The sequence below is a fragment of the Myodes glareolus genome, chromosome 12 (assembly GCF_982192425.1).
Source record: "Myodes glareolus chromosome 12, mMyoGla1.1, whole genome shotgun sequence".
Lineage (NCBI taxonomy): Eukaryota > Metazoa > Chordata > Mammalia > Rodentia > Cricetidae > Myodes > Myodes glareolus.
The window spans coordinates 79,284,276-79,355,381 of NC_142037.1; the positions used below are offsets into that span (position 1 = coordinate 79,284,276).

The window sequence follows — 71,106 nt, forward strand, 5'->3', positions numbered from 1 at the left end:
AACCCCACCAAAAACGAGAATTCCTTCTCTGGTCACATCTTTATTTGGAGCATTCCCTTGAGGAAAATTGGGGGAAGGGACGATAGAGCAGGGACGAGAGAAAGCTTAGAGAGAGCGTTGGGCCCCGAGGCAGCTGCTTTTAAACGGTGGAGCAGCTCGAACGCTGTCCTGATTGGTTAATGCCATTCTGCTGGTCTGAGCATGTGCAGGCAAGGGTGCAGGCAGGGTTGCTCAGCCCCACGTGGCTACCTCCAAACTGCAGGACCACCTGTGCCTCCAGGTGGCTCCCAACAGTTCATGACCTAAATTAACCCCGGTCAGGGTCTTGACAGCTCAATATGCCCAAACTGCCTCAACTTGTCTGTTAGATTAAGACAAGCCCATTTTTTTCAGCACTAACAAAGAGGTTAGCCCTACTGTTTGCCTCCTGCAATGTTGAAGAAAGTACAGAACCTGTTTTTCCTGTCCTCTTTGTTGTTAGGCAAAGGGAAAAAGTAATACAGATCTACACAAAAAGAGAAAATACAGAAGACCTTTCATGACATTAACTATGCAAGCAGCTTTGTCGTTCTGAAAGGAAATGTTTATCAGCAGACAGCCACTCTTGACAGTGTGTGGCACAAGGTTAGGTCCCCAGGAAAGACCACAACCCTCAATTCAAACTCTGAGAAAATTTTATTCTCTCACTGGAAATGCAATAAAACAACTCCAGGAGAGGAATGCCATCCCGAGCTGAGGTGTTAGCTGAGCAGATGCATCCTTGGCAAACACATACTCAGTATTTGATCTACGTTTCCTGGTCTGCACACAGGTCTTGCACTTATAGGGATAACAATAGCCGATCAAAAGAATGACCTATAGGCTGAAGCATGACTATACCAATCAGCTATCAGTTTTCCTTTGCTTTAACAAAACACATGGTAAGTAACTTTTAGAGAAAAGGTTTATTTGGGCTTATGGTTTGAAGATTCCAATGTGCTATGCCCAAATCTGCAAAGTCTTTCAAAAGCCAACAAGGAGACCGAGTCCCATATGAAAAAACAAAGAGCCTTTATTTTATACAAGTTTGCAAACTTGGTCTCTCCACATGTCCAACGTGCATGGAATAAACGGAGAGCCCCGAGCTCAATTAGAGTTGGTTTTTTATAGAAGTAAAGGTGGAAGTGGGGGGTTTCCGAGGTTCAGGATCCCTGATTGGCTGACATTTATTTAGGGGTGTCCTGGTGAGTGTGTGCTGGCAGGTGGTCCTATCTACAGTGGATCTTCTTCTTTAAAAATGCTATTCTTACCACTAGTGCAAAATTTCTGGACCCTGCAAAACTCCAGCAAGCTTTTAAGAGGTTCCTCCTACTTCTGGTGTGAGGCAGGCTGATCCCCCTCTGTCAGTGCCATCTCCTTTGTACACACTCTCCCTCTCTTCCTGAAAAATAGCCTCCATTAAAGCTAAATCGTGTGCCTGGGTGTCCTTTGCTCTGTCTCGGTTTTTAATTCTCTTATTACTTGGGTCCCCTCCATCACCAATCTTCGAAAGACTAGCCTAAACACAAAACAAAAGCAAAGCAAAATCCCCCGAAATAAATAAAAGCAAAAGCAAGCACAAAGGCATCTACACACAGATGAGGAAATGTGATCAAGTTCACAGTCTGCTTTGTGATGGGGAAAAAGGCAATTTTTGTTGTGGCTTCCGTTTCCAACAACATCCACTGGAGACCTGTTTCCGTGGGGTTCAGGACCCACAGAGAATGTGTGGAGTGAGCGGGGGTGGGGGCGTGGGGGTTGGAGGTCGTAGGAGACTTAGGATGTCTACCCTCGAATTTATTGAAAAAAGAATACAACTTTTATACTCTATGGTTTCACATAGGATTAAATGGGAGAAAGGAGGCACGGGAGCTGGGGCATGGCTTCAGATCAGGGGCTGAGAAGGCTAGTACTCACCTTGATAAGTTAATAGGCACCAGTTAGGTGTTAAAGAAAGGGCTACGAGCTCCTTTTGACAGAGATAATTCAAGTCCCTAGTACAAGGACTTTCAGGGGGTAGGGGGTGGGGGGATCAGATAGTCCATTACAGAACATTGCAGGGTTTTTTGTATGACTTAGTTTATCCAAATATCTAAAACTTAAAGTGAGCAAAGATGAAGCTAGATAAGTATTACTGTGAACCTACATAGACCTTAGGAATTTATATATCCCGACTAACAAATATACCTTGTTTATTAAGCATAGGTTACTATCTAAGTTTTCTAGCAGATTGGTATTAACTTGTGGAAGGCTGTCATTGTATATATTTTCAACCTTCCCCAAAGCCCACAGAAAATGCTCCAAAGGGACAGGCACAATAGTGAGAATTATTAAAACTAAAAGCAAAAGGGTGCAGAATTGTGATTCCAAGGTGCAAATGCTGGAGCGTTGCCCAGCAGCAATGATCACCCTGCCATCCGTGCCCCGCATCACCTGTCTTCAGACATCAACAATGAACGTAGATAAAAATTGTTTGGTTTCCCCTATTATAGAGACTATCCACAGAGAGTGGCCGTGCAGAGAGACCTTTTGGTTTACATCAAGATACAAAAAGTGTGTGTGTGTGTGTGTGTGTGTGTGTGTGTGTGTTTTGTGCACTACTGGAGTATAATTGTGATGCCCATTCTAACTCATCTAATGGCAGCTGGCAGCAAAAGATGTTGGCTTTGCTTCTAGATGTTCTGTTATGCATGACTTAATGTCAGAGACAGATTCTGAGAAACGCAAGATGATTTCTTCACTGCGCAAACACCTGAGAGTACACAAGTTTTCTGCAATGTCCCTCAGCCATGGACTCTTACCAGGACCACTAGTGCAGGCCTGGTCCCCTCTAGTCACCTCTAGCTGCAATGCTGGGGAGCTATTGGTTAATTTTTATTATCTTGACACAAACTAGAGTCTCTGGGGAAGAGGGAATCTCTGCTGAGGAATTGGCTTTATCACCCTGGGCTACAGATATGTCTACAGGGGCTTTTTCTTCACTGCTGATTGATGTGGGAAGGCCCAACCCATTATGGGCAGTGCCCTTCCTCGGCAGGTCAACAAACAGGTAACCAGTGAAACAGAAACTCCATGGTCTTTGCTTCACTTCCTACGTCTAGGTTCTTGCCTTTATTTCCTGCATTGGTTTCCCTTGGTGATGGACTGTTGTAACTTGTAAGTCAGATAAGCACATTCCTCTCCACATTTTATTTGGTCAGGGTTTTACCAGATCAGGACAGCAGCACAGGGTGGCACTTAGCATTAAGATCCAGTGCGTGACAAGTGTCATTCCAGCAAGCCGACACCATTTCCATCCTCTGGGTCTTCACAGGTCCTGCTACCCCAGCCCAGCCTTTCCAGAACCGTCAGCACCAGAGACCACACAAAGATCGCACTTAAATGTTTAAAAAGTGCTAAGAGATAGCAATCCTGACAGAGAGAGAGAGAGAGAGAGAGAGAGAGAGAGATAACCCACGGCAGGAGAGAGAAGGGGAGAGAGAGAGAGAGAGAGAGAGAGAGAGAGAGAGAGAGAGAGAGAGAGAGAAATAACCCACCCCAGGAGAGAGAGGGGGGAGAGAGAGAGAGAGAGAGAGAGAGAGAGAGAGAGAGAGAGAGAACCCACCCCAGGAGAGAGAGAGAGAGAGAGAGAGAGAGAGAGAGAGAGAGAGAAATAACCCAACCCATCCCAGTAGCACACTTCCTCCAACATGGCCACACTTACTTCAACAAGACCATACCTACTATCCAGTTTAATCCTTCTCAATCCACTCCCTGATGACTAAGCATTCAAATAGATGAGCCTATGGTCTCTATTCTCATTGAAACCACCACAGGGGATAAATGTATTGTATACCTATACCAAATGCCTCAATAATAAAACAATATTTTAAAAAATTCTCTATGGAGGGGAGAGAAGAAAGGGTGAAAACTATGTGAATACGTCATTTATGTATGAAATTCTCAAGAAGAAATTTAAATTAATAATATTCTTTACGTAGATCCGTGGTGCGTGTAATGGGAGCGCTGCTTTATGTGTTGCCTCAGGCTTGTGCCTCATGCTGGCTTGTCTCAGGAGCAAGACTAGCATCTATAACATGCAATACGATGCTAATAATAATGTTAATTGCAATGTAACATGCAATAACATCGTTTATTCATTTATAGTCACGTTGTTTTCAACTTTGAAGGATTGTTGACATGCCAAAGGGCATTGTGTATAAACAATGTCTAGCTGCATGCCTGGAAACCAGAGAGGACCCTATAACTGGGGACTCCCGTTATTCTTGGTGCTTTGGACCTGGTGTGTGTCAGGGATGGGTTTACTCACCGTGCTGTGGATAATATATCCGGGCCTACCAACCATACTTTAGCGTAGTCACAATCACACTGGAATGCATGGTACTAACTTGCCAGGACCCTACCTCTCATTTGGCAGTCTGATGTCACCCTGTGGTGCACTGGCTGGCCTGCTTCCAAATGGCAGTCTCCAGTTGTCTGCACTCACCCCTAAGAGACCCTCTAGTGAGGAACTCATCAGCAGGGCAATCCACGATCTCAATATGTATTAAGGATGACTGTGGGAGATGCATATCGGCTTAGAAACTGAGACAAATCCAAACAGTTGTAGTTCTGGTCAAGTTTTAAACATCAAACAAGTTGAGATACGATAATATTATAGCATGATCCATAGAAAAGGTGAAAGTATGGTCCCAGACTAATAAAAAGGGCATGACACATGTACATACTCATTCATTAAAGGCCCCAATTAAATATTCAATGCTCATCTCGTTTTACTGTGTGTTAAAGACTATAATAGCATTATTTTTTATCATAGTTCTGACCTCAAATGAACATTTGGACACGTCTTTCGCAGCCCCAAGGCAGGCATGAGATTTACCATGCCCCGACCCCGAAGGCAGCAAGCTACCACCTGGACCACCATCTCAGTACAGAGCAGCGGAGGCGTCCCCACCTCAACCCGGGCGCGTCGCGCATGCGCAACAGCGTCTCCGACGCCACGCGGAAGTGGCCTGCTGCGATTCTGCCTCGCGGGTGGTCGACCCCCAGGTCTGCGAGTTGGAGAGGGGTTTGTGGAAACCCTTGGGTGGAGGGATATTAGGAAGTGGCTAAAACTAAATGTCAGCTGCCGAAACCCGGGATCGAACCAGGGACCTTTAGATCTTCAGTCTAACGCTCTCCCAACTGAGCTATTTCGGCGCTGTGTCTGCTCCTTCTCGGGTTTGCTATCTCTGAGTACTTCATGTCCAGTCGTCCCGCCCGTGTTCCGTCAATAATTAACCCCAGTTCCGCATTTTTTCTTTGTTCTGCCACAGTAACGATTCTCCGGTCTCGCTTTTCCCAGCCAAGAAGTTCAGAAGCAGGACCCTGGTCCCTCCCAGACACCAGCTTGGTGCTCAGCCCGAGCACAGGGACAAGCGGGGATGCGGGTTCCCGCCATTCCACGTTTGCACCGTGCGGCAGTGTTTCCGATCTGCGGACTCTGAGTTTGCCCAGAGCTATTGCGTGACAGGGTGGTGGGATCCCCGGAGGTCAGAGTCCTCTGGCCAAACCCGGGCGCGGCGTTTGCAGAGTCCCCGCGACCCGCGTCCTGCCACACCTCGGTTCCAAACTCTTGGCGTAGAATCTGCTTAGCAAACGCGCGGGCAGTTCGTGAAAGATGGTTCGATGTTCCTGCGCGAGTCACGCAGGCTTCGGAAGCTCCCACTACGTGCGTTCGGCCGTGCCAGGCATCTTACTGAAATTCCATCTGTTTTCTTTTTCTCCCCAATTAAATAGTACTAATCTCAAGACAATTGACTTTCTCTGACCGCCCACTTACGAGGCCTTTTCATTTACCCGGGAGCATCGCAATCAATTTGGGTTGACGGATGGATTAAAATGTGAAAGAAAAAAAAAGAAAAGTAAGGGAGTGTTTGCAGCCTTCATCGCGTCCCCGAAGCCTGCGTTCTACAAACGAGTCTCTGAGCTCCCTGACTGTAAAAACAATAAACAGAGATCAACCAAATCCAGGCAGCTAGATAGTTCCAGAATTAAGAGGTCGGAGGATAAGGAGAGGAGAGACGGAAAAGAAAGGAACTGGAGATGAGATCGGGCTGCCTAGAATGGAGTGGGGAGGTAGGAAAAGACACGTCCGCTACCTTCCCCGTTCTCCTTCAAACACTCCAGCAAAGACTCTTCGCAAGCTGCCGCTGTTTCCAGTGACTCCTGTGTGCCCCGACTAAATTGTGTAGCAACACACTCTGTGGCTTTTCACCCCTTACTCCATAGTGGTCCCCAAGACTTGGGGAGATACCTTAGTAGTTTGAATGAGAAATGTCCCCTATAGTCTAGAACATTTGAACACTTGGTCCCCAGTTACGGTTTAGGGAGGGTTAAAAGACGGAGCGTTTCTTGGAGGAAGTATGTCACTCAGGACCCTAAGAGCTTCTCCGGTGCACTCTGGCTAACCAGCCTCCCCTCTTAAAATATCTCCGGAGGGATACCTAGCTCCGCTTAGATAGCGTGGGGAGGGCCTTGGTCGGCCTCAAAGTAATGGATTAGACTCTGTTGACTCCCCGTGGGAAGCCTTAACCTCTCAGACAAGTTGGGAGGGGGGCGAGCAGGAGGTGGGGAGGGAGTGGTCACTGAAGTTGGCATGTAAAATGAGAAAAGATAGTTTTTAAAAAGAAATAAATTAATTAAAATAAAATTTAAAAAATGTTTTAAAAAATCACATTCCGGATTCTGAATCTTGTGTCATGGACTGAGCTCTGCTATCTTCCTCATATCAAGCCCTGAAAAAAGCTGTGAACGCAGGGAGCTTTTCACAGGGATGAATTGGTGCTGAGTTTGAGAGAAAACATTGGTTCATCGGAAAGACGGCAGAGGCCAGAAGGGCCAGCATAGCAAATGTGGAGCGTCGGGTGACAAAGAAGTTGAGATCTGAAAAAAGGATGGGGATGTGGACAGAGATTCTAGCCTGAAAAGAAACCGGAGACCGGGTCCCAGGCGGGAAGTCATGTGGTGGGTGAGAGACCAAGACAGACAGGCACACCGTGCAGAGTGAAGTTGGATATATATTGGTTATGGAAGGGGAGAAGGAGGAAGAGGAGGGAGGGGGAGAGAGGGAGAGAGGAGAGAGGGAGAGAGGAAGAGAGGAGAGAGAGAGAGAGAGAGAGAGAGAGAGAGAGAGAGAGAGAAAGAGAGAGGGAGGGAGAGAGGGAGAGAGGAAGAGGGAGAGAGGGAGAGGGAGAGAGGAAAGAGGGAGAGGGAGAGAGGAGAGAGGGAGAGAGGAGAGAGGGAGAGGGAGAGAGGGAGAGGGAGAAAGAGAGAGAGAGAGGGAGAGGGAGAGAGGGAGAGGGAGAGAGAAGAAAACGGACTGGGACAGGAGAGGGAGGGGCGGGGCTTGTCTCTTAAAGGAACAGGACAGACTATTATGCTATCCAGTAGATCTAAGACTAATACAACTTAAAAAGAATGTGTTGTATATGTGTCTGTTAAAATGTCAAGCTGCTGTCATTAATTATTTGTTCTTAAGTTTCTTTTTTACTTTCTTTCTAGGACCTTATAGGACATACAAAACTCACACACAAATCCAAACACTTTATTTTCCTCTTATTTTAGTATTTATCATAGAAAGTTTTTTAAAAATGATGGAAGTGTGTAAAAAGGATATAGGAGTACTTTGAAAGGGTTCGTATTGGTCCAAACTGGGACAACATGAGCATCATGGATGAGTAAAACACAGAATAGGGTTAGTGGTAAGGGCAGAGTGAAAACTCCTTCGTAGAGCTAAATCACTTGTGCTAGGGGTGAAATGTGGTGGCCCTGGCCATTTTCCAGGCATCGTAGTAAAGATTCATTCTGTGACTGAGTGGCTAGGGATGCCGCTCAGTTGTTCAAAGTGCTCGCCTAACCACACAGGAAACTCTGGATTTGATCTCTAGTATTGCATGAAGCCATGTATGCTGGTACATGCTTGTAATCCAGGCATTCAGGAGGTAGAGGATCAGAAGTTCAAGATTATCCCCAGCGAAATTCAATGCCAGCATGGGAGACATGAGTCTCTGTTTCAGAAAAAGAAAGAAGGAAGGAAAGGATGGTGAGAAGAAGGGAGACAAAGAGTCACCTGTGGATGCTAAGCCTACGCAGGTGACATTCTATGAGGCCAGCAACACAAAGCTTCCGACATCCCCTCCATAGTTGATTTAATGATGGCAGGGGGACAAGGAGAAGCTACAACATGAAGAAGTCCAACGATGGATTGGATTGGTCGTCAGAGTTAAGATCAGCAATGAAGAGCATTTGGGTATCGTGTGCCCCAGGACCCACACCCTTGGAGAGAATCCAGCCAGACGTAAATATGTTGAATTTTACCATGAGCGACATCCAACAATTGCCAAGCAAAGACCATAGGACCTTGTCTTTAGGAAATGCACAGGATCCTGTTCAGGAGGATTCACTCTCAAATGGTTCAGAAAATAAACCAAAGGATAACATTAACTCATAATATTTTATATGTGAGGATACACATACATGTAGACATAAAAAGTTGAAAAAAATACTAACAATTGGTGTATCTGGGTAAAGTGTATACAATTTCTTTGGGTGATTTATAATTTCCCTGAGAAGTTGTAACTCAGATTAAATTTTTCTTTTGGCTATTTTCTAGAGGGAGAAAGTTTTGGTTAAAATCATTGATGTTAGAACTGAAAGACAACTTTGGTATATTTAACCCAATCCACATGTTTTGTGTAACCAGAGGCTGCTTGTTCGTTCCCTGCCGCCCAGACCCAAATAATCACACTTAAACAATATTAATTGCAACCCTGCTTGGCCAATGACTCTAGCATATTCCTAGCTAGCTCTTACATCTTAAATCAACCCATATTAATCTATGTATTGCCATGTGGTTGTGGCCTACCGGTAAGGTTCTGTCTGGTATCTGTCTCCTGTGGCGGCTCCATGACATCTCTTTGACTCCGCCTACTCTCTCCTTCTCTATCTGCTTGGAACTTGCCCTACTCTGTTCTGCAATAGGCCCAGAGCAGCTTCTTTATTAACCAACGGTATTCACAGCATACAGAGGGGAATCCTACATTTTGTATGTCCAAAAGCTGAGGCCCAGAAGAAACACTGTACATACAACATGCTTAACTTTTCTGTATTAGCTGTATCTGTCTGCTTGAGCAGCCACAACAAAACAGAGATTGTGTGGCTTACAAAAGAAAAATTAATTTTATCCCAGGTTGAGACTGGGAATCTAAGTTCACTGGGTTTCTGTTAATAAATGTCTTGCTTAGCAGGCCTTGAGAAGTTAGCTCAAGCTGGCCTTGAACTTGGAGGCAGCTCAGGTTGTCATCACATTGCCCCTATGCCTCAACTTTTCACGTGTTGAGGATATTCATACACGCCACCACATCCAGCCACTGAGTCTAATTTTAAAGCCAGAATTCAGGACTAGGCCACAAGCTTGTTTTTTTAGAAATTTTCTTGTGTGTGTCTGTCTATGAGTTTTGAAGTTTTCTCTGTGTCGAAAGCAATACCTTCACTTGGTGACTGCAAAATGGTTTCTCCAAAGTTATATGTTAAAGTTGCCGCTGAGGGGATGAATGTTAGAAAGTTAATAGATTGCAAATATCACCAGTGTGTTGAATCGATCCAAAAGAAGTTAATTTATTTAAAGCCATTAAGCCACGGGTCGATGAAGACCTTATTGTTTTTTGTTTTTGTTCAATTACTCACATCAATATAAACCCTCTGGGTATACTTACCAGGCTAGAAACAATGAAGTAAATTATACTCAAGAACAACCTACCAAGCTGCTTGTGTGTTCTAATCTATCCTCCCCCATCCATCCGACAAGATAGAACTCCCCTTTGCACATTTTGCAGAATGCCCTAAAGGCCAGAAAACTTGGGTTCCAGAACTTGAACGATATAAGCTTGGGCACTCTAAAGTACATCTTTTCTTAGCAGCTTGTGGCTTTCTTTTGTGAATCAGGCTGGGTCAGAATGCACATTTGCCCTTATTGCAGGGACTATCTATGTAAGTGACCAGAAAGCAGCTTTGCTTTGAGAATGATTGATACTTGCTTGTTTGTCTAAAAAGGACTACAGTGTTCTTTACCTTAAGATACACTGCCCAGGACTGTAGCCACTGGGGAAAAGCAATCGTCCAAGCTTCGGTAAATGATCCTGTGTCTATGCTCATGCAAGCAACCCAACTAAACTCAACAGGGTTTAGTGGGACACACACACACACACACACACACACACACACACACGGTGTGGGGGTGAGTCATGTATGTAGAAGGTCTTTGGTGGGGGAAAAGGATTTAATATGACAGAAATGGGGCTGAGAGAGGGTAACAGAGGGGTAAAAAATAACCAAAAAAACATATACATTATGCTGGTTTTGTGTTGTTATCCTTCCTTCTTCCCCATGGCTCCACCTAGCCTGCGGTTTTAGGATCCAGGGGAGAATAGAGATTAGGGTGTCAGCAAAGAAGTCTGCGCTACACACACACACACACACACACACACACACACACACACACATATATACAAGCGAAATATTCCTAATTTGCATACACGGGACAGACTGGGGGCAGGCAGACTTTATCAGTTCGAATTCCAAAGAGTCCCATGCAGGTGGAAGGGCAGGGAAGGAGCAGGACACCACATCAGTAGAGGTGGCCTGTCTCCTTCGTTAATCACCTGACTGGCAAAATAACTCTGCTGGTGCCAGCTTTCTGGCAGGGAGGAAAAGACTTGCTGCATTTTAAAATATGTGACCTTTTGTTGCTAGGAACTGAATCCAGGTTTTTCAGGCCTCAGCAGGAATGAAATCTCTGAATCGGGAATGAATCTCTGAGAGATTTCAGGGTGCTGGCACACTGTGCTGACTTGTTTGTTCCTGGAATTGCACATTTTTGTTCTGTTTGTCAACTTGACACAAGCTAGGGTCATCTGGGATGAGGGAATCTCAGCTGAAGAGTTGCCTCCATCAGACAGGCCTGTTGGTCAGTCTGCAGAGCTTTCTTGATTAATGATTGATGTGGGAGGATCCAGCCCATTATGGGTGGTGCCCCCCTCCAGCAGCTGGTCCTGGGGTGTCTGAGAAAGCAGGCTGAGCAAGCCTTGGAGAGTGACCCACTGAACAGCATGCCTCCAGTTCCTGCCTTGGCTACCCTTCCTCTCTAAGTTTCTTTTCGTCATAGCCTTTACCATAGAAACTGAAAGCAGACTAAGATGTGTGTATGAAATTGCCAGAGTGTAAAATGATAACTATATATTGACATTCAATCCCGTTGGTGTGCAATATTTAAGAAATTGTAGGGGAGCTGGAGCAAGGCCTTCCTCTCCGATGTCAATCAGTGAAAGCCCAAAGAGCTCCATGAGTCCCAGTGACATATATTTAGGGACTGAAGAGGGATTAGAATTTGGTCTCAGGTACCCATCAGTGATGCCACACTGCATCATGCTTATTCCGAACTTAGATTAACTCTCTGTGCAAACAAGTGTGCACTAATTTATGATCCATAACCCCTTGGAGATAGGCATCAGAGGGTTTCGCAGCTGTAGATGGAAAATATTTATAAGAAAATCCAAAGTTGCATCCAACTTCTTCCAGAGTTCCTTCTGCCCTGAAAATCCTGCCTATTGACCGTTTAGCTTTTTATTAGACCAATCACAGTACCGTATCTTCGCATAGTGTAAAGAATATTCCACAGCATCATCTTTACTGAAAAATAACACAATTAAATAAAATTACGCTGCTTCAAAAATTAAAAACAAACACAGAATTTTCAGATCTTAGAGTCGATTCCAGTGTAGCATCCAGCAGAATCTTTAACTTTACAAGGTCAACTCAATGATCTATCATGGCACAGGATGGGGATAAAGTATCTTCATTCTCTTTTATTCTTAACTTTCAATGTCCTTTCTGAATCAAGCTTTCTGTTTCGACCTTCACAATTACTAAGTAAAGTCAGAGTATGGTGATTAGACTATTGTAGCAGCTGAGGGCATTTGATTAGTGCCTTGGCTTCAGCAACCACAATCACAACACCTGAGAATTCAAAACTGACTTAATATCAGCTATGTGATACATTATTCTTTTTAGATAACTGAAATACTTGCAGAGAAAATCAGAGGTTCAATACATATTTGGAATGTAATGCAGGCAATAGGAACACCTGAGGCAGATTAATTTAAGGAAATGCACATTTTATAAGCATTAAAAGCTTAGATGCTAGTATGCAAATAGTTAAAATGGGCATTTTCTTCTGGAAGTTTTTTATTTTTGACAAAGTAAATTCGCTTCATATTTTGAACTATGGTTATTCAGTTCTTTCTCTCTCTCTTACTGTGTGTGTATGTATTTGTGTGTGAAGGGCAAAATTATTCCCATTATTAATTAATTAATAACATTAATTAACATGCAATGTTATTTTTCCGGAAAAGATACTCTTGAAGGTTTATTCAACCTAATTTGCTGGATATTCCACATCTCTCTCAGCCTAAAGTTGTACTAGCCCTTGTCCCCACCTTCAGGGGTTAATTTTCATAACTCTGTCAACAGCCAGCAAATGGGAGCCAGGGAAAGCTCATAACACTAGCAGACATTGGGGGGGGGGGGTGTCCCAGCATTTAGAACCAAGGGAACACATAGAACTAGACTAGCGTTCTTGATTTCTGAGCATTGACTTAACTAGGAGAAAATGATAATGGGGCTTCCCCGTTTCTGAACTTAGAACAGAGATGTTCCACTGATAAAACAGTATTCGCCCCACTGTCAACCGTTACTTTAAGTGTGTTAATTAGAATAAGGGAAGTTGTAATCTCAACTGCCAATTTGATAAGATTTAAAATTCATATGTTGTTTGCTTGTTTCATTTTGATTTTTAAAAAAATATTCACAGGGAGGGCACTGCAGGGGGAGGGAGGCTAAGGAGGGACTGGGAGGTAAGCAGAATTGGGGTGCATAATGTGAAATTTCCAGGTTCTATAAAGAATCGTGCTACATGTAAAAAATAAAATGAGATCAATATGCTTTTGGGTGTGTGTGAGAGTGTTTCAAGCAAGGTTTAATGGATCCAGAAGAGCCACCCTACAAGTGGGTGGTACTGTTGCACAAGCCAGAGTATGGACAGAAAGGGGAAAGAGAGCTCTGTGCCAGCCTTCATCTTCCTGACAGCACCAACACTGTCCCCACCCCCCAGCTCAGCAGGGGCTCCCACCTTGACCCGGATTAGGCACAAACCACACCCAGACTCCTGTTTTCACAGACAGATCCTTTATTAAGCAGGAAAGAAAAGCTAAAGTGGCTGCTTTCTGACTGAGAGGCAGAAAAACAGAAAATGACCTCGTGGGTGTGATGTTAAGAGAGGAAAGGAGGAGGGCTGTGTTAGTGTGGGCTAGGATGCAGTGGAGGAGAAGGAAGGGCTGTGTTAGCATGGGCTAGGATGCAGTGGAGGAGAAGGGTGTTAGCCGCAAAGGCAGGCAGGCCAGTTACCCAGGGCACCCGCTCAGAACACATCTTGCAGCCGGGAGGGAAATCCACCTTGGTTTACAAAGGTAGCTGCTGCACAGGAGCAAGTAAAAGTAGACAACAATTGTTTTTAAGCCACGCAAGGGTGACCTTCAAACAAGCATAAAAGCCAGGCGGTGCTAGTGCACACCTTTAATCCCAGCACTTTTAATCCCAGGCAGGGGCAAGAGAATCTCTGAGTTCGAGGCCAGCCTGGTCTACAGAGCGAGTTCTAGGGCAGCCAGGGCCATTCCATAGAGAAACCCTGTCTTGGAAAACAGCAGCAACAACAACCAAGCATACAAAGCAGGGGAGGGGAGGATGAGATGGCTCACTAGGTTAAGGCACTTGCCTTCACTATGTCCTGAGTTCAGGCCCAGGACCCACACGACAGGAAAGAACAAATCCCCAGCTGTCCTCGGAACTCCACACACGCCCCGCGGCATACAAGCCCTTACCAAATTAATAAGATAAATGTAATTAAACACATACGAAGGTTAATCAGTTAATCAAAGGACAGTGACTTAAACACTGTGCCCTTGTTGGCATTTACATCTACAAGTGTCCTGCCTTGGAATGACACACCCAGGTTATGAACAGAAAGCTACCATGGCTTGATGGGAGAGTAGGGACCTGTGCAGTACTGAGGGAGAGGCTGAGCCCAGGAGACAAAAGGACTTGCTTTGAGCTTTGCCCAGCCTTTGTCACCGGTGACCCCAGTATGAGCACCCTGAGTATCTGCATGTAACAGGTGTAAAACAGGCCCTGGGGCCCACAACACAGATCCTCGTGGCCGTGTAGTTAACCTGCGGTGCACAGCCAGTCTCCAGGCATCAGCCACAAAGGCTGGGCTCCCAGCACGGCATTAGTTGAGCAGACCTGCTGCTTGGTGCCAAGCTGGCCCGAGGAGACGGTGGACGCTCTGACCGCGAGGCTGCCTTCCTGCCTCCAGAGCCTTAGCCGGCACCACTGTCCGTCCACTGTTACGTCCCTCATCTGCACTGAGCTGCTCCCTCGGGACCCAAGCTCCTCTTTCTCTGCAGATAGGGAAAGGGCATGCACAGGTACCTCCTGGCACGGGGGGAGAGGGAGGGCACCTCCAACATGTATTAATACTTCCTAATTGCATGATTATTTAAAAAACATTGCAACAAAATAAAAACACACTAAGAAAGCCATAATCAGGATTTAATATATTAAAATATATTGATACTTTTATAAATAAAACCACTATAAACAGTAGATACATGATAAAATTTCTGGTACAGGTCAAAAATAAATCAACAACTGATTTTAAAAAGGTGAGAAATTTTAGCTTACCTTTGTAAAAAACATCTAACTGAATTTTACAAAATTATCAAAAGTTAAAAAGTGCTCAATATGCTTCATTTTTGTTCCATTTTCACACCATCAGGCCTGAAAGATGAGTCAGGACATAAAACCCGAGACCCTCAGGTGCTGGGGAAGCCGGGGAGCTGTGTCACCACTCCTCTTCGCAGAACCAGGGGCCTCGTCCTGCCCACGTCCAGCGCGTCTGCTGCTGAGGAAATCTCCACACGGAATCCTGGACCAATACTGGACTTCTGAGGACTCTGCACCGAATCCCATCCGGGAAGGAGAGCTGGCACGTCATCAAGCACGTGATGTCATGTCACTGGGTGAGGTAGGAAATGTCCTTTTCTCCGACCGGCAGTTACATAAATGGTGGCTGAACTGGAAAGGGCTCCAAGGCCTTTTCTGCATCCTTCCAGTTGTGGAAATTCTCTCGATACCACTCCACTGGCAGGAAAATCAAGACAATGAGAAAGTAAACAATATGCACTAACAAGTGCTTCCCGAGTCCCTGCTATGTCAGCAGAGCCTCACCTTCAAGTTGGCCAGCGGGACTCGCCCCCTGAAAACAGGACCTGGCTGTTGCCTTCTGTCCACCGCAAAGGCAGTTCCTGCAGCACTAACTGTGCAGGATGCCGGCGACATCTGTGCTTCAGCAACCTCAGGTGAGCACCGTCACTACGCTGACTTTAAAGCTATGCTATAGGAAAATGAACACTTATCTAAACACGGAGATACAGGATTAGGGAAAATGAGACAATGGATCTCTCAATGAACAGGGAAAGTCGGTTTACGGTGTGCACTATTAGGGAGGTTGGTTTACGGTGTGGACATTAGGGGAGGTTGGTTCACAGTGCGCACTATGAGGGGAGGTTGGATTACAGTGTGCACTATGAGGGGAGGTCGGTTCACAGGCTTTGCGTTAAGAAGCCTAAGTCTAGTTTAAAAAAAAAAATGGAAGCTATCTTTGGTTTAGGTTTTTAATATTTGAACAAAGTATTTTGCATTTAATGCTTTTAATCAAGACCTCTTTTGTGCATTTGAGTATATCCTTTCCTATGAATATAATTTCAAACAGATTTTTGTTGCTGTTTTGTTCTGTCTTTTGAGACAGGGTTTCACTATGCAGTGCTAGCTAATCTGAAACTTGTTATGTAAACAGGCTGGCTTCAAACTAAGAGATCCTCCTGCCTCCACCTCCTGAATGTTAAGATTAAAGGCATGTGACACACACACAGACACACACAGTGTTTCTGATTTTACTAGGTTTTTCTGTACATGTAAATTTCCAGAAATTTTCTTCCAAGACCCCACTGGTCTCCACATGGACCAGTATTCTACAGACCATAAGAAAGAAGAAAGCTACACTAGCAGGGGTGAGTGTGGACAGAACACAGAGGAAATGAGAACTGAGCACCCAAGACTCAGGAGCAAGGACAGCTAAGTCCATTAAACCCGACACTCGAGAAACAGCCACCGTTAGAAACGGCTGAAGAGCAGGGGTGCAGCTGGTTCCTGGCCGAGCTCTGCCAACCCTGGTGTTCTGAAATGAACTGCCTTTCCTTCCGCTGGCCTGAACTGCCCCCTAAATGGTCAGCCGAGTACGCACCTGTTTTCTTTATTCCTTCTTCCCAAGGCACTTTGGGCTTCCATCCTAAGCTGTGGATTTTTTCAGACTTCATTGGATATCGCATGTCATTGTGCGGTCTTGAAAAGCAAAGATTTAAGATGACATTGTGAACACACATTTGCACATCTAAGACACAGAATGCACACTCACACATCTTTATTATAATTCACATAAGAACAAAATCACACCAGGGACAAGTTTATTGTAGAAAAATTTTATAAAATACACAATTACCAATGCCTCACATTCTCTATAGCCTAGTCTTTCAATAATTTATTTATTTCTGCCACAACTTTAGGTACAAATGAAGTACCTGACATACAGAAGAAAATTTACAAATGTTTGATAAATGAATAAATTATCATCAACTCATACAGATACAAGTGAGTGCTCCTGAGTGCCAACCTTGGGACAAGATGCATTGTCTACATTATAATTAACACTTTTATAAGAAGATACTGTCCCAACTTCACAATGAGAAAACCCATACTGGGAAAGAGTCAACAGCTCTCTTTAAGCCTGTGGCTAACAACAGTGCTATCCTTTATCTTTCTAACACTTACAACAGGGAAGAAAACTTTGTCAGAAAATCCACGAGTTGAACTGATGTGAGAGGTCCTTCTGTCTATGTGTTGCTTTAATTGGTTAATGAATAAAGAAACTGCCTCAGTCTATGGCATAGGGGGAGGGAAGCGAAGAAGCCATGGAGCCACTGGAGACAGACGCTGGGAACTTTTACCCCAGTAAGCCATAGCCATGTGGTGATATACAGATTAATAGAAATGGGTTAAATTAATATAAGAGCTAGCCAATAAGAAGCTAGAACTAATAGGTCAAGCGGTGGTTTAATTAATAGTTTCTGTGTGATTATTTCGGGTTTAAGCTAGCCGAGTGGCCGGGAACCAACAAGCAGCCCTCCTCCAACACTGAACTACTTTCCTGGTGAGTTCACACAGCTTGTAGTTTTCCAAGCACCTGCAGCGTCCTGTCTCTCCAGATGTCCCAACCTGTCACTCACCTGTCATGAACATAGTCCACCCAGCTTTCTGTTTCTGACTCCGAACTGGTCTCTTTGATCTGTCAAAAGGAAGCAAGCTCCTGAGCCATGTTACGGAATGAGATCACAGAACTGTATCTGATAGCTGATAGAAGCGGGCAAGGAAGACAAGCACCTCACAGCAGGAAGGGAGGAGGAGGGGCAGTGTGAGTGCTCTCTGTCCTTACAACCTACACGCCATCCAGAGCACGGAAAGAACACGCACTGCATAAACCACAGGAAATGCCCTCAAGCCTGCGGTGAAACAGGTGGAGGATGTACACTAGCAGGAATTTATCTTGTCAGCTCTTCACTTTTAAGTTAAGGAAATGGCAAGCTATCGACTGAGCAGTACTCTGTGAGAAATTTCCCTGTTGGCTCGTGTATTTCATCTGTGCTTCCCACTGGTGGCGCTGCTGGGGACGTTCTAGAAATTCAGGAGGTGGAGTCTTCACTGTGTATCTCTGGGGGTGGATGGGAGGTTTTACAACCCGCCCCACTTCCTGCTCATGTGTGGACGGATGGAAAGGATCTAACCAGCTCCTGCTTTGGCCTCCAGGCCCTGTCGCTTGCCCCCATTATGGGCACCATTATGGACACTAGCCCTCGTGAACGCTAAGCCAAAATTAACTCTTTTCTTAGCTTGCTTGTGGTCATGGTGTCTCATCGCAGCAGCAGGAAAGTAACCTATGCTTCATTACTGTCATTGGGTTGGTAACAACTTCACAGATCCCTTCAAGAGAGGATACGCACATACATACCAGCTGTATTAGCTCTTTTGCGAGCTGGACAACGGACATTTCAAAGTTGGTCCCAATGTTGTAAATTTCACCTGGCTCCCCCTTCCTGAGGACAGTGAGAAAGGCTTCCACGACATCAGCAGCATAAAGGAAGTTTCTTCTCTGAAGCCCCGATCCATGAATACAGCTAAGTGGATCAAATGCATCAGAATTACACAGTGCAGAAAGAAGCTCCCAAACCAGGCACAAGCGGTGAGCAGTGTGACTCCTGAAAGCCAATATCCAGAGGCCCTAGAGGACTGAAAACATTAATTCCCTTGAATTTTATTCTTCATTTCATAAAACCTTTCTGAGGATTCTTAATTCAAAAAGTGGGAAATACGGCTCCCTAAGAAACACTTGTTAATTTTAGACCATAAATTCATTTTGAAGAAATCCCTAAGCTGGGTAGGGTTATACAGGACTGTAACTCTAGGGTCGCTTGGGAAACTGAGGCTAGAGGATTCCAAGTGCAAGGCCAGCCTGAGCAGTTTCAAAAAGTTAAAAAATCAACAATACCGCAATCACAGGGCTGGGGAGGAACTGGGGCTACAGCCTGCCATCAGCGTGTGTGCCTGGAACGGGTGGGCAAGGCCTACTTCCAGTCCCAGAACTGAAAAATAATGGAAAAAGGAAAAGCAAGATCTCCATTTCTACATTAACTATTTGGAAATATAAAATTATATATAGATGTCAAAATTTTATTTTGCAACTCTAAGTTCCACGGCAGATAATTTCAGAATTTACCTTAGTAAATTATGGAGATGCAGTTTAGTTATTAAAAAAACTATCACATTAAACGGAGAAAGTGTTCCTTAGTGGGCAGAATGTTCCAGTCCATGGCCTTTGTAAGATTTTATGGCTTTCAGAGATTGCTACTGAATACTACCAGCATGGCAGAGAGCACGTGAATGCAAAAGTGAAAAGCAACGTACCATTTCCTGTCGTGTTGCAGCAAAGATATAAATTTTGGAATAACCTAGAAGAATATTTAAATGCCATTTCAGACTTTGAAAATGACATTAATATGAATTTAAACTCATATATTAAAAATTATTACTAAGATACATGTGGATGGATGAATACATTCTAATTCTTTTAACCTAAATTCATGACATTTGGCAAATAAGAAAACTCTAAGGTAGTTTTGATCTCCTAAGAACCTGAGGGTGAACACACAGGTATAGTGGGAAGGCAGAGGAAGCCGCCATGGACAGTTGGCAGGCAGCACACGCAGCCTCTTTGGAGATTCCTTACATACGGGCAGGTGCCATGGATCACTTACTGCTTACATGTAATGAGTCCAAGCTTTCCCCATCTTTGCCTAATTTCCTTTAACTGTCGTACACCCTGACACAACTGCAGCCCCGTCGGGCAGTGCTGGGAGTGCTGTACGGTGCTGCAGAACTCAAGAGAGACAATGATGTCCATGCACACCCTAAAAATGCTGTATTTCCTTTACATCCCTCATCTGAAGACAACAGTTCGAGGCCCACAGGATGCCAGTTGGAATGTGTCAGGTTGACAGAGTGAAATCCGAACCCTGAGTCTGATGAGCTCTCACGTGACATCCACAGAGCACGTAATTACGCACAATCACAACATGAATGACTTCAGACAAGTAACTGCTGGAGATTGTTTTAAGTAACACTGCAATCACTAAGAGCCACTAAGGACATGGAGATAAAGCTCACCTTCTCTGGATACTGATGTGGTCCATAGACGTTACTGCTTCTGGTGATGACAACCGGAAACTAGAGTGAACAACCGGCACTGATGTAAGGGAAGGGTCCAACCACCAGGGTCAGCTTAAAGATAAACCGCGTGGAACACTGGTGCCTAACGGGCGCACGGTCGGCACTCAGTGAAGAGCCTGTCTGAGCTAAGTTTTACAAAGACAGCCTCAGCCTGATGGGTAACAAGGAGGATTTCTAGTTCAAGACCAGGCTGAGCTATGTAGTGAGCCCCTGGGTTTTCTGTCTTTTTTTTTTTTTTTAAAGTCAGGCCTTGTGATGCATGCTTTAATACCAGAAGTCAAGAGGCAGAGGCAGGTGGATCTCTTTGAGTTTGAGATAAGCATGGTCTACATGGTAAATTCCAGGCCACCTAGGACCACATAGTAAAATCATATTTTAAAAAAGACAGGAGAGTATAGGGGTCAGACAAAAGCAGAGGACCAATAACTCCTTCTCCTGTGGAGACAATGGAAAGAGGGACGTAGAGGAGGCACAGAGTCAGGCTAAACACTGAGGCCTCCCACATGCTAACTGCCAAGACAACTTTCAGCAGTCTCCATTTAATTCGATGGTAAGATGGCAGACTCCCTCCACTGAATCAACCCTTACAAGTAAAAAGGACCATCACAAAAAGCAGAACACCAAGGAATTTCTTGGCCTTCCTTTCTGACTTGGCTCCTAATAACCAATAATGGCCAGTGGGAAGCCAAGAGGACGGCACTGGAGCTGATGACACTTGTCTGACTGAATCCTAGAACGACAGTTAGAGCCGTCACACGCAGGCCTCCAGGTTACCTCATGCTGAACCAAGACTGCTGATCACTCAGAGACAAGCAACTGCTGGAAAAGGACTCTGTCTCCACCTCGTAGGACTTCCTGGAGCGTCTCCCTAGACCTGCGACGGTCGACTACGGAAGCAGGGCTAGATACGTTTCAGGTGAGTGAGAGGTAGGGCCTTTGTGTAAGAGTTCAATACTTAGAAGCCCTTACTACCTAAGTTTTTAAGCTAGATCTTCTATGCCAAAGCTGACTTACAAGAGCTTCAGAACTCAGACCTGGTGAGATGGTAAGTACCTCCTACCAAGTCTGATCACCCAGCTCAATGACGGAATTCACACGGTGGAAGGAGGAAAGTGCTTCCATAGTTGCCCTCTGGCCGCCACACACATATTACAGAAAGAACACACAAACCTTGTATCGTTCCCAGTAAGACTGCACAAAGCACTCAGCCGCTGCTTTAGATGAAGCGTAGGGGTTTGTAGGTTGTTTGGGTGATGACTCATCAAACTCCTAGTTTTAAAAGGACACATCTGAATTACACACACTCGCTAAATAAAAAAATACATTACAAGATCTAAGTGTGAGGCTTAACAGCAGTCTGTGTTGAATCCAGAGGACCTGGATTCAATCGCAGCACACACTGTGAGTGCACATTAATATACATACACAACAAAATACAATTGAAAACTATCATATTACTAGTTTGAAACATCAATGACTACATCTAAGAAACCATTTTTTGTTCTGGTGGTATACATCTGTAATCCCAGCACTTGGGAGGTGGAGGAATGAAAACAGGAATTGAAACTTTGTCTCAAAATAAAAAGACAAACCAACAGAGGAACCTCTTGAATTCTAATCTGGGGAGACCAAGTGCAGAGGTTCTTAAAGATTAGTGTCAGGGAGAAGAAATAGAAAATGAAGTTATTGAACTGGTTGGAGGCCATATTAGATCAAACCTATATTCTCAACCATTTCAAAGTATTTTTAAAGATTTATTTATTACCTTTATATGTGTGTGTACATGAGTTTATGTGCACTGCTTATGTGCAGAAACCCGTGGAAACCACATAATGGCGTTAGCTCTCTGGGAACTGGAGTCACACACGATTGTAAACAATCATATGGGTACTGGGAGTCAGGACAGGGTCCTCTGTAAAAGCAATAAAGTCGTCTTTCCAGTCTTAGAGTTACTGCTTTAGAAACAAAGTGTCTCTAAGTTACCCAGGCTAGCTTTTAACGTGGGATCCTCCTGTTTCAGCCTCCTTCAGAGCTCAGACTATGGACCTGTGTCACCAGATGTGGGCCACCAGGCCTGTTTAAACTTTCTTTACAACCACCCTGGGGGAGTAAGCATTTTCTTAGGAAATTTTGGATAGCTGTTGGCAGTTACTCTTGCTACAGTCTGAAGCTCACCACTGAAAGCAATAATCATGTAATTATTTACTTATAAAAATGATTGTCAGAATAACCTACACAACAGAACTAAACAGAAAACTGTACCAGGCAGAACGGTAGATGGGAATGAAGTTTGCGCAACACCCCTTATGCTGTGCAATCAATAAATAACTCAGTTCTCCTGCGGAAGGACAGTTGCATGGACCCGGGACTGGAATGTGAGGACCACCTCTATGCACCCCAGACACTGTGGGATGCTTTCTATCTAAACGCGGTAGATCTTCCAGAGAGCAGAGATAGCTGCTGGCTAACACCATACCACACAGGAAGTGGCTGGGAACCCTTTCTAAAATCACACACACACACACACACACACACACACACACACACACACACACGCAGAGACAGCTGCTGGCTAACACCATACCACACAGGAAGTGGCTGGGAACCCTTTCTAAAATGACATACACACACACACACACACACACACACACACACATATTTTAAGTTTCATGAAAATATATTTATATAAGGAAATCTGTAGTTTTACTGGGTAACAGTTGGGTGCTTCTATGCCAACCATAGTAGTGATTTGAAGATTAAACTTCAGACATAAGAAACCACGCTCTTCTCTACCTAATTTAATGTGACTGCCACTATTCTTCCTCTCTGCGCTGAAGAGTTAACTGCACAGACATCATCTTAGCCAATGACTCTCAGAAATCAGCATCCAGTAACTATGACCTGCAAATGGATTCCTTTGAGGCTTCTCCTTGGCGCCCTCTTAAGTTCAGGCCATCGTACCTAGCAGTATAGATACTTGTTGATTCTGAGGCTTTTGTTTTCATGTCCTGCTTAGGATCAAACCCAGGGCTTGACACACACTGCGCAAATACTCAACATGGAGCTAGACCCTAGCCTGTTACTCACTTCCCATCAACTCTGAGATTGACTATAGCCTGTTACTCACTGCCCATCCACACTGAGATTGACCATGGCCTGTTACTCACTTCCCATTAACTCTGAGATTGACCGTGGCCTGTTACTGAGCCCCAACAGAGCATGTATTTAAAAGAGGGACTGGGGAAAGGAAACTATGGACTGAAGAATGGTCCTATCTTTTTGTTTAGAAAGTACAAGAATTAGGAATGATTTCATATGAACACAGCCAGGTGTGGTGGAACATCCCTGTAATACCAGCATTCAGGAGACAGAGGCAGGAAGACCATGAGGTTAAGATCAAACTGAGCAACACGGAACTGCAGGCCAGCCTGAGCTACACAGTGAGACCCCGTCTTTAAAACATCAACAACAAAGGAACAGATTCCAGTTTCAACAGCAATGTGGCTGCACTTGTCACTGACATTCTAACGTGTTTTCTGCCCAGAGGAGCCAGTGGGACGGTGCATGCCCCAGCTCATGAAATGACAGCATCGTGTTTTACAACTAAGACTACACAAAAGACCTGATGCTGGGCTGCACAACACTCCGACCCTGAGCAAACGTGCACCAATGCTAACTGTCCCTCACATGACGTGCTTCCCTTGATAGGAACAAAGGAGAAGGAAGTAACACTTTGGAGGGTGACACAAAGCATGTAATTAGAGCACAGGAAAAGACCAGTGAACTTTAACAAGACAGACTTCTATACTGGGTACAGTAGAGTGAGTGTGTGTGTGTGTGTGTGTGTGTGTGTGTTATAATACACACACTAAGTAGAATATACCTTCTAAGCTTACCTGATCGAGACTGCCTCCATATACTTCATCTGTGCTGACGTAAATAAATTTTTCCACTCTGGCTTCATAAGCAGCACTTACCAAGACATGAGTGCCGTAAACATTGACATATGTAAACTCGAAGGCACGGACAAACGAAAGATCTAAAAAGGACGAGAGAAAAGGTACAATGGTTCCATTCCCATTACTTAGCGCATGTGAAGTAGGTTTAAGAAAGAACACAACACAGGTTGATTCATATTTGGTTTCACGTAAACCAAGATGGCCTCAAACTTACTATGTAGCTGAGCATGACACTGAACTTTTATTTTCAATTAATTTCTATGTGTGAGTGGGTGTATATGGGGGTGTGCACGTGCATGCCGCACCCTGGGTGTGGAGCCGTTCTCTCCTTCCACCATGTGGGATCTGGTATCAAATTCAAGGTATCAGGCTTCAACAGGAGGAACCTTTAATACATTGTGCCATCTCAGTGACCTAATCTTCAAACTCTGATCTTCCTGTCTCCCCCTCCCCAGTGCTGGAAAGACAGGTAAACAGAAAGAATAGATAAGCAGCCCGGGACCTTATTTAATTTTGGTCCTGTGCCCAACTCCTTCTTAACACAGCACTTGGCACCTGGCAACCTCAACACCCCCTCAAACTCCTACCTGCCCTGGGCTACACAGCTTCTGACCTCTCTGAACCACAATACAAGCTTCTCTACCCCTAAGAATAACCAAGTACAGAGAGTTTCTACTCAGAGACATTCCTGGTTTGGGGCCCATGTGCGGTGAACTGCTAGGGTCAATTGTCTACTTACTATCCTACACCCATTGTGGAAGTTTGGTAATTGGTCCCCATAATCTCACAGGAGTGGCACTATTAGGTGGTGTGGCCTTGTTGGAGGAATGTGCCACAAATGAGTGGAATAAAGACAGTGAGAAAATCATCATTGCTAAAGCTCAAATATACACAAATGTTGATCATCCAAAATAGTGCTACAGAAAACAGTAAGACGTGTTTACTGGAGCTGAAAATATTAAACACAATAGACCTAAAGCTTAGCTAAGAACAAGGCTGGGCATAGACAAAGCTAGCGTGCACGATCTGGGAAGAGGGCAAAGGTTTCTGGACTCTGCACTCTGAAAGCTTATTACATTACATCAGGTGACTACAGACAGGCTATGTCCTTTCCAAACTAGCAGTGGAAAAAGAAAATAAAAACAATTCCTCAGCTGAGTCTTTAAAAGAGAGCAAGCGGATAGATACCATGGATGAGCGGACAGACTTTTCAGAAGAAATAAACTGGATGACGGCACGCTCACCCGACACACACAAGCTGAGTCATGGTGGCCAAGAAGTGCTGGAAATGAATTATAGGAAACACATCCCAAGATGACACAGCCATTCCAAGACAGAGAAAAGGATCTCGACTTCACCGAGGAAGAAAGATGACCTCAGAACTGGGGGGATGGCTCTGCAGGTACGGGAGCTGCTGCTCAAGCAAGAGGACCTCAGCTCAGACCTCAGCCCCACAGGCTGTGCATGTGTGTGATCCCGAACTGTGGAGCGGAGACAGGAAATCTCCGGAGCCCGCTGGCTTCCCAACCGAGCCTCGACACTGGGTTCCAGCTTCAATAAGAGGCTCTGTCTCAGATAAAGGTTCAGCTAACAAGGAACACAGAAGAGATCACTACTTCTCATTTTTCTTATCAAAATACCTCTCTCTCTCATTAAGGTATTTAAATATGAAAAATGTAATAGACTTTTTTTTTTAAAATGGGCAAGTGATTTCAACAGTATTCTATAAAAGAAATTTGAATTATCAAAAAACATTAAAAAAAAACCCACCTGATCTCACTGAAACTTGGAAAAATAAACTTAGATCCCCGCATAAATGAGTCTGTTCACCACATTGCACTAAATTTGAAAACTGTAAATCAGCATGACTTCTCAGCAAAACTGCTTGCCACAGCCTCGCTGCTGAAGAAAGCCAATCTTAGGACCCTGCAGACATCAGACACAAGGAATCCCTACAAGGACATGGCCAAGTACACAGCACTGCTGCTTAAAACTGCCCAGAAGTAAAAGTGAGCCAACGTCAAGCAAGAATCAAAACAGAGCTGCTGGCCTTTCTTACGCTGGAATACTGAGAGAGCACAGACTGTGAACACACTATACTTACACCCGGCTCCCTAGCATTTCACATATGGAAGGAAACTGACAAAAATGTTTTACAAATCTATGTGTTTGTGTAAACATGTGTGAGTATGCGCACAAAGACACATGTAGTAGAAGATTTAAAAGTGGTCCAAACAAAAATATAACATCTAGGGCTAAATATTAGTCATCAAAACCATAGAGCAGGGCGGAGGGAGGCGCAGGTTTGCCGCTGTGGGAAGCAGGAGCAGCAGCAGCTACTGACAGCCAGCTCCACGGCAATGCTGCCTCCAGGCAAGGTGAGGACGACAAGGGTGGTCAGGCACTATTACTTATTTAACTGTACTTCCAATTCTTGCTATATGTCCCAGGGAAAAGGTTTGCTGAATTACTAAACAGCATCTCTGATGCACGAGGTGGTGCGGGTAACACAAACTGGTGCACTGCCACTCAGGGACATAAAATAACACCACGCTCATCTTCTCCTTCCTTCTGGAAATAACCACTAGTCTGAGTTTGAGTCAGCTCAAAAGCTTTTAAAGCCAGTTTTAATGTTCCACTTCAGCACGAGCTAACACGTCACCTGGAGTAAGCCCCAGTTGTCAGGTCTGAGGATGTGACTCAAGCAATACCATGAGCACCACTTAAAAGGCAGGGGAGAGAAGTGACTCCCAGAACCCAAGCTCCCCCAGGGACAAGGGGCTGTTTCGGCCCAGCGGGTGTATCCATTTTCAAAGACTTTGCTATGTCCCTGCTTACTCATCCCTTTACTGGACTTGGGATTTGCTGACTAGGGAGACGAGGCCGGTCAGAACTATAGCATAGGACAGTGCTTACCTACATGTGTCTGTGCAGCAAAATGTAGCACTATATCTATCTTCTCCACTTCGAACAGCAGCTTCACAAAGTGAGAGTCGCAAATGTCACCCTGCAGGAAAGACAAACACGATGGGTGAGGGTCCCCGAGCACCCGCACTCAGAGCAACAAGCCTGGCTCTGACACCTCTCCATTTCTCACCAAGTCCAACAGAAAACGTCACTCAAGCAGCCAGGCAAGTACTCTACAGTGCAGTTCTTCAGCATCTTACAACACATGCATTTAGTTCAAAATAGTTTTGCAAATATGTCCCAAGAAATAATTTTGCTGAATATCAACTTCTGTTAAATATTGTGCTGACTTTTAACACATACTTGTAAAGCTAAGATTGCATGGAAACTTTTTTAGCGTTAAGAAAAATAAACCTTTCAGAGAGGTATACAAACATATTTAAAACAAGCCTAACTACTGAAATAACATTGGGAGTGTGTGTAATCACCACTAACTAGGATTATAGTGCTCTGATGTTTGTTTTTTGTTCTTTTAAAGACAAGATTTCTCTGTGTAACAGTCATGGCTGTCCTGGAACTCGCTCTGTAGACCAGGCTGGACTCGAACTCATGGAGATCCGCCTGCCTCTGCCTCCTAAGTGCTAGAATTAAAGGCATGCGCCACCACCGTCTGGCAACTTATATGTATTTTTAACTCACATATTTTATGAACTATTCATAGATTTGCCAAGGTACTAAAACTCAAATGCAGCTTTTTATGTGACCTCAATCTACAAGGAGAACTCTCTACTTCATGTACTGTTGTGCGAACTCTCTGACCTTTAACACATTTGCAACAAACAAAGATTATGATTTCTGCATGACTCAAGAGGCAACGTCAACGGAGCTTCCATACCTGTATAAACTTGTAGTTTCGTTTGTTAGAAATAGGTTCAAGATTCTTCAAGCTTGCACAGTAATCCAGCTTAAATGAGAGAATATGGTGGGGGAGGAAACACACAAAGCAAGGTCAGCTCTTTGGATGACAAGTCAATAGAGTTTGACGGTCACAAATGCGAACACCGATACAAGAATCACCTTCCAACAATGCTTCCCCGCTCTACACCTGTAAAGTTTCCCACATCCTAAAGGCGCCGTTACAAATCTCTCTAAAATGCGCTCCCACTCAGGCTCCTCTGCAGCACTGGTGGCTACACACTGAATACGTTTAGTTCTTCACAGGAAAGGAACGAGCAATCGAAGATAAAAAAAAAGTACCTGCTGTATACACATTTAATTCATTATACCTCTTCTTTTATTTTTTTATATTTATTTATTTATTATGTATACAATATTCTGTCTACATGTATGCCTGCAGGCCAGAAGAGTGCACCAGACCTCATTACAGATGGTTGTGAGTCACCATGTGGTTGCTGGGAACTGAACTCAGGACCTTTGGAAGAGCAGGCAATGCTCTTAACTGCTGAGCCATCTCTCCAGCCCCTATGCCTCTTCTTCTAGCACGGCAAATGAGTGCTTATCTATTTTAAGAACCAGCTGCAGCTCAAGAGATAGCTCCGAGGTTAAGAGCTGAGCTTGGTTCCCACACCCACCAGCTGTGATCTGGTGGTTCACAGCTGTCTGTAACTCCAGACCCAACACCTCTGACCTTTAAGAGCAGCTGTACTTAGGTGCACATACCCATATGCAGACACACATGCCTACCCAGAATTTATCTCTTTTTTAACTTTCAGTTAGGTATTTTGTGACAAGGTCTCACTATGTACCCTTGGCTGTCCTGGAGTTCCTTATGCAGAGAAGGCCGGCTTTGAACCCCAGAGATCTGCCTGCCTCTGCTGGTTGTGGCACTGGACACCAGGAGGATTTGTTAAAGAGGCAGATGTGGGAGAATCAGAAGTCTGAGGACAGCCTGAGCTCCACCCTTAGAACAGGACAGATGGCTCGTTGGGTAAAGGCACTTGCCACCAACCTGATCCCAGGAGCTACAGAGCGAAGGTAGGAGCTGACGCCCACAGTGGTCTCTCTACGTGCAAGCTGCAGCTCATACATGCCCGCTTCCAATAAATACACAATACGAAAGAGAATTCTGTTCACCTGTTTATAACTTGAAGACAGAAAAAAATATGCTAACAGTTAACACCTGTTCCTTGCCTATACATTTTACTACCATTGCATTTTATGAAATTACAACCATTTGTATCTTTTGATTAAACTAAAAAAACATACTCTTCGGTGAGACTACAATTATGACTAAAGACGGTCCAAGACTAAATTAATGTCACTGTCTGTTTGTAGACAGGATCTCATGTGATCCTGGGCTGGCCTTGAACTTGGTATACAGTTCAAGGATGACCCTGAAGTTCTAATGCTGCTGCCCTTACGTCCCTAGTGCTCGGAAGACAGGCAGCTGCCACTGCAACTCGCTTTATTATGTTCTAATGCTAGTACACTTTAGTTTTTTTAGAAAGGTCAAGTCTTGTACATGAAGCTCACTTTTTATAAACTTACCTTGTCTAGATTTATGATGAAATAGTTGGGGTAATCTTCTACTAAGGAGACAATCACGTGGGACGCTCTACAAGGACAGAAGGACTCTGTGAGGGACAAACACTAACCTCCTGCAGTCCTCCAGTTCCCCTGAGCTGTGGAGCAGCAGGAAAACACCAGGAGATAAAATCACACTTATACTCTGGGTTCTTGGGTGCAATGGCAAGCACTATCTGTGAAGATGATGCTGATACTTGGCGGCCTTGTCCCTCACTTTCTAGGACATTCTTATGGACCAGTCTTTCCATGCAAGTACCAGCACTTCCCCACATCCATACTCCTGTTCATTAAGTGAACGTGGCTTCCGGGTACCCTCAGCAAAGGGACTGTTGAATTTAAAAGGGCCACGGCTTATCAATGCAGTACACAGAAATCTCTGTATTTTCACGCAGGAGACACTGTGTTCCATGAGGGTAGAACAGGTTCCAGTTTATTACCCACCTACTCAACTACTACCGAAGACCCTCACAGCATGGACGGGGCCTTTCTGCAGGCACTTCATGAACACCAGCCTGCTCTCACAGAGTTTATATTCTAGAATGGGGACAAGGCCATAAATAAGTAAACACAAATAATGAAATTTCAGGCCGTGTTAAGTGGGCCAGTAGGGTGGTCCCATAAGGGCTTCCAAGTTGATATGGGGGTAAATTAACACCTGAACCAAATAGTGTAAACATCCTAAACAAAGAAAGACGTGCACATCTCAAGGCAGGAAGGGGCACTAGCCTACTGTTCTCCAAGAACTCTGAGAGGCTTGTGGCACAAAAAAGCAAGCGATTCGGTTGGAAAGCAGGGTTTTAAGCACTTGAGCCTTCTAGAACTGATAGATTTGAACTTTATCACAAGCCGCACAGAAACCACAAGTATAAAACTGTATGAGGCAGCAGCATCTCACTGCCTTCAAAGCAACAACTTCTGTATGAGGAGCGCGCTTGTAAGGCATCTAAAGGAAACGCTGGGGGATCAACCAGGGGAGGCACAGTAGCTTTGTTAAGCAAAAGACCGCAGGATCAGGCCTAACGTGGTGAGAAGTCAAGTTATGGACAACCTTTGACACCAAGAAAACGGGCGCCCTCATGGAATGTGGGTATGAGTGAGCCTCGCACAAGCTGCTTAGAGGCTTTGCAAACGTGTTCTGAAGGAAAAAAAGACCGAGTTCCATCACCATCGCCGCACGGTGTCGAGACGCGCTGCTCGGAGGCTTGGCAGAGAGAGCCTGAAGGAAATGCAAAAAGCTCAACGCGTGCACCTCAAAAAGTGATAGAGGTAAACGCCTCGGGCAGGTAGGAGGAGGCACACCACCACAGCACCCCCGACACCCTCTTTATTGCGGGGCAGGTGTTAAAGCAGTCGCAATTTCAAAGCAACCTCGTTCTCGTCGACCCCAAAGTGAGGGAAACTGGACTGATGGTCCCGACCGTGCATGAGGAGCCTCCCCGCCTCGGATGGGGAGAAACTGAGCCGCTAGCACCGTTACCTACATAAAACCAGCGCCGCCGGTCACCAGGACCCGCTTCGCGTAGCTGCCGGGAGGACCAGACGGCTCCTCCCGGCCAGGAGCCGACATCTTTCCGCTCAACAGCGCCAGCGCCGTAAAGCGCGGAAGCCGGAGACCCGTGGGAGGCACCGTCCGTCACGACGTTTTTGCGACACGGCCCCGTCCCCGCCCGACACGTTAAAGGGAAATCCTCAGTCGCTTCCGGGTTCTCCCATACCTCTGCCTGAGGGGCGTGGCCGGCAGCGACTGCGCAGGCGCAGACTCTGTGCCTTGGCTAACCTAGTTCAAGAGGGGTCACTGGGGAGCTAGGGTTCGGAACATGTTCTAGACAACTGTAACCAGCCTGGTTTACTTCTGTAGATACTTAGACTTTCCGAGTTAAGAATGGGTGACTTCATCCTTCAGCTGTGTCCATAGATCAACCCCCAGCTGAGCAGCGACACCTCGGGAATGGACGCAGTCTGGAAATGGGAAGTTGCACTGCAAAATTACGTTTTACTGTTGTTAATATGATCACACATTGTAAAGGCTACTTGCAATCACGGTGGAGATGTTTCGTAGATACCCCGATTAGAGCTTACTTTCTTCTCTCGTTTGCCGACTCTGCTCCATCCTGGCCCTCCTCGCTCCACTCTATCACCACGCTGCTTCTGCCCTGGCCTAGACGCCCTTCCATCGAAGGTCTGCTAGTGTTTACCTACTCCTTCAGTTCTCAGATTGAGGGCCAGCCTGTTGGAGTCTTTCCTTGACTTAATTTAAACAGCGACCGATATCCTAACCGCGCGGAACCATTTAATTTTAACATTCTTTCTTTATGTTCATCAACAAACAGACCCGTGATGTAATTGTTCACTGACTCTGCTCCGTAGAGGTAAGGGTTTTCACTTCTCTGGGACCAGATCTATCAGAGCAAATATTCATCAGCAAGTAGGTTCTGGCCTCCACAGGCCAGAATGTTTATGATGGTACATAAACATCATGCAAACCAAATTCCCATACACAAGAAAATAAATCTCTTTTTTAAAAAGTAATATTTAGGAAAGACTTAACAGCATATAGATCTAATTGCACCTTCTCAAAGGGAAACCTGATACAATTCATCTTCTATACATAGGCATAATTGATCAGTTGGGAGCCTATTGACTAGCTGAAGTTACTAAGTTAAGTTGGAGTTCCTTGGCAGGAATTCAAAATACTGGGGGCCAGTCTTGAGGCAAATTTAGTTTAATAGCATATGTATTTGTAGAGGCTTATCTGAAAAGATCCACCAGAGAATATTAACAAAGGCTACCTTTTGGAGTTGGGTATTGGCAAGGAAATTATGAAGTCAGAACTTAAAATGTTGCTCTATACACTTGACTATGAATGTTTTTCTAAGGTGCATGAAAATTACTCATATTTAAAAAGAACTAGGATATTTTTTAAAAGACTCAAAATATTAATACCCTTATCCCCTGGGAAGCCAGAAGTGCTGGAAATGCTAATAAGAGAGCTATTTAAATGGTGAGGTGTGTTGTGAGCACGCTATAAAAATATCTTGCTGAATGGAAATAATTTGCACACACTTATTCTTGAAATAATTTTTGGTTCCTACTTTTGCTTTCATTAAGATGCTCACTGACTTTCTGCAACTTTATAAAACAGTGAGAAATTCAGAAGAACCAGAAGTCATTTACAGTTCTGTGTAGTAAGTAACCTGACAGGGGAGTGAGGTATTCTTTTTTTGGATGGGGTGGGGGTGGGGTTCAAGACAGGGTTTCTCGGTAGCTTTGGAACCTGTCCTGGAACAGCTTTTATTGACCAGGTTGACCTCACAGAGATCCCCCTGCCTCTGCCTCTGCCTCCTGAGTGAGTGCTGGGATTAAGGACATGGGCCACCACTGCCCACCTGAGAGTGAGGTATTCTGTTTCCAAGAAATCCGACTCAGACTCAGGGTGTCAGAAAGGCTTCTTCAGGTATGTTGGGGGAAAAGAAACAAAGTGAAGCTAAGGAGGAGCTGTCAACTAAGAAGTAACAGCCAAAAGAATTTGCAAACCTCATCAACACGGAGGCTCCGAGTGTTTATGGAACGGATAGTGGTAAGAATGGGTATTAACTGAGAGATGGACATTTGAAATATTTGAACCCATATTCTAAAGAGCGAGGGTTGTGCACTAAAAGCAATGAATACCCTTTGAAAGTGCTGCTGCTGGAAAGGGTGGTTTTGTTTTGTTTTCCTTTGCTTTTAGCATTCTATAACTTTAAAGTCAGAGGCGCATTGTAGCTAAGAAGTAACACAAGAAGGAGAATCAGTTGCCACAAGCCAATTAACTGACGGCTGGAGAATATAGTGGCTGTGGCTTCATACCATTCCCAGAAGAAAGGCCTGTAATGAACGTGATCTTTGTAATTCTCAGCTGTCCGGCCTGGTGGGTGATGATATAATTCAATCAGGAGGGAACCCAGAAATCAAGGAAAAATCGGTTTAGTGGCAAGATTAGTCTTTTCGGTTTGGACCTGTGAAGTGTGCTTGCAGCATTAAAGCTGGCATAGGCGCTGGAGAGGAAAAGCAAAAGAACATCTTTAACTTCAAGCGAGTTTCCCCTGCAGCAACAGTGCTTTCTTTCCTGGAAAACCTCAGACGTCGATGACAAGCGCTCAAATGCGCAGCGCCCTGGCGCGCAAGAGCTGCTAGGGTGCTCGTTTGCAGAGTCCCCAAACAGCATCCCGGGAGGGCTCCATTTAAAACAGGCGCGAAATAGCGGCACGGTCGGGGAGCGCCGGGACCGGACGACCAGCATGTCCCGCCCCCCACGACCAACGATTGGCTATCGTCTCCGGCTCGTGGCGGTGATCCCGCGCCTCATTGGCTGTCACTCTCGGGCTCCCGCCTCTTCGGCCCCGCCCCGCTCTCCGCCGCCGACGTGGGTTGCAGGCCCCAGGCGGTTGCCAGGCGCGCGAGCGAGCGGGCTGCGGGCATGGGCGGCCTGCGGCTGCTGGCGCTAGCCCTTACGTGCAGCTGCTGGTGGCCGCAGGGCGGCCAGGCCAAGACCCTGCGGGGCAGCTTCAGCAGCGCCGCGGCCCGGGACGCCCAGGGCCAGAGCATCGGCCATTTCGAGTTCCACGGTAGGTCCCGGGCGGGCCGTGGGCTGGAGGCGCGCGGTCTCCCGCAGGCTCGGGGTCGGTAGGCGGCGGCCGCGACGCCTCCCTCCCGCCACGTCGTCCCGGCCTCCCTTGGATCGCCGCGGCCGGGCGCCTTCACCAGGCCGCAGCCCAATGCACCTGAGAGCGGTTTCCATTTCCCCGACGCTCCCGGGTGCTAACGGGACCGTCCTGATGCATCTTCCCAGAGCTGTGCCCCCAGCCGCACTTGGCCTCATTGTGTGCATTTGAGCCCTGTGGTGGCGAGTGAATGTCAGCCCAGGACCCGAGCTTTCCTGTTGTTTGTAACACCGATTGCAGGAAACATACTTGGAACGGATTTGGGATCTGTCATTGCCTCCACAGTTTGGTTACCGCGCTACCGTGCAATAGATTTACCATGTGCCTAGAGTTCAGTTGGTGGAAATGCGTTTAAGTGTCAAGAAAGTTTCGTGATTGATACAGTCTGGCCTGTCCGTAAGGGCTGCGTTTTATTCTTACTTCCTGATATCCCCCAGGAAAAGCAATAACGCTTTCATTTGATGAATTTGCGATTCGTCCTATTAGTTTTGCCCCACTTTTTCTGCTCTCTTAGTTGCAGTGTTTTCTTGGTACTTTGAATTTGACACTACTGCATTTGAAAGTGAGTAATTTCCTTAGTGAAGCTCAGCTCTTTGCCTTATTTGATCGAGTTGCAGCTGTGGCTATCCGTGTACCTGCTTAGGGAGTCTTAGAAGCAGATAATGGGATAGAAAGGAGAAGCTACGTTGGCGTAGGAAGGCATGTCAAGTCCTGGAAATTTGCAGAATTAATGGTGTAAATGCTTTTAAAACACAAAAATTGAAGGTTTTATAATATCTGACTTAAAAAAATACCAATTTTGCAAAATCTGAATTTCCTTCCTGGATGAAGGAAGAAGAGACCCCCTAATAAACAGCTTTGTTGTGTTTCTGCCATAGTCTCAGCCCCTTAACCTCCTGGTGGCAGTCCTTTGAGAAATGACAGTGCTGGTAATCGAGGGCCTGTGGAAATCATGCCCCTCAGAAATACCCATAACCCTGATCGTCATTACCTTGTGAACACGGGAAACATGAAGTGGATCTAGGTTATCCAACACCCCGGGTGTCATTCGGGAAGTGTTCCCAGGATAGTGTTACATGCTGTTGCAGGGGTCTCCTGACAGACTGGGGAAGGTCTCTGACAGGTGGTCTCTCTTACATGTTATGCACATATAATTCTCTTGTGCATAGTTCTTGCCAAGTTTTGGTCGGTTGCAGTTTAATTCGGGGAGCTGTGCTGAAACCGAACTGTGGCTTATGCTACAGAACTGCTCCTATTTAAAGTGCTAGTGGAGCTCTTGGGTCACTTGGTAAAACTTGATACAGAGCACTCACTCACGTAAGAGGCTTGTCTTCATGTACACATTTTAACGTATTGAAAAGGTTTAACCAATAATTCAGTGGCCAAAGAACTTAAGAATAGGAAACTGTATGTGTTGAGTCGTCGACAGCTTCACCTCTCTTTCCCAACATCCCATTCCCCTACAGACAGCTACTTTTCAATATTTATACACCAAATTTTTAATTATTATTTTCACTTACGTGTGCATTCCTGCATGAGTTTATGCATGTCACTCTCATGCAGGGGTCCTTGGAGGTGAGAGGGAATCAGATTCCCCATAATTGGAATTTCACATGGTGTGAGCTTCCTTATGGGCCCTGGGAGCCAAACTGTGTCCTCTGCAGGAGCAGCAAGTGCCCCTAACCACTGAGCATCTCAGCCCCTAAACGGGGTCTTTATTAGGTCGCTGTGCTGCCAGGCTCACTTTCTATTACTCTTCCAATATGTTGTTCTAAAAATTCTTTTGTAAAGGTCCTAAGTATAAAAATGCGTTTTGGGTGTGAAATAGGTACCCCCAAATACATATATTTAAACTTACTACCTGTGTTTTACTTTCACATTAAATTATAGTTAGGGGCTGGGTATGGTGGCACCCACTTTTCATCCCAACACCCCAGAGGAACAGGCAGGCAGATGTCTGTGAGTTTGAGGCTAGCCTGGTCCACAAAGTGATTGCCAGGACAACTAGGTGAGTGTGTGTGTGCATGTGTGCATGTGTGTTCGCACGCGCGTGTGTATACATACATACACACACACACACACACACACACTTTTATTCGGTGAAACATGACCATTCCACCTTGAGTAAACTCTTACACTTGGATGAGATGTTCATTATGTTGTGATTAATTTGCATAAATGACATTTAAGAGCACAAAATTCCCATATTGATACATGGAGGCGTGGGCTTGTCCAGCTGCTTTAGTTCTTTTTCTTTTCTTTTTTTTTTTTTTAAAAAAACTATCTGTTTTCATTATAAACCAATCTAAGTTCCCACTCCCTTCCCTCCTCCCACCCCCTTCACATACCCTTCCACTCCACCCCCATACACTCCTCAGAGAGGTAAGTGACATTGCTTTGAGGAAGATCCAAAGCTCTTCCTACTTTATATAGGCTGAGCACGGTATCCATTCAAAGAGAATAGGTTCCCAAAAAGCAGTCGGGATAAATCCTGGAGCCACTGCCAGTGGCCCCTCACTTTGCCCCAACCTTACAACTGTCACCCACACTCAGAGGCTCTAGTTTGGTCCTATGCTTGTTCCTTCCCTGTCCAGCTGGAGTTGGTGAGCCCCCATTAGTTCAGATAGACTGCTTCTATCTGCTTCAGTGGGTGAACCCATCATCTTTGCTCATATTCTCATTCCTCCCACTCGTCAATTGGAATTTGAAAGCTCAGTCCAGTGCTCTGATGCGGGTTTCTGCCCCTGTTTCCATCAGTTGCTGGATGAAATTTCTATGGTGATATTTAATATATTCATCAGTCTGACTACAGGGCAAGGCCAGTTCAGACACCTTCTCCTCTATTGCTTAGGGTCTTAGCTGGTGTCATCCTTGTGGATTCCTGGAAATTTCTGTAGAGCCAGGTTTCTGCTAACCCTATAATGCCTCCCTCAATCAAGATATCTCTTTTCTTGTTCTCATCTCTGTCCTTCCTCCATCATGACTATCCCATTCACTCAAGTTCTCACCCCTCCCCTTCTTCCCTCCTCTTCCCTTTCTACCCTCCCTTCTACCCCCCCTCACTCCCAATTTTGTCAGGTGATCTTGTCTTTTTCCACTGAGTAGTACTCTAATGTGTATATATGCCACATTTTCTTTATCCATTCTTCGGTTGAGGGGCATCTAGGTTGTTTCTAGGTTCTGGCTACTACAAATAATGGTTCTATGAACATAGTTGAACAAATGCCTTTGTAGAATGATTGAACATCAAAGAATCAATGAAACAAAAGAGCTGGTTCTTTGAGAAAATCAACAAGATAGACAAAACCTTATCCAAACTAATCAAAAGGCAGAGAGAGAACATCCAAATTAACAAAATCAGAAATGAAAAGGGGGACATAACAACAGATACTGAGGAAATTCAGAGAATCCTTAGGTCATACTACAAAAACCTGTACTCCTCAAAACTGGAAAACGTAAAAGAAATGGACAATTTTCTAGATAGATACCATATACCAAAACTAAATCAAGAACAGATGAGAAATTTAAATAAACCTATTAACTGCAAAGATATAGAAGCTGTCATCAAAAACCTCTTAACCAAAAAAAGCCCAGGGGTGGATAGTTTTAGTGCAGAATTCTACCAGAACTTCCAAGAAGAGCTAATACCTGTACTCCTCAACGTGTTCACATAATAGAAACAGAAGGAGCACTGCCAAACTCTTTTTATGAGGCTACAGTTACCCTGATACCAAAACCACACAGAGACTCAACCAAGAAAGAGAATCACCGACCAATCTCACTCATGAACGTGGATGCAAAAATACTCAATAGAATACTGCTTTAGTTCTTTACGTTACGAACTAGTTGATAACTTTTGTTTCCATGTCAAGGTGACCATGCTCTTCTGTGTGTCAGAATCAACAACATAGCGGTGGCCGTTGGGAAGGATGCTAAACTCTACCTGTTCCAAGGCCAGGAGTGGCTCAAACTGCAGGAGAGCAGCCCTGGGTACAGCTGTAGCGAGAGGCTCGCCCAGGCGCAGCTGACAAGTGAGTACTGGGCTTTTGTCTTTGGCCGTTAGATGTATTTTCTTCCCTTTACTATTGTTGTATAGTACAATGTAGTACATATATGTATTTACTAAGATGTCTGTATTTGTAACAACATACAAACTGATGGTGTTTTGGTTATTATGTTTTCAGCTGTGTTTTTCAGAAGTTAACCATTTCTTTGTTGAAAGAATAGAATGCTTTTTTCTCCTTTTATCATTCAAAAAGTTTTTAAATGTCAAAATAATTTATAAAGGAGTCTTTACTTATGCTCTACGGTTTATGTAGTTAAATGTGTGTGTTAGAAGTGCCTGGAGAGGAGCAGCCTCAGAATCTCATGCTTGGCTAGCAGGAGAGGAGCAGGTTCAGAGCCTCGTGCTTGGCTACCAAGAGGAGTAGTTTGCCAGTTGCTGTTTCATCTGGCGCTACAGAGACTTGTCTTTGTTCCACTGTAAACTTGTCAGTTGTTTAAAGCCTTGGGTTTTAGAACTGTCGCTTGGTTTTCTTACACCACATGTCTGTATTGCACCATGGCTTACATCCATTTACGGGCATCATTTCCTACATCGCCAGAGTGTAAACCCACGACTGGACATCACTGCGAGTGACCTGGGAAAACCTGTGCATACAGTAGCAGCGTGGACTGCTTAGGCCCTCCTGTAAATGGAGACTTCCTCTGTCTGGTCTCTGGACTGGTTTCTCTCCACCCACAAGGTCACAGCCACTCAGTACCAGTTACAGTTGTTTGGCCAATGTCTTAGACCTTTTACCGGCTAGCTCCAACTATAAATTAACCCCTTTCTGTAGTTTATATTTTACCATGAGGCTCGTGGCTTGTTACCTCACATCTTGCTTCTTGGGCAACTACATGGCATCTCTCCAGCTCTGCCTACTCTCTCTATGTATCTCTGCTTGGATTTCCCACCTACCTTTACTCTGTTAACCCATTGGCCGAAATAGCTTTATTCATCAACCAATAAAAGCAACACATGTACAGAAGGACTTTCCATATCACCTGCCCACTCTGAAATGCTACAACTACAATTACTACCTTTTGGGGAATTTTCGATCAGGGTTTCTCTGCATAGCCCTAGCTGTCCTTAAACTCATTCTGTAGAGCAGGCTGGCCTCAAACTCAGAGATCCACCTGCTTCTGCCTCTCGAGTGCTGGGATTAAAGGCATGCACCACCACCTCCTGACTTGGAATTACTCCTTTTATCATGGAGGTAGATACAGCACTGTAGTCTAATGGAATCTGCTGCCTTTGTTGTGGTTGTGCATCTAATTTCCTTCCCTGTTCTTTCTAAGACAGGAATATTTGGGGGATTATGTGATGAAAGCTAGCAGGAGGGGCTGGAGAGACAGCTCAGTGGTTAAAAGCACTTGCTGCTTTTGCAGAGGACCTGAGCCCAGTCTCAGCACCCATATCTGGCAGCCCATGACTCCCTGCAAGTCTTGTGTTGGGGAATCTGACATCTTCTGGCATCTGGGTTCACCCAACACATTCTATGCACACATCAGTTTAAATAAAAGAAAGATAACAGAAAATAGCAATTTTAGGGGAATGGATATGATTGTATTAACTTTGGAGGCCTAAAATAGAATACTAAAGAGTATATGTTCATGTGTATTACGTAGTTTTATATATATATTTTTTTTTACCTACGTATTTTGTATAAAAATGTTGTCCTAATTTGTTTCTGTTGTAATTAGCTCTGTGACCAGAAGTTCCTTGGGGAGGAAAGGGTTTATTTCAGCTTACAGGTAACAGTCAATCTTCAGGAGAGGACGAGGCAGACTTCAGGCAGGGCAGGAGCTGAAGCCGCGGCCCTGGAGGAGTGCTGCTCACTGGCTAGCTCCCCGTGCTTTGCTCAGTTTGCAGGCTTTCTCTCTCTCTCTCTTTCTTTTTTCTTTTTTCTTTTTTCAGTACAGGGTTTCTCTGTGTAGCAGTCCTAGCTGTCCTGGAATTAGCTCTTGTAGACCAGACTGGCCTTCAACTCATAGAGATTCTCCTGTCTCTGCCTCCCCAGTGCTGGGATTAAAGGCGTGCCCACCCCCCACCCCCCACCCCCAGTGTCAGTTTGCTTCCTTATGCAGTGCCGCCCAGCACCTCCTGCTCGGGGAGCTCACCACCCACAGGGGCTGGGCCCTTTCTCCTCAACCATCATTTAAGACAGTGCCCCACAGACTTGCATACAGGCCCATCTGTTGGAGGTAATTTCTTAACCTAGGCTCTCTCCCTTTTTCAAGATGATTCTGACTTGTGTTGAGTCGACAAACCAGTTGGTGTGTGTGTGTGTGTGTGTATGTGTGTATGTGTGTATGTATATATATATATATATATATATATACATATATATGTTTTAGTAATTTCATCATTTTTCTTTTCAACAAAATCCTAGCCTTAAAATCTGTTTTAATCTTTTAAATTACTAATGATCATATTTATGATGTATTGCTTCTGAGGAGCCTTAGTGAGAAAAGCACATTCATTATTTCATGACACTGTAATAGTGCCACATACTTAATAATCCGTGGAATGAGTACATTTGCAGAGCAGTAATGTGATTTTTACAGAATAACAACCGTAATAAGCTTGTTATTTTTGCCCTGCCCTTATGTAAAGCCTTACTTCTGGTCCACACTGAAAATGAGGATCCATCTGCAGTCTCTGTGCTGAGTGCTGCTAATAGGTACCTGGAACCGAGCTAAGGGTGGCTGTGAGCCCCGTGTGGGTGGATGCTGGGAACTGAGCCCTGGTCCTCTGCAGGAGCAGCAGTGTTCTTAACCACTGAGGTATCACCCCATCCCCAACGTAAAAGACTTCTCGTGTGACTATTCATTCTGGTTAGCGGTATTCATTTCTTTTTATAGTGACTGGACAATTAGCCATTCAACACTTCTTCAGTGATTCACATTTGTTAATATGTGAGATGCTAATTACACTCTCATAGCACACGCCTGCTATGTGATAGTCTTTTGTCTCAGAAACAGTCACAGCATTATCAAGGGACTTGCTGCCAGAAGACAGTGAGATAGAAACCAAACCCAGTGTCCCTTTTGGAAGCAGCACAGTGTCTCCGTTTCTGTAAGTGTGCAATTTAAAAAAGAAGCTGTCTCACAGTGGGACTACAGTGTCATAGTTCTGTGTCATGTCATCGTGAGACAAAGTCTAGATGCTAAGATGGCCATACTTGTTTTGTAAGGACAAGCCCACATTTGAGCAACCTCATTTGAGCCATGTGTTGATATCATGGTAAATTTGAGTAGTTAACACAGACCAAACTCTTAGCCACGATTTTTCAGGATTCACGCAAGACAGGGTTTCTCTTCGTAGCCCAGGCTGTCCTGCAACTCACACTGTAGACGAGGCTGGCCTTGAGCTAGAGCTCCACTTATCTTTGCCTCCCAAGCACTGGAATTGTGTGTGTGTGTGTGTGTGTGTATGTGTGCGTGTGTGTGAACTCAGGCTTGAGAAGGATTTCAGGTTCCCAGCCGTCAGTTTCCCTCTTAGCTGATAAGACAGGTCTCACCAAAGCTGGAGTGGGGCTGGCAGGGTTGACAGTTAGTTAGTCCTACATACGTGACAAATACCGTTGTAGAAGATTCACGGAACTTGGTCTTTGCATCCATCATTTTCTGTGGGTCCTGTCTTTATTCTGTGCACACAAGAACTCAGGCGGCATACTTGTCTTCGTCTGTCTTAGTGCTGATGTTTCCACAACACAGCTTGTCACTGAGGAAAGTCAGGTTGGGACCTCAGACAGGGCGGGAGCCTGGAGCGGGGAACTGATGCAGAGACCATGGAGCAGTGCAGCTTCCTGGGCTGCTCCTCATGGCTTCCTCGGCCTGCTTTCTGATGGAGCACTGGACCACCAACCCAAGGATCGCACCACACACCATAGGCTGGGCCCTCCCCACCAATCACTGATTAGGAAATTTTCTTACAGCCGGGTCTTACGGAGGTATTTTCTCAATACCTCCTTTGAGATAACTAGTCTGTGTGAAGTTGGCATAAAACAGCACAACACCAAGGCCAGGTTCCAGTCAGACCTCTGTGCCCAGTGTTCGTGGGTTTGTTCTGCTGTGTCTGACTCCGGTGCGCACCTCTGGCCCAGTGTTGCTGTGTAACACCTTGTGAAGAGAAAGACCAACTAGAAGAAACCTTGTTAGCAGGATCGTTTTTGGACATGAGGGCTTTTCCTAGGTGAAGCTTCTATTTTATATTTAAACTGAGGGAGTTACTTCCACAGCTGCAGCTGTGGCTGCTGTGTGCTGTGACGATGTGGTTAAAAGGATTGTTTGGTTTGCATTTCACTGCATACTATAACTCTTAAAAGTTACTAACCCACTGACAATTTTGTTAGTATTTATTAAAAATTCAGTTTCAGTGAAACTATTTTTCTTTTGTGGTATGTTATTGATACTTTTATAGTGATTTCATTGCTTAAATTGATCATTTTAGTATGCTTTATTCTAATACTACATCAGGACATGAATTTTGAGGCAAAAAACAAAACAGATTTTAAACTCAACTTAATTTTATTGTTAAAACACTGAGAGCGTTGCTTTGAAAGGTACTGTTTTCTTTCTCTCAGTGACCATGAACCAGACCGAACATAACCTGACCGTGTCCCAGCTTCCGGCTCCCCAAACGTGGCATGTATTTTATGCAGACAAATATACCTGCAAAGATGACGCAGAGAGACCCCAGGTGGAAGATATTCCATTTGAAATGGTGTTACTAAACCCGGATGCCGACGGAAATCCATTTGATCATTTTAGCGCTAGAGAATCTGGTAAGATGTGTGTTTAAATATATCCTAAATACACGAAGAGGTTTGTGCACACGTATCTTCGTTTTGCCATCATAGAGTATTAAAAATGAAAAGCAGCTGAAATTTAAAAAGCAGAGTGCTAAATTTTATATAGCTTGGCTTTAGTATTTTAAAGACAGAAAATAAAACAAATTACAAAATATTATAGCTGTATATAAAGATAGATAATAGGATTGTATCATTTTTAGTTTCCTTTATACATTTTAAATATCAGTTTTAGGTTTGGCATTATTTTTATAAACAAACATGTTAATGAACTCAATAATCTACATTGAGGTATAAACTAAACTACTTTGTAGAAATTTCCCTTCATTAGTTTTGAACAGGCTCAGACCTTGCTTCTCTGGGTTCTTACATTATAATGATCAAGTCTGTGGTGTTTTCTGGAATCAGATTTATTCAATACCACAAGTCTTCATTAAGATCTTAGGTCACTGTGCCTTACCCTACTGAAGTGAGATTCTGGCCACGTAGAGATGATTGGCATGAACATGGTAAATGTGCTCCTTAGCATGACGGATTTGTCAGTTAGCATGCTGGAGTAAGATCTATGTAAACCGTCCATGAAGGAAAAGGGTTTAGGGGTCACTCCTTCACGAGTCTCTGGCCACTTGAAGAAGTCAATAAAGAAAATACTGCTGGATCTTGTTGGCCATAAAGCAGCTGAACAAGAGGAAGGGCACATTAGACATAATTGGTTAAGTTCACTGTATACCTTTGCCAACATCAGAAAAACAATCAAAGCGTGTAAGAGCAGGTCACAAATAGAGTGTGAGAGGAAGAACCTCCTAGTGTCCTTTGTTTTGACCACATTTAGAGTGACAGTGGGGCGCTAACTGTCTTAGAGTGATGTCTTTCATCACTCCGCAACGGAAATAACAGCCATTCAGAATGTTTGTGAGTACAAATTAACTCAGGCCTTTTGGCTGATGACACCGTAGGCTGTAGACCATGACTGGAAGTCAGTCTGCCATGTTTAATCCTTGCCAGCAATGTCAGTGGCTGTTCTCAGTACTGTGAGATGGCATCAGTGAGACCCAAGTCGAGGGATAGCACTGGCAGGTGTTTGGACTAATGGCCTTCACGTGCTTTGGGAAAACAAGCCTCCATTATTTCCTGCAACAGTTATTTTAGGTCTGCTCAGGCCCTATGAGGAAGTAACACCCTGCGAGGTCACAGGCTCCTCTCCCTGCTGCCTGCAGACACCAGCCCTGCAGCTCTCTGGAACCTGATAGACTTGTTTCCCTTGTCCTCGCTTCTAGTTCAGTTCTGGGTTTTCGTTTCTTGTCTTGTCCCTAATTTGGCATCTGAACTTCAACCCCACAGCATAAAGTGGTCCCATTTGCTGTGCTGGGCCTCTAAATGCCAGTGAGTCATCCTTGCCCTGACTTTCCCTGAACTTGCCCACACCTCTAGTGGTTTTCTGGCACCCAGGTTTACTGCTAGCTTTTCTTTAGAATTTACATAAATAACTCTAATCTATTTGCCAGTGCTAGGCTTGCTGGCTCCCTTTATCTGGCTTCGTGACTGATTGAGTATCCAAAAGCTTATTCTAAAATGGGAAAGTTACCCAGGTCATGCCCTAACAGTATGTGATTAGTTATGAGATCTGTGCAGAGTCACCCAGCAAGGACTGTTTACTTAACAGTCAGAAGAGCCCAGAGGTGCCTTGGATTCTTTTGACAACTTAAATTATTGAAAACCAGTCTGTGGTTGGCTTACTTTCTGAACGTTTTATTATTTTATTGATTAAAACGCATAAAGGCTCTTCAAGTTAAAGTTGGTGTTTCTTAACCCATCGCTCTACATCTAGAGAAGATGTATGCATCTAGAGAAGCTTTTTTTGTTGTTATTTTACATTTTCAAACAATAAAATATTGAGACGCAAAGACAGGCAGATCTCTGTAAGTTCAAGGCAGGCCTGGCCTACATAATGAGTTCATGGGCAGCCAGAGCTATATAGTAAGACCCAGTCTCTAACAAACCAAAAAATAAAGTAAAATAAAAAATAAATTGACTTCTCCCAAGACTCAGACTTGTCGTGGGTGGTGGGCCAGGCGTTGAATCGGAGCTCTGAAGTTGCTTCTCATGTGCGAACCACTGTTGCAGAGAGTTGTGTCGTACATCCTGTGGGAGGTGTGTCGGCTCCACGGCAGAGCTTAAGAGGCTCCTTCCTCGCGTGTAGACTCAGTATAGAATTGGTTTCCAGGGAACAGTCTCCAGTTCTTTGAGAAACCTGTTAGTTTGTCTAATTATATGCGGAAGAAAATTTAATTTTTTGTTTTTTCTTGAGAATTGACCCTAGCTGAAAGGTTGAAGGTAAGAAACCTACTACGAACGACATAGAGTTAATATTGCGTGCTATTCTCTGTAAATTTTACAACCTGCTTCTTTTCCTGCGGTCTAGCTAATGCATTCTAGACTTTGATTAATCCCTGATTTGCAGTAAATCTAATTTTACAAAACCAACTAAGGCAAATCTGATGTCACTTAATAAACTACTAAGTAGGAATATAAGACTTTTCAGGTAGAAAAACTGAAATCACTTCTTTAAAAGATTAATTATGAATTTGAAAGGGGGCAGGTGGGAGGAGTTAGAGGAGGAAGGGAGTGGAAATGATATAAATATATTATTTACGAAATTCTCAAAACAAATGTGGAAAGTTAAAAGATAATAAACTATGTTTTCTGCTCTTGTTTGAAGTACCTAGACTCTTGAGAGCATGTTGCCTAAAGCAGACAGCTAGTTTTTATTGAAATAACATAGGCTTTGCAATATTTTTTGGATTTCAGCCGACATATTCATGCTTTTCTGTTTTCCCTTTTCCCCTACATGTTCTAAAGATAAGTGGACCACCACTTAACTTGTAAAATGTTGCAACTGTGGGGCTTAAGGCATGTGATGTAGCTAGTAAAGATACAGATATTTTAAGAAAATGGTCAAATGGCAGTGCACGCCTTTAATTCCAGCACTCAGGAGGCAGAGGCAGGCTGATCTCTCAGTTTAAGACCAGCCTGGTCTACCGAGCTAGTTCCAGGACAGCCAGGGACACAGAGGAATCCCTGTCTGGAAAAACCTAAAAAATTAAAAAAAAAAAAAAGGGTGAGGGAAGGAAAGGAGGGGGATGAAAGGAAGAAGGGAGGGAAAGAGAGAGAGAGAGAGAGAGAGAGAGAGAGAGAGAGCGCCTTTGTAAGTCTTTGGTCTGATTGGGTTCACACATCTTCCCTGTGTTGACACCAACAGTTTGCATGTTGGAAATCGTCAGATAGATTTGGAATTCTGGTTGGTACTGAGACGCTTGGAGGGAATTGCTGGGCTCGGAGGCAGGAAGCAGGCTGGGCAGGATGGAGTGCCGACCGCTCCTTCTCTTACCTCTTTGCTCTCGAGTTGCTCACATGAAGCTAAGGCTGCTGGGTGCTGTCTACGCGGTCCCCCTGCTCAGTCTCTTGAAGGCTTCTTTACGGCTTGCTTTATAATCTACACGTTTCCTTCTAAGTGTTCACCATCTGCTGTGTGCTCGTCTGAGTTTTCTTTAGTGTACACTGACTTTTAAGACTTAGTTGCCCCCCTGTTTTAAAATTAGATTTTAATTCCAGGGTGTACAACACAGATTGCCTTCTTGTGACTTGTTACTGCTAGAGGCAAAACAGAAGTAAATTGTAGCTGCAGAGAAGACTCAGTCTCAGAGCTGATCTGCTAGCCTGGAGTAAGTCCTTAAAGGGTGTGTGGGCGGGCCAAGGTGGGACTCACGTAGTGAAGATTTAGTTAACAAAGCTTGACTCAGTGTCTTAGTTTAGTTAGTTTAATATATTCGTCCAGTCAGATGTTTTTCTTTGTTCTTTATAAGCTTATCCTTTTCTGGGAGCTGTATTTACACTGAATAAAGTGCATTTGTCCTTCGGTTATTTTGACTTCTCAGTAAATGGTCCTGGTTTTCTTGTCATGCTGGACCTGCTGCAGAGACTCCTGGGACTCCTGAGCCCTGGATGGGCGCTTCACAAAGGGTTACAGCTGAAGAAAACTTTGTGCGTGCTTTGTACACTTGGTGTAATTCTTTAATGCAAAGAAGGAAAAACTAAGATCAAGAGTGGACTAGTGTGGGGATTTTATAGGCCCACAGCTTTTAGTGTGTTGGCGCGTCTGTGTTTCTGCCTTGTTCCGGTGCTCTAGTAATCTCAGGGTTACGGTGCCATTATTCTAAAGTGCAGTCTCTTTCTGTGAACGGAGCATTCAAACGGTTTTTAAAACTGTTCCACTTCTAGCAGTTGATGATTCTTCTGCCGTCTTCTCTGCAGTGACTGTGTGGCTATCATCTGTGTAGAGCAGGAGAGACACCCAGTGGTAGAAGAACTTCTTGCTCCTCTGGTTCCCTTGCTGATGGCCCCACAGTGATGGGTTTAAGCTGTTTGTTTGCTGGTTTTACTAGGATGTGTCTCCTGGTTTGCTTTCCAAAATATTTTTTTTTTAAAAAAAATAATAAAAGTACTTTCTTTTGTCCTCATTATTTGGTTTTTAACCCAAGTGGGAAGCTTGCGCACACTCAGGCTTCTTATTGGAATGGGCACAAATGCAAGTCCGTCCACAGACTCAGTAGAGAACAACTCTCTGTGTGCAGCCAGTGTTGCACACTGGATTCAGTAGAATGGGAAAGCCCTACTGTTAGGGACCACTGTAGTTTAACTCAGCACAGCTGACCTCGGTGTCAGCAGATTCCACGTCCGTGTGTGCAGTCAGCCACAGATAAACAGAATCACGTGAAAATTTGTCTATTCTGAAAACACACCAGCTCTCTTCTCTCCAGTGTCCCCTAAACAATAAGGCATGACTCCTTTTTATACAGTGCTTACATTGCATGATAATCCACAGGTGATTTAAAGTATAGCAGGGTATGCATTGGTTTTTTATACATAAATACCATGCACTTTATTTACAGAACTTGAGGATCCATGGGTTTTGATATCTGAGGAATTCCTGGGACCAGTCCTTCTTGGATTGAAAAAGAAGAGTGTAAATGAATCTCTTAAATTCAAAACCATGAAATTCCTAGTCTTCTAAATTGAAATTTATTAGAATTTTTTCCTGAAATTTCTCAAATGAAAACTCAAAACAATTCCAAGTACAGGAAAAAGATGCTATTTCTGGTGAGGTCACGTGAGCACTACAGAAGACCAATGGCAGACATTACATCATGAGTAGCGTCATTTTTAGTGTAGCCCTGCATTCTTACTTGGTTCTTTACCAGTCTCCTTTGCCCACAGTGTCTGCTAACTCAGAACTTTGACATCATTGCTGGCTGTTTGACTCTGGCCTAATCCGCAATGAGCTCTTTCCAGCTTCAGCTCTGGCAGCCTACTGTCCAGATTTTGCAGTTTGGCTTGTGAGGAGACCATGCAATTCATCTAACTTGTTCTTGGCCACTTGGAATTGCTGTGCCCAGATTACAACCCCCAGAGAGAGACCAGAGAGGCTCAGACTGTAATAAGCAAGGTTTAATTAGCATGATACAAACGAGTTCGGAACCCCTGTCTCCAAACCTCGTTGCAGCGAGGTAGAGAGAGGAGTTGTATCTCCTCTGTGGGGTGAGCTTTTAAAGGCATAACTACAAAGAGGCTTTTGAAGCTGCTTTGGCATGGGTGCAAGGACTTTTGCTCCCTCCCATCCTGCTAAGTCAGCTCTCTCCTTGTTTTCTTCATCACCACGTGGTTCCCTCGCTGAGCTAAGTGACCTTGTGCTTGGAGTCTTCCAGGTGGGACCGGGGAAGGAAAGCACTGCTAGTCTGTGTTTCTCATTTTAAAACATTTTGCTAGGGAATTCTCGTCCCTTTGAGAATAAGGGGTGAGGGTCTTACAGGAATGGTAGCCTTTTGTTTGTTGTCATAGCTCTGCTTCAGGACCTGATTGCCAGAGGGTCTCCTCTTCGGCAGTAGCTACAGGAAGTACCAGAGAAGAGAGCTCTGGATACAGTCTTAAAGCTTTGCCCCAATGAAAATTGAAGGTAATAGAACATTCCCAAACTGTGTTTCACATGGTTATTATCAGAGTTACTGTAGGGCTTTGCAAACCAGACTGCCTGGCTTCATCCTCAGTTTTGGGTGGTGGATCAGAAATGGGACCCAAATTTGCAACACAAGTTCTGTGTTGATTTTGTTGGATCAGGGACCACACTTGGAGAAGCATAGTCGAGGTCTGTTAAACTACGAGGGAAAACAAATTTTTTTGAAGTTCTCAGAAAAGATGTGCACTTTGAGCTTATAAACTGTATCTAGGTGAGCACTGGAGTCACCAATCTGAGTGACTGTTGATCCACAGGTTAACTTTAACCAGCTTGTTTTAAGTTGCCTTCTTATAGTTAAAGCTTGGTTTTTACGTCTTTCTTCCTTACAGAAGTGAGTGCTTTGACTCCGGTTTCAAGACAAGCACTAGAGGTCATTTGATGAGATGTGAAAGCTGTCTAGTGCTGCCCTGTGTTCCTGAAGCAAACTCCCTCTCTTCTCTTCACAGGGTTGCATGAGTTCTTTTTCCTCCTTGTCCTGGCGTACTTTGTGACGGCTTGCGTCTATGCTCAGTCACTGTGGCAGGCTATTAAGAAAGGAGGACCCATGCATGTGATCCTTAAGGTCCTGACAACAGCACTGCTGTTACAGGCGGCTTCAGCCTTAGCTAATTACATCCATTTCTCCAGGTAATCGCTGTGTTCATCATTACAGTTAATCAATCCTAATTAGTCCACAGGCATTATGCTTGCTTTGATTATGAGCATTTTTTCCTCATCTGTAATTTACATTAATGCTCTCTTTTTCAATTCATCAGGTACTCCAAAGATGGAATTGGGCTGCCTCTTATGGGAAGTTTGGCAGAAGGTGAGAATCCTTCTAAGTACATTTTCAAAGATAAACTTGCCATCTTCTTTTCTTCTGGAGAGAGAGAGAACCAAAAAACTTTACTTTCAGCTAGTGGGGTAGCTCAGTAGTAGAGTACTTGTTTAGCATAGGAGGGGGCCCTGGGTCTGATCTCCAGCACTGTAAGGTAGTGGTGATGGTGGTGAAATAATTGTAAGATGGTGGTGGTGGTGGTGGTGGTGGTGGTGATGGTGGTGAAATAATTGTAAGATGGTGGTGGTGGTGGTGGTAGTGGTGATGGTGGTGGTGGTGGTGGTGAAATAATTGTAAGATGGTGGTGGTGGTGAAATAATTATTTTTGTTGTGGTGTATTTTTTCTACTTGCGGTTAGTCAGAACTCAGCTGAACTAGAACAGGACTGTAGATTTAGCTCTTAGATCTTTGATCTTACTAGTAAGTCATGTGTCTAGCTTAACTCTTCACGTCTGTTATTCACATGTACTTCCTCAGTTTATCCTCAGTAAAAAGTAGCTGCTCATTGCTTAGATGCACAATGAGCACATGGAGGTCACTCTACTGGTGAGCTGAAGAGCCCACTTTCAGACCCAAGTTTTCCAATCCTATAGGTGAAGGGTTTTCCCTGTTGTGATTTTGTTTTCTCCTTTATGAACTTTCTGTTCCTGATGCAAGGCCACGGTACACACCTATAATTGAAGTGACTTTTATTTATTAAAAAAAAACTCTTAGCAATTTTAGGAAATTGTAAAGGTTTTTTAGTCATGACATTTTAAAGAGAACTTCTAAGAGAAATCAAGTCATGCACCGTCGTTTATACTCAGAAATCAATGCTTTGCTAAGCAACAGGTTTGAATATGAAAGCATGTTAGAATTGACTTTTCCTTTTCTTCCCATAGTTCTCTTATAGTCTCCTCATTCTTTAGCAAGATGTCTTTTGGTAACTGCCATTCGTCTTCTCTGGACCCACTCATCTGATCTCATCACCTGTCTTGATTCAGAAACTTCAGGAACTTTGCTACCTTGTGAAATCATGGGTACAGTTCCTCTTGAACAGCAGCATGAGGTGGTGTCCTTTCTGAACACTGTTTACACCTTGGCGTCTCCCTAGATTTCTTTTGAACATATTTGGGTATTTAATGGAGTCAGGGTCCTATGGCAGGACAAAACTGTAGAGATAGCTTAGGCAGTTGAGGAAACTAACACCTGAAGAGGCAAAGCGCACAACACATACCTTGGCAGAAACCTCTTTCCGACACCGAGGGTCACTGAATATTAGTTCAGGTCTTCAGGATGTGAAATCACTGGGCACCCAACTTTTCCTTTCCTCTTCATTCTGGTAATTCTAAGACTTTTTGCCCGTGAAGCAAGCATTATATCGCTGAACTCTGTCCCTAGGTACTTGACAGTGGGGTTCACTTTGTGACTATCTTTGAGCTTACAGTGTAGCCTAGCTGCCTCCAGACTTGGAGTCCTGGCCCTGTCTCCCCCATCCTAGGATTCAGTGTGCACCAGCATGATCTGAACTGCAGTGAACTGATGTGGCTAAGTATTGGTAATTTTTCCATCAAAAGCGTTGGCCAGTTCTCTGGTTCAATTCAGGAAAGCAGAGCTCTTATGTGATAAAGATATAAATATGTATATATTTACATTGTACAAATATATACTTATAAATGCTTTATAAATTTGTATATAAAACAGGTAGTTATTTCCAGCAACAATGAGCATAGGTTTTTCTATCCAGTTATGGTATTTTATTGATCTTTGTAACCTGGTGTATGAAGTAAACTGGAAAATGAAAAGGATTGCCCAGGTGCTTGGTTTTGCTACTTTGGAGCTTATATAGAATTCCTTAAGTCAACTTTGTCTGGTTAACTGACTGTACTTGTGAAATGGTTAATGAAATCCATTGACATTTGTGACGAAAGACAAATGTGATTGACTTGACTAGGGTGTGTCATTCAAGTGTAGTGACAATTCATTAATAGCATTCACTACCGTACATATATGCACATGCTTACGTGAACTTTTCCTGGGGAGATAAACATCACTCTCTGCAGAAAGCACACCAAGAACAAACCTAAACAATTGCACCCAAGTCTGAGCTGGCGAGCCAGTGAACTGGTTCGGGTAAGCTGTGGTAGCATGGGCAGCTTGCAAGCAGCTGTACGCTGAGGAAGCCCCCGACTCATAACAGCTGTTAAGTGTGCTTCACCAGGAAGAAGGGGTGTTGTGGGCCTCTCATCACCCTCAGGTTAGTGGGCCCAGTCTTGTGCAGGTCTCCTATAAGTAACCAGAGCTGCCAAGAGCCAGGAAGACAAGGAAGACTGTACCATGTCCAGAAGACTGCGTGTCACAGCAGTGCCTGTAAAACAGTTATTTCAGTGTGGGTGGCAGAGCAGGAGGAAAGCTGTCAAAATGCATCTAATGTGTATTGTTGATAAACTTTTTATGTGTAGCTCAAAAACATAAGCATTATGCCCCAGCTGCTGTGTCTCTACAGGAAGTCTCTTTCCCAGAGCATGACAGTCAGCCGTGTAGGGTGGGCGGAATGCTCCAATGTGATCACAGCCATTCAGATACGCGGTGATTAAAGTCATAGCTTTTATTGTACGCAAGCAGCTATTAATTTATAAGATAAGTGTCCGTGAAACATTTATAGATTTTACTTGTTTCTGTGTGGTGTGCATCTATGTACAGGCGATTTGTTGAATTCCTTCTAAGGCAGTAGCTTCCCCTGTAGTACAAGTGCTGGCCACCGGGTGGCACATGGCACTAGTGCGTGGAGCTCCGCTTGCCTGTAGTGCTACCGCTATGGAGTCTTACACCATTCTTTACAGTTTTCAAAATACTCCCATCTTATAGTTTATCCATCAAATGCTGTTAGCACCTCAGAAAGAATACTAATATCTTCTACATTGTAGAAATTACATTTAAATTTTGTTTCTTTTGTCAGAATTGTACATAGTAATAAAAACTTTAAAAAGAGAAGAAAAGAATAATTTTAAGGTTAGATGAATATAGGCAAAATATAGCCATGTATATACATTTTTAAATGGTAGTATTTCCATGCTTTTATAACCAATTACAAATTTTATGCCAAATATTGGATGTGTTAGAACTGTTATACGTTAATATCTCTTACTGAATTTCCTAGTTTTGTGGTTTGAAAAGGAATTCTCATCTCAATATAAAATCTGCCAGATTCTATGAATTTGAAACTTCATTGATTTGGGTTTTCATTTTCCTCCAGTTTTTGACATTGCCTCCCAAATCCAGATGCTGTACTTGCTTCTGAGCCTGTGCATGGGGTGGACCATAGTCAGGATGAAGAAGTCTCAAAGCAGGCCGCTCCAATGGGACTCTACCCCTGCGTCCACAGGCATTGCTGTGTTCATTGTCATAACCCAGGTGAGAACTAGCCCTGCAGAAACCACGTCGGAGTATGCATGTCTCACCGCAGGACAGAAACTGGGAATTTAAGAAATGCTCACAAAATGATGAAATGACCTCACAAACTCTCCTGGGTGCTAGTGTGTGTACACAGCAGGGACTGGCTTACTAAAAACATGTTTCTTACTTTTTCTGTTTTCTTAAATATTAAAAAAAAATCTTTTCACATTTCTTGGTGCTGGAGAGGAAGCTCAGCAGTTCAGAGTGGGGTGGCTGCTCTTCCAGAGGACCCAGGGACAGTTTCCAGCATCCACATGATGGCTCACAGTGCTTTCAGAGGCTCAGACACCTTTCTCTGACCTCTGCAGGCAAAAAACCCATATACATGAAATAAATTAAAAATAAACGAACTTTTAAAAAAAATCATGTACATTCTCATTTCTGAAATCACAGCTCTCTTAAAAGCCATATTTTAAATCATCATGTCTTTGTATTTTTAATTCACTGTCACAGACAAGTAGCTGACTGATAATTAAGGTTGTCACTGCACTGGACCGGGACACTGAAAGAACTGAAGCCTGTTTTAGATATAACTGTGGTCTTCAGCGACAGCCAACAATGCCAATGATACCAACAGTCTATCAGTGCATAAGCGCATATGTGTGTTATTAATAGACTGACGACATGTTAGCACTTGAGTATGTAAACACAGAATTCAGATACGGAAAACCAACTGACAGGAAATGGTGGTTCTATAATCATACTTCTTTGTTGTAAAAGTCAAGTTTAGAAGTGTAGTTTAAGTTTAAGTTAAGTGTAGTTTAAGAAAATAGATAGGTATAATTTGGTGTAGGGTAAGTGAAGAAGAGTAATAAAAGTATGTGTGGATCTCTGTGTGTGTGTGCATGCACATGTGTCTACTCATGCATGCATGTTTTTTGGGGAAGCATGTGGGAGGTATATAAGCATGTGGGAGGGTACATGAATGTGTGTCTGTGTGTGTGTGTGCGTGTGTGTGTGTGCACACGTCTGCATGTGCAATTTAGAAATATAGTAAAGAATATGAAGACGCAAATGAATAGTAAAATGGAGAAATAATATAGGATAGTATCAGGAGGGAATTTCCATGAGTATTGAAAATTCACCCATGTTTAATTTCCAACTGCTTAAAATACCCTGACCCCCAAAAGTAGGAGTAAGACAAAAGACTTCATTACTATGATACAAGGAAAATAACATGCCAGTTCAAAGTTGTGGGCGTCATTCATGGTTACACGTGCTGTTGCTAGAGCAAAACAGGTCACACTGACACCCAAGACCGAAACGTCTGTAGGCAAACCTCTCCCGCTCCATAAAGAGAACTGGAACTTAGTTGGGTCCTTAGACTTTTGTTTAAGGTAGGAACAATCTACTTCTCTACTTCTGGAGTGCAAGGTCTGGTTATCAGCAACACCTGCTGTGACAATAACCTTGAGAGTGCAGACTCTGACCTTGGTCAAGGTGGAAACAGGCAGTGTGTGTCACCAAAGCAGCTTGTCCACTGAAGTGCTGTGGTGGGGAGAACTCGAGGAGATGGTATACAGTCAGGGGAGAGGAGGCTGCCCACGACCCCTTATGGCTAGGGAATTGGATTTGTGTTTTTTAGAGAAGGGCCTCATTATGTAGACCAGGCTGGCCTAAAATTTACAGGGATCTGCCTGCACCTCCCTAGTGCTGGGATTGACTGCATGAGCCACCATGCCCTGCCCAAGAATTGGGTTTAATACTGTCTTTTATTTACCAAAGGTGTTTGGAAGTGACTAATGTCTCATTTTGAAAGTTGAACTTCCATAGGAAACCCAAAAAGTATTTGATGGTAAAAAGATTACAGTAATTTAAGTGCTTGGTGTTCAGTTGGGACAGAGGAGCATGGGTAGCAATAAACAGAACAGCAGAAAGCAAGCTGTGTCCCAGTTAGGAGATGACAGGGGTAGCCTTGAGATAGGAGAATTGGGATGAAGGAGGCGGGTTTAGAAGGAAGTTCCCATTCTTTCCCTCGACCGGTCTCTGCTTAGAGATGATGGATCTGACTCGTGATAGCGACAGAAACTGATGTGTCACTTGCTAGAACCCCCGAGGATCTGAGGGCAGGAAAGGACTGCACTACTAGCTGACAGCCTTTGCATCCCTCAGGAGTGTTTTTCTCACATGTACAGGATGCTCCAAGAGTTGGGAATGTGTTTTGTTGTGCACATATATTTTTTTTCTAACTGTTGTTGTTATCCACAGAGCGTTTTGCTACTTTGGGAGCAGTTTGAAGACACTGGCCACCATAGCTCACATTCCCACCACAGCGTGGCGGGGGTCCTGCTCATCATCTTAAGGGTTTGCCTGGCACTGTCACTGGGCTGTGGACTCTACCAGATCATCACAATGGAGAGGAGCACGCTCAAGAGAGAGTTCTACATCACATTCGCCAAAGTATGCACGGGGCGGGCAGGGCTTCCAAGTGTCCGGTCCCTCTGCTGTCTGTGTCCAGAGCACGCTATAAGCCTTCTGTCACTCAACTAATGTTCACGCATGCATGACCTGGTTATGAACCTGTTTTACAGAACCCGGAACAGTATTTTCCATGTAATCTTTGAAAGGCCCATTGGCCTACATCTTGGTTTTTCCATATCGATAGTGAGTGTTCTTCTCTTCTGTAGGAATTGAAAAACATGTGTTTTTAGCAGCTGTTTCCTGTCTGAGGCACCATTCTTGGAGCTCCAGTGTTCTGTAACAAGCTGTGAGGAGCTGTCCTTCTGTACAGGAGGACGCAGAAACTATTGATTAAATCACTGCTTGGCCTATTAGCTCTAGCTTCTTATTGACTAACTTTTACATATTAATTTAACCTATTTCTATTAATCTGTATATCGCCATGTGGCTGTGGCTTACTGGCCAAAGTTCTGACCAGTGTCTGTCTCTGGAGACTCCATGGCGTCTCTCTGACTCTGCCCCTCTTTCTCCCAGCATTCAGCCTAGCTTTCCCTGACTACCTAAATTCTCCCTTGCTATAAGTCCAAAGCAGTTTCTTTATTCATTAACCAAAAAAAAACCCAACACATAGACAGAAGGACCTCCCACACCATTTCTCTGCCAGAGAATTTACATGTCTTTCCCTCCCTTTCCTACGAGTAGTAACATACTCTCTTCCTTGTGCCTCAATCTTTGAAGTGCCCCAAGCATTATAAACTTGTTTCAGATTTAATTTTGAAAAAGAGATACATTGTGACAGTTCATGAGAAACTAGAGAACGATATTTGGAAAGCATAATGTAGAATTTCCTGTTCTCTCTCACCCTGTGCCCTCTCCTCTGAAGTACCATTTTGTCAATCAGAGCAATAGCTGGGAATCGTCATGGGTATTGTCACAGAATTCACATGGACATGTGATTATGACTTCATGGCTTCATTGCTTTTTGCAGAAATATTGTACATTTATGCCTCACTTTCTGAGTGACTAATTGCTGCCTCTAGCACTGCATTGGTAGTGTGTATTATATGTATGTAACATCTATAAATGTAATGCTATAAGTACTCTAAAAGTTATCAATTTGGTGAGAGAAAGGAAGTATTAATATTATAGCAAAGTGCATTTATTTCTACATTTTATTTCAAGTTTACTCTGAAGTTCAATTGAGGCCAGTCAGGACCTACGAAAGAGAGTGCTAAGGTTTTATCTTTATTTTGAATATGTGTGTTTTGCCCATGTGTGTGTGTGTGTGTGTGTGTGTGTGTGTGTGTGTGTGCGCGCGCGCTTATCACATCAGATCCCCGGAACTAGAGTTACAGACAGTTGTTAGCTGCTATGTGGGTGCTGGGGACTAACCCTGGGTCCTCTGCAAGAGCAGCAAGTGCTCTTAACTGAGCAGTTAAAACCATTTGCTGAGCCATCTCTCTACTCTAGGTCCTAAATATTACTAACTGTTGTTTGATTTTTGATTCAGGATCTCAGTCTGTAGCCCAGGCTACCCTCCAGCTGCAGTGCTTCTGCTGCGAGGTAACCCAGGCTACCTCCAGCTACAGTGTGCCTGCTGTGAGGGTTCCCTAACCCTGAGAAGACTACATGTATGCTGCCGTGACGTGTGTGTTTTGTTTTGTTTTTAATCTGATGCATTCAAGTAAAGACAGCAGATCTTACTGGTTTGTTGATTTCTTCTAGGGCTGTATCCTATGGTTCTTATGCCAGCCAGTACTTGCCTGCATTGCTGTCATTTTTAATGACTACCAAAGAGATAAGGTAAGTACCAGTCACTATGAAAATGTTTTCAGATCTTTATTTAGAATGTGTTAAAGCAGGAGATGCCTAGCTAGCCATTCAGAAGTTGCTTGAGTTCTTTAAACTCAAAAGAAAATATTAAAACTGGTGAGTACATAAGTGAGAAGTTAATAAATATTAAAAAATAGCTTAAAAGTTAGTTCATAGGCAAAATAGAAATTGTGTTTTTGTTGGTCTTGTTTGCTTTTGAAACAGGATCAGAATAGCTAGCCCTGGGCTTCAGGCTGGGATTGGTCCTGCTGTTTCTACTTTCCGGGGGTTGGGATTAAAAGCACAGTTACCACATCCAGCCTAGGCAGAAGTAGCTGTCATGGGTCTTAGCCTGTTTCAGAATCGTGTTTATAAATTAAATTAGGAGGACATGTAATGCATCTTTTTTAAAAAAGGGATGATTAAAATTGTTCACTGTGTACTGGTAACAGCCAAAATAGACAAAAAAAAAAATCGCATTGTGTTAACAGAGTACAGAGTAGAGTTCGCTAACTTTGGATTGTGTCAATACCTGCCTGCCTTCATCAGCAGACGGCTCCCGCATTTCAGAGTGGAGCTCTGCTGTTAGTGTTTACAGATGTAGGTAGCGTGGCCAACCGCAGCAGGGCTGTGACTTGGGGCTGGAGTATGCTGTACCGCTGTTACTAAAGTAGCCCAAGTCCTGAGTTTATAACATGTCCACCCTGGGGAGACAAGGGACTTCCCCATCTACTGGAGCAGTAAACTAAAGGTCAGAGAACTTGACCCCTGAGCAGTCCCAGGCCTGAAGGTCGTCTTCTTTCTGTGGGAGGTGCTCCATGAGATGCACCCGTGGTAGAGGTGAAGGATGCTGGACAGCTGGACTGGGTAGAGAAGGAGGACGTGTGGTAAATTAAATGTAACCTTCTCTCCCTGCACACAGTGAAACATTCCCCTTTCTCTTTTCTTCCAGGTTGTTACAATAGGTGTTATCCTTTGTCAGTCTGTCTCCATGGTTATTCTCTATAGACTCTTCCTGTCACACAGTCTGTACTGGGAGGTTTCCTCACTCTCCTCAGTAACACTACCACTGACCATTTCATCTGGACACAAAAGCCGCCCTCATTTCTGATACTTGATTCTTGTTAGAAGAACAAGTGACGTGGACAAGTGCAATAAGGCTCCAGACGCGGTGACGTCACTTCATGCCTTTGCGTGAGAGACTGAACGGAGATAGCAGAGCATGCTATTTATAATGCATTCCAGGAGTGCCGAACTCAGAGGTAACACGTGTTCCGTACTCAGACAATAAACTTCGGAGAGAGGATCTTGTTCCAAGGTGACTGCAGCTCTTTTGCCCAGGAGATCATTGTGAAAGAGAGGACTTAAATGGTGTGTGGTTGGGTGCTCACACTCAGGTCTGATGGTCCCAAACAGTGTTCACTCACACGATCACACTTGTGCAGAGCCAACTGCTCCAGGTATGACATCAGAGTGAGACGCTGATTTTAAAACTACTTTTTATGCTTTAAAGAGCGTGTGTTTCATATTGCAACTTAAAAGAATTGGAAGTGAAATTACTTCGGGAAATAAATAGAAAGTGTGTTAAAAGTTAAATGAATCAGCTTCTGTTTATTCATGGATAGAGTTATTCTGCAAATTTTGCTCATGTTGTTGGCCCTAGTTCAGGCTTTTTCTTGGTAGTAAAGGATTTTGGACAATATGTAGAAAATCTTAGATATGTTACATTGGCTGTACTAACAGAGGTTTTAAATCTGAGCAATTGGGTAAAGGGACAAGCAGTTTTTTGTGTTTAAAAAGAAAGAAGGAAAAAGTAGTCTATTATAGAGCACTAAAATTTTAATCCTGAGGTAATTCATTTCTCTTACATTAAATCCTCAATTATAATTAAGCTGTATACACAGATTAAATTAACAGAGGCATTTCACATAAATATTGGTTTCAGTAATCAACTACCCATGAATTCCTGCCCAAGGATACTTAATCAGGATTATATTTTCGGTGAATAATTGAAAAACAAAATGCTCACTGGATTTGTAATAATCCATGTTGGCACTGGATTGTAAGTAGTGCCATCTTGAATCCTTTGTAATAAAGCTGTGTGTGCGTGTGCGTGTGTGCATGTGTGTTTTGTTGTCCCCAGATTGGCTGTAGTTTTGTAAAAAGTGCCCGATTAAAGAACTGCCCTGTGATTGTCAGTCCCCTGCCGTGTGGTTGTCAGTCCTCTGCTGTGGTTGTTGGTCCTCCTGTGGTTGTCAGTCCCCTGCCCTGTGGTTGTCAGTCCTCTGCTGTGGTTGTCAGTCCCCTGCTGTGGTTGTCAGTCCTCTGCCCTGGTTGTCAGTCCTCTGCTGTGGTTGTCAGTCCCCTGCTGTGGTTGTCAGTCCCCTGCTGTGGTTGTCAGTCCCCTGCTGTGGTTGTCAGTCCTCTGCTGTGGTTGTCAGTCCTCTGCCCTGTGGTTGTCAGTCCTCTGCCCTGTGGTTGTCAGTCCTCTGCTGTGGTTGTTGGTCCTCCTGTGGTTGTCAGTCCCCTGCCCTGTGGTTGTCAGTCCTCTGCTGTGGTTGTTGGTCCTCCTGTGGTTGTCAGTCCCCTGCCCTGTGGTTGTCAGTCCTCTGCTGTGGTTGTCAGTCCCCTGCTGTGGTTGTCAGTCCTCTGCTGTGGTTGTCAGTCCTCTGCTGTGGTTGTCAGTCCTCTGCCCTGTGGTTGTCAGTCCTCTGCCCTGTGGTTGTCAGTCCTCTGCCCTGTGGTTGTCAGTCCTCTGCCCTGGTTGTCAGTCCCTTGCCCTGTGGTTGTCAGTCCTCTGCTGGTTGTCAGTCCTGCTGTGGTTGTCAGTCCCCTGCCCTGTGGTTGTCAGTCCTCTGCCCTGGTTGTCAGTCCCTTGCCCTGTGGTTGTCAGTCCCCTGCCCTGTGGTTGTCAGTCCTCTCTCTAACACGAGAGTCCTGATTAGTAGTTACTGATTGACAGTTACTCTGTTAGTATTTATCAAGTTAATTGACCTTTTCTTTACCTCTGGCTATCTTTAAATATTTTTATCTGCTTACCGTGTTTTTAAGCAGGAAATGGTGCAATAGTCTGATAATTGAGCTTTTAATGAAAGAGTCCAGGTAATGTAGCACAATTAAAAAGTATCTCTGTCTTTGTCTTTATTTTTCCCTTGCATATAGTGTCATTGAAAATGAAAATATTCTGCTTAATTTGAAATAAACGTAACCAATGAATTCAGAGACCTTTATAATGAAACTTGAAGCTTGGGAAAGGAAACAAAGACATTAGGAAATAGACCTCCCAGATGGCTTAGAAGAGTTAATAATGTGAAAGCAAATATTACCAAAACAACATTATGATAAAAGCATAAAAATCAGCATATTCAGTTCAATTCTTATCAAAATTCCAATGCCTTTTTTTGTGCAATTTTTTTTAAAATCTAAAAGTCTCATGGAAGTTTAAAAGGCCCAGATAACCACAGAAATCCTGAGCAAAGAGTAATACTGGAAGGATCACCAAACCCAATTTTAAGTTATGCTGCCAAGTCATAGTAACAAGAACAGCATGGTACTAACAGAGCAGAAATATCAGCCTAAATATAAGCTCACACAGCCACAGTTTTTTGAGATGCAGAAAAATACACATTAAAGAAAAGATATTGTCTTCAACAAGTGGTGGTAGAAAACTAGATATCCACACATGAAGTGATATACCTGGATCCCTGTATCACACCCTGTACCAAAACCAAACAAATGAAAACCAAAACCACTGCTGAAAGGATTGAAGCCCTTCCTGGTAATAAGCTGACGCTACTGGAGGCCAAGGAAGAAAGAACACTTCTTCTCAGTAGGGTTCCAGTCACTCAGGAGACAGCGCCGATAACTGACAGATGATACTGCGGGGGTTTGAATGTAACGACCCCGAGATACCCAAAGGAAATGGCATTACTAGGAAGTGTGGCTTTGCTGGAGGAAGTGCCACTGTGGAGGCCGCCTTTGGAATCTCATATATACCCAAACCACGCTCAGGGATTCGGTTTACTTCCTGCTGCCTGCCTGTCAGGGTGTAGGATTCAGCTCCAGCACCATGTCTGCTTTTCCGCCACCTTGTTTCCCTCCATGATGGTATTGGTTAAAATCATGAAACTGTAAGCCACCCCAATTAAATTTTTTTCCTTTATAAGAATTGCATGTTCATGGTGTCTCTTCACAGCAATAGAAAGCGTGTCTAGGACACATACTTCGTGAACACTAAGCTTCTGCACAGCAGAAGGAAATTGTTAGTTGAGTGAAGAGACACCCTACAGAGTGGGAGAAAGCTTCGCCAGTTGTATGTCTGGTTGATTAAAATCCAAAGTATATGAAGAATTCATATTAAACAACAAAAAAATCATAAAGTGGAATAAAGAGCCACAGAGTTCTCAAAAGAAGAAATATAAATTGCCAATAAATATTTTTTTTAAAGTGTTCAATACTCTTAGTTACCAGAAATAAAACTGTTAAAATATTTTGAGATTTCATCTTGCCTTTGTCAGAATGGTGGTCATTAAGGAAACAGCAGGCTGCAGAGGTGGCTCACAGCTATCTGTAACTCCATCCCCAGGAAGACTCAGTGCTTCTCACCTCCTTGGGACCTGCACAAACCCACACACATACACATCATTTTAAATCTTAAAATAAGAAAAGTACTGGTGAGGATGTAGACCAAAGACAACTCCTATGCCCCAATATGGGAATGTAAATTATTCTACCACCATGTGAATCCACATGTAGGCCCCTCAAAAAGCTATTAGTAGATCTACCATGTGACTTGTGTGCACCCGAGTGACTTCAAATGAGCACATCACAGACTTAGTTGAGCATCCACTTTACTTGAGCAGCGCTGTTCCCAACAGCTAAGTTACAGAGCTGAACTACATACTGAGTAACCAGAATGGGAAAACAGGTCATATATACAACATAACCCTCGTCCATAAACAGAATGAAGTTATGCCACGTACTAGAAAATGGGTAAAACTGGAGATAGTTATAGTTCACTACTGAGTCCAAAACCTGGTTCTTTAAGAAGAGTGATAAACTTTACAAACCTATATCAAGATTGTCAGAGGGGAAATAAAAGGGAAAACACAAAACACTGGTAATAAGAATAAAAGCTACCACACTGCAAAAGGGAGAAAAATTGAAGAGCAAAGGAAACGTATAACTGAGATAAATAATGACAATTTAGGTGAAACAGCTGGTGTGCTGTAAACTATATGTGTAACATGAGGGCCTGCTTGTTGGGGTTTATGTCCTGCCCAGTTCCCACAGCTGGTAAATCCCAAAAGAAAATCACTCAGAGGTCTCTATAAATTATAAACTGACCCGTTAGCTCAGGCTTATTATTAACTCTTTTAACTTATATTAGCCCATTATTCTTGTCTATGTTAACCACATGGCTTGGTACCTTTTTTGGCGGGGCAGTCACATCTTCCTTCTCCAGTGTCTGGCCAGGACTGGGGAAAGAGCTTCCTTCTTCTCAGAATACTCCTGTTCTCATTTCCCCAACTCTACTTCCTGTCTGGTTGTCCCGCCTATACTTCCTGCCTAGCTACTGGCCAATCAGCGTTTATTTAAAACATTGACAGAATACAGAATTGTCCCACACCATGTATGTCAAGCAATATTGTTCCAAAGGTAAAAGCGCTTGTCATGCAGGTCTGACAACCTGAGTTCGGTCTTCAGAGCTCATGAAAAGATAGATGTAGTGATTCACATCTGTAATTCCAGCACTCCTAAAGCAAATAGGAGGCAGAGACAATTGCCTGGAAGTTCACTCCCAGCCAGCCTGGAGTACACCATTCATCAGCAGGATACTGACGCATCAGTAATTAATTCAAAAGGGGAATACAAAGGGCTTGAGGTTTTGCCTGTTTTATCAATGGAAAGGTTGCTGTGACTTCGAGTCCTACAAATTTTGTTAGATGTTTGATCTCCAGTGCAGTAGTGTTGAGTGAGGCCTACCTAATGAGATGATTAGCAGAAGCTACCTAAATGGACATCAATCCACTTATGTGATCTCTATAGACTGGATGATGGTAAAAGTCCATCCATTCTACTTTTTCATTTGTTTTATGTTTGTGTGATCATTTGTCCTCTTAAGCCCTGCCATGCTTTTATGCAACACAAAGACCCCTGCCAGATGTCATCACCATGCACTTTCCAGACTCTAGAACCATAAATTTTACAAGTTAAACTATTCTTTTATAATAGAAAAGGACAAAGTCTCTAGTTATCTGTGAATGTAAGTACTAACACCAAGTGAGTTTGCGTTATTGAGGACTTACTGGGTTCATGGTGAATTGTGTATTCTAACATCACACATGACCAAGACCCACTGAAGAGTAAATAAATGCCTCAAGAAGTTCTATAACTATTTAAGAAAATGAATTCTGATTAAAATACTAATTAAATAGGAATCTGGCCTAGATGATTTCACTATAAATTGTATAAAGTATCTAAGAAGAAATAGCGATTCTAAGTAATATGTTTGTCTATGTTTGGGTTTTATTGTTGTGAAGAGAAACCATGACCATGACAACGCTTATAAAAGAAAACATTTAATTGGAGCTAGCTTACAATTTCAAAGGTTTAGGTCAATATTGTCATGGTAGGAAGCATGGCAATGTGGGGGCAAACATGATACTGGAGAAGGAACTGAGAATTCTACATCTTGGTCTACCAAGAAGGAGAGACTGTGTGCCACACTGAGCATAGCTTGAGCATATCAGACCTTAAGTCCCACCACCACAGTGGCTTATATTAGCCACTTCTTTCAACAAGGCCACAACTCCTAATAGTGCCACTCCCTATGGGCCAAGCATTTAAACACATGAGTCAATGGGGACCATTCCTATTCAAACCACCAGGCCCCATAGCTTGTAACCAGAACAATGCAGAAAGTGAATTCAGTCCAACCTCAAAAGTATGCATAATCTGTAACAATCTCAAACTTGTTTAAAAGTTCAAAATCTCTTGAGATTCATGCAGTCATTTAACTGTAATCCCCTATGAAATCAAAATTTTAAAAAAACAGATCATATGCTCCAACATATAATGGCACAGGATATACATTATCATTCCAAAAGAGAGGAAATACCGGACCAAAGCAAGACCAAAACCAGCTGGAAAAACTCCGAACTCTTCATCTCCATGTCTGATGCCAAAGTGCTCTTCAGATCTCCTGCTCCTGTCAGGTTTGTTAATTGCAGCACACTTCTTTCACTTGGTAGAGTCTTACCTTGGGTCCCTGGAACCAGCCTGGCCTCTGGAGAAGCAGTGGATTCGTGGACCAGAATGTGAAGGCGGGGGAGGAGGTGTGGTTGAAGTTGTTTTGCAGACTTTAAGGAGTATTAGCAGGCAGGACCAAGGCAACTCTTATAAAGGAAAACTTTTAATGGAGGCTGGTTTACAGTTTCAGCCGTTGTCTATTATTGTTATAGTAGGAAGCATGGCAGCGTGCAGGCAGACATGGTGCTGGAGAAGGAACTGATAGTTCTACATTTCTGATCCACAGCCAGCAGAAGGAGACTGTGTGCCACACTGGGCATAGCTTGAGCATATCAGACCTCAAAGTCCACCACCAACAAGGCCACATCGCCTAATAGTGCCACTCTCTATGTGCCAAACATTCAAACTCATGAGTCTTTGGGGGCCATTCCTAGTCAAATCATCATGATATTCCAGAAAAATAGAAGAGACAGATAAGGTGCAGAGAGAAATGCCCTTTCAGTATACCTGGTCAGAGTCATTGGACACGCGGGCCACATGGAAGTGTGCCTCTGCCCAGTCTCAGCTTAGACCAAGAGGCAAAGAGTTGGCACCTAAATGTAGAACACAAGACTTTCAGAGCATATACATGAGATCTTTATGGCTTGTCCATAGACACAAAATGCACAATCTTAAAACAAAAACAAAACAAACTAATGATTAGCTTTGTAAAAATTAAAAACTTATGATGTGCAGAAGCCAGCGCTGATAGAATGATTAGAAAGCCGTAATCCAGGAGTCAGCATACAAAGACTCTGCAAGGAGTGTTTCATAAAGGACTCCTAAACCCTAGAGCGAGAAGTCAGCCCAGTTTAAAAATGAGCCAAAAGCTTGAGCAAGCATTTCACCAAAGAGAATAGAAGACGGCAAATCAGCACATGCAAAGATGTTCAGCGTAATTAGCTGTTGGGGAAATGCAAATTTAAATCATGGTGAAATACCCCTGCACATCTTAGAGTGACCTAGATGAGAACACTGAGATTACCAGGGCCTGGAAAGGGTATGGAGCAACCGGGATTCTCCCAAGCTACAGACAGCAATGGAAAATAGTGCGATCCTTTGGCGTTTTCTGCAAAGTCAAATGACCACGTGACTGAGCAGTGTGATTACTGGGCACCAGCTCGGACAAAGGAAAGTTTCCATTCACACCAAAACCAGTATAGTACTTAAAACAGCCTGCCCATGCTCAACATTCTAGAACAAGACAGATACCCGTTACTGATAAAGCCTACTATATCCAGGCCGAGCAATACTGCTCGTCAAGGAACATCAGCGAGTCTCAGGCCTCTGCTGCTTGCAAGAAGGTGATCATCACTCTGCTGTGGGGTCCCATGTAAGTGGCTTTCTCACCCACACAGCTGCAGGGTGGAGGGAAGGTGGTGGCTGCAAGCACAGAGAACTGGGTTAAACGTGACTGGAAAGGAGTAATAGCGATATACTTCTGGGTGCCAACGGATGGGCTCTGTATTCCCATTGTAATCACTTTGTACTTATATAGTGGTTTTCTACTACAAAATTCATCTTTAAATTTAATTTTGAGATAAAAGAATGTTGAATGCTGTCGAGTCTCCCAACATCCAAGAATATAGTGATAGACTTTTATCTTTTGTCCTATGTGTGTGACTGTTTTAGTTCCTTTTTCTGTTGCCCTGATAAACCTTTCCAAGGCGATGGAGTGGATTTTATTTGGGTTTATAGTTTCAGCCGGAGGAGTCTGTCGTGGTGGGGTGACACGACAGTGGACAGCAGGCATGGGGGCAGGATCGGGAAGCCAAGGGCTCACGCCTAAGCCATAGCCGCCAAGCAGAGAGCACACTGGAAGGAGGCAAGGCTTTTGGCTCCAACCTTGCCAGCAGTGCCATAATTCCCCCAGGAAGGCCACACTGCCCATACCTCCCCAAACAGCGCCATCAGCTGGGGCCAGTTGTTCACACAGACACACAGGAATAAAATGCTTAAAGTTAAGTTTTTGCCTCCTGTATCGCTGTATGTTTTGGATTTATTACCATTAAATGCCTCAGCGTATGGCTGTTTAGGAATAAAAAAAAAGCTGGAATCCTTCATAATTAAGGCATTAAGATACACTAGAAGGAGCATGGACTTCATCGCAGACAGACCTGGTTTCAAAACCTGGTTCTGCTAGTTTTTCTTGGCTTTCCATCGGTAATCTTTCCGCCACTGAGGAAGGGTCTCACGGAACAGAGAGAAGCACGGTCAGATCCGAGAGGTGGGTCCTAATGTCACTAACTCCCAGGATCATCATGGCAAGAGTTGTGACTATCTGGCTCCGTGCTCCTATGTATAGGCCTAAAGGGTGTGCGGAATTCTCGGTGAACCCAAGGTTATTACTAATCTACCATTCATGGAGATACTATTTAAATGGCCCGAGATGAAATGTTTGTTTTAAATGATCATACATATGTGATTAAGACAGAAGGTAGGTGTGACTGGACAGTGTTCAAGATTCTGTCTAACTCACACACGACTGAATTCCAACTTCCTCCCACACAAAACAAGCTTTTACATCTCTAGCCTAGCCTGTGAGCTCCGTAGATCTTTTAAAAGATTAGCTTTTAAGACTTACTCAGAAGCCAGCGTTTGTAAAATGTCCCCCTCAGGGGCAGGCAGGGGGAATAAAGCTTTTAGTCTCCTAAACCTGGAAAATACCTTCTTTCTGGGTCCAGCACACATTGCTGTCATTCATGTTCACCATCGAATCTGTACACTGTGATCAACTTCATTCTGAAAAGGCTCCAGGTTTTGTGGATATAATAAAATATATGACACTCAATGGTCTTCTCAAGCTCACAATCCCTTCCTACAGGTGCAAATTCTGTCTTTGGCTGTTGCTCAGAAGTGTGTATTATTGCAACGGGATCATGAAATTAACCTGAAAATTGGCGATGGACAATGTTCCAGGGCAAAAGAATTCAAGTTTTAAGTGTATAGCAAATATTGCAGCTCATGACCTCCATCTGGATTTTTTTACTTTCTCAATATGAATTCCCTTCACCAAAGCAACCTTCCTCTACCTGCGCTTCAGCCTCCTAAAGCCAACTCTCAGATCCCTCCGTTTTCCAGTTAGTCCCCCCCCACACCCCATTCCGGAGCAGAAGAGGCACTGCTTGCTTCCAGCCAGATGTTTCTCTGCAGGGTTCTGTTGATTTCCCCGCCCTTTGTCTCCTCAGCTCATCCTGGGCTCTGCTGCTCCGGTCGGTGTCTCTGGTTACGATTGTGCTCCACTACGATCAAGCTTTCCCCGAGTTCCACCAGCTGCGACAAGTCTAAACTGCATTGTCTTGAAAGCGTTGGCTCTAGGAAGAATGAGAAAGGAGCCAAATGATGAAAACAAAACATTTCACAGGGTTCCTATGGATACGCCCTGCCACCAGGAAGCTCACGCTGAATGGGGTTGAGTCACTCAGCCGCTGAAGGCCTCTCCTACTGGCCACCTCCTTTGAGCTTCTCAGAAGAATCACCGAATCTGATGCCTGCAATCACACCACTAAAGGTGTGCCTTTTTGCCTATAAAATCCATTCCTAAGTAGGTTATAGTGTTTGAAGTGATTTATTACAATCTTAAGAGATAAAATATGAATACTGAACAAGGGTTGTGCAAACCAAAGTGAGAAATGGTTTGCTTTGTATAGGGGAGTAATCAAGAAATAATGAGTGCATTCCAATCAGGGTGAAGCCTGGGAGCAGATGGAAAAGACTTCCTTTATTGCAGGTTAAACCTGCACGGAGCCAGACTCGGTGATAACAAGGTGGTACTGCGCTCCTTTGCCTCTGACTTTAGGGACCTCCGCGTGTCACTGTGACTTTCCTCCTCGGGAATCTGGGTTTTACTTTCCGTATGTCTGCTTTGAGCCAGGACACAGGTGTGAACAGTGCTGGATGCCTGAGTTCCCGGTGGCAGTGAGCTCATAAGGGAGTATGATGCTATGTCATTAAAGATTGGAAAGGAAATGTTTTAAATCTCCCTGTACATCATGCCCCCCCCCCTCCTTGATTTCCCTGTAGAGGGCCTTTTCTTTTAGCTCTTCCTATATAATTTTTAAGTGAATTTTCACCTATGACACATATGGGAAGCATATGCCCTACTTTGTAATTGGCTGTTCAGTTTTGTACATGAAGCAGAGACACAAGCAGTGTGACACAGGTTTTGTACTGTCACATATAAACATGTCTTCCATGTTCTTCAGTCCTCCAAGATGTCAGCTCTATGTGTATTTTCACTCACGAACTTCTTGATTTCAGGTTTTATTTTATTCCTTTTTACAATCAATTCTCAATCTAATTGTAATTTATTCTGACATGAAACAATAGTTCTTATCCAGATGGGTTAGGGTCACACGAAGAACAAAACTGTGCCTAGAATAATTGATAATCTCTGGGGTAGGTTATGACCTCTGTAGTTCTTAGAATTTTACAGAGGGTTGTAAAACCAGAGGGAAGGACTGCTCTATGGAGTCAGGAAGAGTCGGGAAGAGTCTAACCTTTCCTCAAATCGATCCAGTTCACCTTGCAAACACACTGGCATGAAAACAGTCGTGATAGCATGCATGGGGGATGGGTATAAACTTTATACATCTCAAAACTCTAATTCCAATTTTTCATCATCACATATAGTGCTATTCAAAAGATGGAAATTCTAGTAATACCTTAAATAAATAAAGATTTAGAAAACTTTAAGTAAAACTTTAATAATATCTCAGGGTGGTAACATATTTTAAATTCATTTTTATTTTGAATGATACATATGTATGTGTGTCTGTGTGGGCATCTGTCTGTGTGGGCAAGTGCCTCACAGAGGAGGTCAAGAGGGTGCTGAATCCCCTGGAACTGGAGTTACAGGCAGTGATGAGCCGCCTGCCCTAGGTGCTGGACAAGACTCTACAAGGGCAGTACCTAACTGTGGCCGCTAAGCTGTCCCTCCAGTCCTAGGAAGGTAAATTGTAAATATCATTATTCATCCCTCTCTATGCTTTCCCAGTCTTTTGACAAGAGCCGCTTATTACTTTTTGAGAGAAATTAACTGCACAAAATGTTAAGTTTTAGAGACAAAGATTAACTTCTAGTCAGAAAGCCACATGGACAAGCGAGCACTGAAGGGTTTGCCCTGTACTAACATATCAAGACTGAGTGTGTTCCCTGCCAGAGTGCTGGACTCGATGAGGAGATACATGCCTGCATCCCTGTGGTTCCAGATGAGGAGATACACACCTGCATCCCTGTAGTACTAGATGAGGAGATACACACCTGCATCCCTGTAGTTCTAGATGAGGAGATACATACACGCCTGCATCCCTGTAGTTGTAGATGAGGAGATACACGCCTGCATCCCTGTAGTTGTAGATGAGGAGATACATACACACCTGCATCCCTATAGTTCTAGATGAGGAGATACACACCTGCATCCCTATAGTTCTAGATGAGGAGATACACACCTGCATCCCTATAGTTCTAGATGAGGAGATACACACCTGCATCCCTATAGTTCTAGATGAGGAGATACACGCCTGCATCCCTGCAGTTCTAGATTTGGAGATACACAACTGCATATCTGTAGTTTACTGCTTTCAGCTTGTGTTTTATAAATAAGCATTTATTTATTTTTAGAAGTTTAGTTACATATATTAATTTAAATTATAGCTGAGTCTAAGCTTAGTCGAGCTTTCTTTATGCTGTAGCTTACCTCTGAGGATAATGAACAGTCTGGAGAAGCTTGGTGGGAAAATACACCCATCTATTTCAGCAGTTATTTCTTTGGCTGACGAAGAAATCACACAGCCAGTAAGGTTTGGTCTTAGCCTCTCGCTGCACCCTCCATTTCACAGAGGACGTCAGGGGATGGTCTTAAAGCAGGGTCTGCTAAAGAGGACAGCAGTTTAAGCCTGAGACTGCGTCACATCCCAAACCCACTGTTGACTTCACTACAATAGAAAAGGTACTGCCAGTCAAATGATAACGAAAGGCTTCCCAAACACGCTGGGCAACAAAGGCATCTAATTACAGAGATTAAAACTTTCATCTCGGAATTAGTGAACCCTGGGTCCTTTTCTTATGAACAAGACTACGACTTGTCCATGTATCCAGGGATGAAAACTTCTTTTTTGTTGTTTTTTTGTTGTTTTTTGAGACAGGGTTTCTCTGTAGCTTTGGAGCCTGTCCTGGAACTAGCTCTTGTCCTGGAACCAGGCTGGCCATGAACTCACAGAGATCCGCCTGCCTCTGCTTCCCGAGT

At 43.9% G+C, this 71,106-nt stretch overlaps 2 protein-coding genes, 2 long non-coding RNA genes and 1 other non-coding gene across 6 annotated transcripts; 3 read left to right on the forward strand and 2 right to left on the reverse strand.

Moving 5' to 3' along the window:
- The first annotated feature begins 5,011 nt into the window (after window positions 1–5,011).
- Window positions 5,012–6,733, forward strand: LOC146892155 (uncharacterized). Its single transcript, XR_015004732.2, has 2 exons — window positions 5,012–5,067; window positions 5,334–6,733. It is a non-coding gene; the product is annotated as an uncharacterized LOC146892155 (long non-coding RNA).
- Window positions 5,145–5,217, reverse strand: Trnaf-gaa (transfer RNA phenylalanine (anticodon GAA)). The gene has a single exon. It is a non-coding gene; the product is annotated as a tRNA-Phe (tRNA).
- Window positions 6,734–14,704: 7,971 nt separating the features above from the next.
- Window positions 14,705–31,091, reverse strand: Tgds (TDP-glucose 4,6-dehydratase). Its single transcript, XM_048422180.3, has 12 exons — window positions 30,962–31,091; window positions 29,442–29,508; window positions 27,829–27,897; window positions 26,943–27,033; window positions 23,964–24,106; window positions 21,238–21,336; window positions 20,005–20,064; window positions 19,246–19,289; window positions 18,293–18,458; window positions 17,514–17,572; window positions 16,475–16,572; window positions 14,705–15,312 (listed from the first exon to the last, which is right to left on the reverse strand). Exons 1-12 carry the CDS (start codon window positions 31,045–31,047, stop codon window positions 15,227–15,229), a joined length of 1,068 nt encoding a protein of 355 aa, XP_048278137.1. The 5' UTR covers window positions 31,048–31,091; the 3' UTR covers window positions 14,705–15,226.
- Window positions 31,092–33,887: 2,796 nt separating this feature from the next.
- On the forward strand, window positions 33,888–59,165 carry Gpr180 (G protein-coupled receptor 180). Of its 2 annotated transcripts, none has more exons than XM_085698193.2 (9): window positions 33,888–34,084; window positions 38,053–38,211; window positions 42,811–43,011; window positions 49,552–49,732; window positions 49,861–49,910; window positions 53,158–53,315; window positions 55,566–55,757; window positions 57,483–57,560; window positions 58,522–59,165. In XM_085698193.2, exons 1-9 carry the CDS (start codon window positions 33,937–33,939, stop codon window positions 58,678–58,680), a joined length of 1,326 nt encoding a protein of 441 aa, XP_085554319.2. In that variant the 5' UTR covers window positions 33,888–33,936; the 3' UTR covers window positions 58,681–59,165. The 2 variants fall into 2 exon arrangements, with proteins under 2 accessions (XP_085554319.2, XP_085554320.1); XM_085698194.2 differs by having other exon boundaries at window positions 33,952–34,084; window positions 38,078–38,211.
- A 6,525-nt stretch (window positions 59,166–65,690) lies between these two features.
- LOC146892154 (uncharacterized) lies at window positions 65,691–68,940 on the forward strand. The gene is made up of 2 exons (XR_015004730.2): window positions 65,691–66,192; window positions 68,048–68,940. It is a non-coding gene; the product is annotated as an uncharacterized LOC146892154 (long non-coding RNA).
- The last annotated feature ends 2,166 nt before the right edge of the window (window positions 68,941–71,106 follow it).

What these genes read in the sequence shown, in the direction of transcription:
- Gpr180 (XM_085698193.2), top strand. Translation starts at nt 33,937, where the DNA reads ATGGGCGGCCTGCGGCTGCTGGCGCTAGCCCTTACGTGCAGCTGCTGG. An exon ending in AATTACATCCATTTCTCCAG is followed by an intron (nt 49,733 to 49,860) that starts GTAATCGCTGTG and finishes TCAATTCATCAG; the next exon opens with GTACTCCAAAGATGGAATTG. An exon ending in ATGACTACCAAAGAGATAAG is followed by an intron (nt 57,561 to 58,521) that starts GTAAGTACCAGT and finishes CTTTTCTTCCAG; the next exon opens with GTTGTTACAATAGGTGTTAT.
- Tgds (XM_048422180.3), bottom strand. Translation starts at nt 31,047, where the DNA reads ATGTCGGCTCCTGGCCGGGAGGAGCCGTCTGGTCCTCCCGGCAGCTAC. An exon ending in TGCTGCACAGACACATGTAG is followed by an intron (nt 24,107 to 26,942) that starts GTAAGCACTGTC and finishes CGTCCTTTTTAG; the next exon opens with ATCTTTCGTTTGTCCGTGCC. An exon ending in CACATCAGTATCCAGAGAAG is followed by an intron (nt 19,290 to 20,004) that starts GTGAGCTTTATC and finishes ATATTCTTCTAG; the next exon opens with GTTATTCCAAAATTTATATC.